Source organism: Notamacropus eugenii, chromosome 1, assembly GCF_028372415.1.
Source record: "Notamacropus eugenii isolate mMacEug1 chromosome 1, mMacEug1.pri_v2, whole genome shotgun sequence".
In the NCBI taxonomy this organism is placed as follows: domain Eukaryota; kingdom Metazoa; phylum Chordata; class Mammalia; order Diprotodontia; family Macropodidae; genus Notamacropus; species Notamacropus eugenii.
In genome coordinates, this window is record NC_092872.1 from 308,476,590 (window position 1) to 308,548,678 (window position 72,089).

Genomic DNA, 72,089 nt, shown 5'->3' on the forward strand with positions numbered 1-72,089 from the left:
ATGCTGTCCTGGGATAGGGGATGGGGAGAAAATTTTGAATTCAAATTCTTGTGTAACTCAATGTTGAGAACTGAAAAATAAATAAATTGTATATTAAAATAAAAAGAAAGACCAGCACAATGTGGTCCCATTGATCCTGGCTTCTGATTGGTGATCCTTTCAGTTGTACACTAGGAGAATCCGAACCACGAGATGGTGCTAGTGTTGTCAGTGGGCATACTCACAGCCTCTATGGAAATGAAAATCAGCTCCAAGCAAAGACTTACTGCCCTGTGTGCTCATCAAGTAGAGTAAGAAAACCGACATTTGTATTGTGTTATAAAGTCTCCAAAGAGCTATAAATGTGATACCCTATGAGACAAAGTAGTCCAAATCTGTACTTATGTAACCATGCTAGAATGAAAAGTAAAATAATTATTTTTGATAAAGCATTAATTGATACAGAGTCCAATTATTTTGGAGAAGGAACAGGGAGAAGAAAAGGAAGAGAATAAAACTTGACACTCCTAAAGTGCCACACAATTCAGTTTTCATTCACAATGGAAACAAAAATTTCATAGGTACTCAGATAAGTATCCACATTAAAAATATGCTTTTTAAGCTCATAAAATTAAAATTGTTTAAACTAGGCCATCTTATTTCCAAAATATATCTCCAGAATAATTTTCATTAATTGCAACCATTATTTAGTTATACACCTAGGTTGTTTAAAACATTAGTTCACAAAATTTGTTGCTACTGCTTTCCCACCATGGCAGTCACTCCTTTTGATGGCACAGAATTTTGATACGTATAGTAATGTCTTCCATTTGCAGGGCAAAGTATTTTAGATCCATTGACTCATTGAACCTCACTACAGTCCTGTTGCTTAGGTCTTATCATCCCCACAACATAGATGAGTTAACAAACCCTAACAGCTGAAGCTGTTAATTACAAGTCTCCCAACAACTAATAGATAAAGCTAGGATCCAGATTCAGATCTCATCCTAAGTCCTGCATTCCAACATGCTACCTCTCATGAATGGTATGAACAACACTGTACAGGCGATGACCTGTAGTTGTTTGTGCTTTTGCTGAAAGTGATTCTATGTTAGTTATTTGCATATAGTATACCCCACTGGATTCTGAGCTCGTGGAGAAGACTACCAATGTGATGGAAGTGACCAATGACAGCCCAATCCTTAGGAAGCATGTGAGACATGCTTGGCCTTATGAAATCCCGCACTTGTAACTGGGGGAACCAGCTTCTAAAGTATGTAGTAATCAAAGCCCCTATTCTCCTTTCCAGAGCATGCCCAGAATTAGGTGCACCAAGTAAATAAAAAGTGCATTCCCATCAGTCAGAGCATTTTGTGTTTCCTCCTAAAGAGTAACCTATCATTTCAATAGTAATGCACTCTTCTCACAAGTACTTCTCCCATCTAGTTGTTACTATGTCTAAAATACCACCATTAGATGATCATTCTTATAGGATCTTTGATAGTTGCATGACAAATTTCCTCACATCAAACAAATATGCTTATAATGAGTAAGGGGGAGCATGGATTTTCTGTTTATTTCTGCACAAAATCTAGAGTTTAGGAAATAATCAATTCATTGTCCCTCTGTGGCCCTACCAAAAAAAATAAACAGAACGCCATAAGAATGCTAACAATAATGCTACTCCTATACACATGGGGAAAAATTGAGGCAATCAATATGATTTTGAAATATTAATTTTTGTTTGACATATTTGGAGACTTACTTTCTTGTTACCTAAATCCAATCTCCCTTGAGAGAACTCATCAGGGGCACTTTTCCCTTCTGAGAACTTAGGGGATTTCTTTTGTTCTAGAAGCTTTTCTTCCCTTTGAGAGGAATCACACACAGCCTCTTGATAAAGCTGATGCAGCTGCTCAGCCTGAAGAGCAACTGCATCCCTTGCTGAAGGACATGAGTTTTCTGCTATTAAATTACAAAAGTGAGATAGATCTCTATATTCCACGTTTGCTCCTTCCTTTCAAAACCAAGTATGAAAGTCCAATTATTATATTCTGAATATGGATTTCATTATGCTGGTAAAACTTTCTCTCCAGAAAATCTGTGGTGCAGGTAAAAATGAATAGGAGAGAAGGGAACCTGGTGTATGAAAACAGAACACTTACATTTAATGTTATTAACGGAACCATCTAATAAGTTTTCAAGACACCAGAGAACCCTCCCCAACGAAAGGAGCAAGATTACTAGGCAAAATAAGGTTATAATGGAAGGCCTCTGCAGCACATATTTAATCCAAAACAAACTTCAATCTTTGTGTGAATTGGAGGTAGAAAAGAGAGGAATTGACAGATTCCATTATGTTGATTTCAGGATTATGAATTTCCATGAGGCTACCAGTACAAATATTTTGATGAAACTGAAGTGGTTTGACTTTTCAAAAAGTCTTACTGATACCTTTCAGGTTTCATCTACCCTTCATGGGTCTACAGGAATAAAAAATTGGCAATCATCACATCACTAGATAAGCTTGCAAGTGATTTTGGGAGATCTCCTTGAGAAGTGATTAAAGCAGCATGATTGGATTTAACAAATGGACATATTCTATGTGAGATAAAGAATTTGGTGCTGTATGGAGTTCTGCTTACATAGATACTTCCATGCAGGGAGTTTGCCAGGGAGTGGGGTGTGGCCAGATCCTACCTCAATGATGTTAAGAGCTGGAACGTGTAGCATGGCTGGAACTTGAGAGGTCATGCACCATTTGCTGAGATCTAACTACTGCACATGCCTAGTAACCTTCATGCATAGTAACTTACATGCCCATGCATAGATTATCCCTCCATTTTCTGAACATGGGATCCATGTTTGTGAGGGGGGACATGTCAGGAAGAAATGTGTAGTGCATGGGTTAGAAAGTTTGTCACCAAGAGGAGCTGGGGCCAATCCCAGTTCTGAAGGAAAGGACCAGAAAGCACCAATCCCATAAAAGGTTTATTCTGGCTTGTGTGTGTGTTCTTTGTGAGCAGCATGCCCACCCCTTGAAAAGTGTAAGAAACACCTTCCTCTGCCCACTCTATCTCTGATATTTCATTCCATGAGAATGATGTGTTTCTCACGTTCTGTTATGAGAAACGGTAAAATAGGCTTTATAGAATTCTTGTTGCTTTGCTTGCCTTACTGTTGAAAAACTCAACAAGAGAAAGGTCTTATATTTCAAAATGAAGTACAAGCATTTCCTGAATTAAGAAGCAACTTAGACCTTGAGAACCAAAAATTCTATAGTGACAACTTTTCTGCCATCATACTCACGTATATCCAAGACTGTTCATTAATATTAATTTTTTTGTATTCTTTTTATCTCAGCTTCTTCTGTAGCTGCTATGGTGATAAAGGTGTTGCTTAGGAGAGCAGCAAGTTGATTAACAAAACTCTGGTGCTAGTTACAAGACCCCCAATAGGACAAAGAGAACAAAAGAAAACTGTCATGCGCAGGCAAAGCAGTAAATTCAGATGAGGGGAGAGTCGGTGCGGCTCTGATGCCTGAAAGATTTTGTGTCTCTGTCCATGTCTTTCACCTGACCCCTTCTGCTTCTAAGGATACTGCATGCTGCTAAAATGAGCTCTATCCCCAAATATCATTTTATAACCCTCCTGAAAACAGAGCCATAAAATACACACTTTGGCCTGACAAAAAAGTTTGTTCTAGTTCTCCTGGGAAGCTGAATAACAATACAGAATAGGCAATATTTATATTGTAGCCACTATGTGCCAACCTCTGTGCTAGGCACTTTTACAACTAGTGGCTGATGTCCAATAGGAAGGAACTTAGGCCTTCCTGATTCCAGCCCCAGTGCTCTATCCGCTGCACCACCTAGCTGTCATGAATGAACATGCATCCATGAGTCAAAGGGAAAGAATTGTTTTCCAGAAATACTTTGCTACACATGGTGTCAGATTCCATTGAGATGTGGACTGGCTTTTCTCAGCTGCTTTTCTCCCTTCTTCATTCTCTGATACCAAGGATGATTCTCTGGGAGAGACACAGAGAAGACAAAGATTTGGAAATCCATGAGACCTTTCTCAATGTTAGGGTAGTTAGAGGGAATATGTGTGTGCGTGTGCGCATACATATATCTATGTTTGTGTGTGTACACATATATACATGCACACATATGCATGTATGTATATACATGTAGGTGTGTTATTGGAGTATGTTTATGTATGCATGTGTATACTGTATATGTGTATGTGTGTATATGAATATATATGTGGATGTATATGTATGTATGAGTGTATGTTTATATAGAGAGCACAGGATAAGGTGACTATGGAGGGAGGATACTTAAAAAATGAAATTAAGGGTTGAGAGTAATGTGCTGGGAGAAAGAGAAAGGGAGAGGTAGAATGTAGTAAGTCATCCCACATAAAAGAGGCAAGAAAGGGCTTTAACAATGGAGGGGAAGGGAGGAGATGAGAAGGAATGTGACCCACACTGTCCTCAGATTTGGCTTAAGGAGGGAATAACACACACCCAATTAATATCAATTAGGTCACATTTATGTGGTACTTCACAGAGTATCCCCAAATTCTTAGGATTTTTACAATTAAACTGTATTAAGACTTTTGGAATACCTTGTCTTATTTCACTGGAGTCCTGCAATAGCCCTGTGTATTATATTTTATCAATATAAGATCTGAGGTTCTGAGAGGTTAAGTAATTATCCAAAAGTCACTAAGCTGGCACCAGAAACAGGATCTACGTAAAAAGACTTTCCTGTTACCAAGTCCATCATTTTAAGCACTGTATTCTACTGGCCTTAACTGATCTTTTTGCTTCTGAACACCAGAATAAACTTGTGTTTCATAGTGCATTTCCATGACCCAAGATGTATACCCTCCTTGAGCTTTCCCAATAGCGTTTTCATTCAGAGAAAGCAATGTCAGTAGCTTTCTTGAATAAGAATAATAAGAGCTAGCATTTCTATAGCACTTGAAGCCATGGGATGCACTTTCCATGTTATCTCATGTGATCCTCACAACAACCCCTGTGAATTAGGGGCTATCATTATCCTCATTTTACAGATGAGCTAACTGGGGCAGAATGACTTGCTCAGGATGTCACTGCTAGGAAGTGTCAAAGGCAGGATTTGGCCTTGAGTCTTCCTAAGTCCAATACTCTATTGGCCTTCCACCTCATCATTTCTGAGACACTAAGGTGACTCAGGGACTAGCCCTTGTGATGATAAGAAGTGATCTAAACTCTGCCAGCAATGCAAAAGTTTTGTCTTAACACTATCTCCCAGGGTCCTAGGCATCTGAGCTGTGAGACAAAACATTTACCACAGTGGTTGTCTTCTGGAACACAAACCATCTTCAAGACACACCTAAGGTGAGCCTTTTTAGGATCTGAGTCTCTTAGGTCCTGGTCACTCTTCTGTTGTCAGGTGTAATGACTTTTGGGGTATTTGATACCTGCAAGCCTGTTTCCCCTGCTAGAACTCCAGAGCAGCTGCTAGAGCCTCCCAGTCCAGCATGGAAGAATTAGACTCTGGACATGGGGTTTTCCTGAAATATCAGCCTGCCAAGGTTTGCCACTATTATCTTCCTTAGCCTAAAATAAGGTTGCCCTAGAGCTACTCCTGAGAGGGCATCTACGTGATCCTCAGTGGATAGAGTGGCGTTCCTAAAGTCAGGAAGACATCTTCACCCAAGCATGAGAACATCCATGGAGTTCCTTGTGCTTGTTTTCAAATTAAGCAATATGAACTTAACAAGATGATTTTAACTGATTGAGACTTTAGTCCCCAGAGAAAACTGAATCTCCAGAAACATCTCAATACCTTTTAAGTCAAAACCTACCTAGCTGGAATAGAGGGAAGGACTAAAAACGAAAAAATAGTATGCACATCAGCATGCATACATGTTCATTCATGTTTGTAGACACACCACATATATCTTAAATTTGTATATATTCATGTTTACATAGTGTATGTATATGCACACACACATATACACACATATATGTGTATGTAGGGGAAGGTATATAATTTTTCTTCTTGTATATTGTTGAATAAACTATAAGTAACTCTAATCTTAAACCTAATTTACCAGGAAACTGTTCTGAGTCAGGCCCAACCCCTAAGACTCCTCACTTATAAAATGCTGAAAGGTGGCAGGCAGCTTTACTGGCCTGCTGCAAGGATATCACATCTAGTTATAAAGTTTGTGGTGCTTATGGAGAGTTGTCTCCTCTTCACAACCAGGATTATTCTGAATTAAGCAAAATGCATCTCAGACATCTGGATTCTTATGTATCTTGCTCTCTGAATCCTGCCTAAAATAGCGGCCAATATATTATGATGAAATAGACCACTGGATTTGGAGATAGAGGACCTAAGTTAGACTCCATCCCCTCTGTAGCCTATCTCAGACAAACCACTTAACCCAATAGGCCTCAATTCCTTCCCATGTAAACTAAGGCTTGTTACCTAGATGATCTCTAAGTAGCTGCCTCTAAATATCACTATAGAATGAAATGATATGACAAGGTGATCTCTAAGGTTCTTTTACCTCCCACATCTATCCTAATTGTCCTACTTGTACAGCCAGAACATCCACTATCACAGGTCAGGCTGCTGGCATCGCTTCCTTGACTATGGTAGCAGTTGCTTGTGACAATTGATCTTTCACTGTTGCCTTCTTTTCAGTCCTACTGCACTTGATTTGTGAAGTTTTTCTGATGTCCTCAAAGTCTTTAGTGTTTTGTCCTTCTGCAAATTATCTTGTCTATACTTCTCAGCGTACAGATGCATCCTCCCAGTGAATGAAACTCTTTGAAGCAGGTAGATACAGTTTTCCTTTTGTATTTGTATCCCTTGTACAAAATACAGAGCCTTGCCTAGTATAGGAATCTAAGTGATATTTGGGGAATAAAGCTGACTCACTTTGAGTTTTGACAAGTAGGTCTTGCACTGGATAAAGTGTTGGACTGAGAGCCAGGAAAACCTAAGTTCAAATTTAGCCTCAGACTGACCCTGAGCCAGTCACAACCTCAGTATCCTCTTCATGTAAAAGAGGGATAATAATGGCACTTCATTTCCGAAGTTCTTGTAAGGATAAAAATGAACTGATATTTTGTCTTTTTTTAAAATTAATATTTTATCATCCTCTAATTACATTAAAAAACAATTTTTAACATTTGTTTTCAAAACTGAGTGCCAAATTCTCTCCTTCCCTTCCTGCACCCCTCAATGAGAAGGCAAGTAATTTGATGTGGGCTATTTACACATGTATCATCATACAAAACATATTTATTTCCATATCAGTCATATTGTAAAAGAAAACACAGGCCAAAATAAAACCCCCAGAAAAAAATAAAGTTAAAAAAACATCCTTTGATATGTGTACAGATTCCATCGGTTCTTTTTCTGCAGATGAGCAGCATTTTTCATGGTAAGTCCTGAAGGACTTACCTGAAGAATTGTCTTGGGTCATTACATTGCTGAGAATAGCTAAGTCATTCAGAGATGATCATCTTCCTGTATTGTTGTTGATGTATACTGTTTTCTTCAGGTTCTACTCATTTCACTTTGCGTCAACTCATGTAAGTCTCCAGTTTTTTCTGAGAGCATCTAGCTCTTCATTTCTTATATCAAAATGTCATTCCATTGAAATTATATACAACAGATTGTTCAGCCGTTCCCCAATCAGTGGGCATATCCTCTATTTCCAATTGTTTTCCACCGGAAAAGAGTTTCCATAAATATTTGGGTGCAGTTCCAAATTGCTCTACATAATGGTTGAATCAGTTCATAGCTCCACAAATGACATATTAGTGTCTCAATTTTCCCACACACATCCCCTCCAACATTTATCATTCTCCTTTTCTTTCCTATTATCCAATCTAACAGGTAGGAGATACTACCTCAGTATTGTTCTAATTTGCAATTCTCCAATCAGTACTGACTTTCAGTATTTTTTCCTATGGCTATAGATAGCTTTGATTACTTCATCTGAAAACTAACTGTTCATATTTTGTAGTCATTTGTCAATTGGAGAATGCCTCTTATTTTTAAAACTTAGACTCATTTCTCTATATTTTGAAGAGACAAGGCCTTCATCAGAGAAATTTACTAGAAAATTATTTTCACATTTATGATTGCTTACTATTTCCCTCCATCCTATTTCTCTCCTGTTTATTCTCTTCTTTCTCTTTCTCACTCTGTCCTTCCTCAAAAGTGTTTTGCTCTTGACTATTCTCTCCTTCAGTTGACCCTCACTTCTATGAGAACCATGCCCTTTTCTCTTATCTCCTTCCCCTCCTAATTTCCTGGAGGGCAAGACAGATTTCTATACCCAATTGAGTGTGTATGTTATTCTCTCTTTGTGCTAATTCTGATTACAGGAAAGTTCAAGCTTTCCACGGCACCTCCCCCATCTTCTCCTCTACTGTAATAGCTCTTTCTTCCCTCTTTTATGTGAAATAATTTACCCTGTTCTACCTCCCTTTTTCCCTTTCTCTGAGTGTATTCCTTTTTTTTATCCTTTAATTCTGCTTTTAAAGCTATCACCCCATCTTATTCACATATTCAACTCACACCTGTGCCTTTTCTCTCTCCCATATGTGTGTGTGTGTGTGTGTATATATAGTGTGTGTGTGTGTGTGTATATATGTATATATATATATACATATATATATATGTATATATATATATACATACTCTTTCTAACTGCCCTAATAATGAGAAAGTGCTTATAAGTTACTAGTATCATCCCATATAGGAATGTAAACAGTTTAATTTATCCTTTTAAGTAATTTATGATTTTCCTTTACTGTTTACCTTTTGATGCTTCTTTTGAGTCTTGTATTTGGAAGTCAAAGTTTCTATTCATCTCTGATATTGAAAGTCTTCCTGTTCATTGAATATTCCTTGTTTCCCCTGAAGGATTATGCTCAGCTTGGCTAGGTAGGTGATTCTTGTTCATAATCCTTGTGCCCTTGTCCTTTGGAAGGTCAATTTCCAAACCCTCAAGTCCTTTAATGTAGAACCTGTTAAATATTGTGTTATTCTGACTATGGCTCTGATATTTGATAATACTTTCTCATTGCTTGCAATAGTTTTTCCTTGATCTCTCAAATGTGACTATAATACTCCTGGGAGTTTTCATTTGGGGATCTCTTTCAGGAAGTGATTGGTGGGCTCTTTCAATTTCTATGGTTCTAGAATATCAGGGCAGTTTTCCTTGGTAATTTCTTGAAAGATGACATCTAGTCTCTTTTTTGATCATGGCTTTCAGGAAGTCCAATAATTTTTTAAATGATTTCTTCTGGAGATCTCCAGGTCAGTTGGTTGCTGCTGTTGCTATTGCTGTTGTTTTTCTAATGAGATATTTCATATTGTCTTCTATTTTATTCATTGTTATAAGTTTGTTTTGTTGTTTCTTGGTGTCTCATGAAGTCATTAAACATCCATTTGCTCAGTTCTTAATTTTAAGGAATTAATTTCTTCTGTGGCATTTTAGACTTCCTTTTCCAATTAGCCCATTCTTTCTTTAAGTAGTTATTTTCTTTAGTGAATTTATGTGACTCTTTTTTGTCATTTGAACGATTCTGTTTTTAAAAAAATTATTAATTAATTGATTTTTATTTTTCAACATTCACTTTCACAAGATTTTGAGTTCCAAATTTCATCCCCATCTCTCACCTCTATCCACTCCAAGTCAGCAGACCTTTTGAGTATCCCTTGGCCCAATCTGTCTTTCTTTCTATAACACCCCTCCCTTCTATTGTCACTTTTCTATTTTCTTGTAGGGCAAGATAGATTTCTGTACCCCATTGCCTGTATTTCTTATTTCCCAGTTGCATGTAAAAACAATTTTTAACATTTGTTTTTAAAACATTGAATTCCAACTTCTGTCTCGTTGTGCCTCTCCACCCACCCTATAAGGTACACATACGTAGTGATGCGAAACACTTCCATAACAGTCATGTTGTAAAAGACTAGCTAATTTCCCTCCATCCTATCCTGCCCCCTTCACTTTGTTCTATTCTTATTTGACCCTATCCCTCCTCAAAAGTATTTACTTCTAATTACTCCTTCCTCCAATTTATCCTCCTGTCCATCATCCCCCACAACCCCCTTAACCTGTTCTTACTTTTCTGTAATGTAAGATAGATTTTCATGCCAAATTGAGTGTGCATGTTATTCCTTCCTTAAACAAAACATAATGGGAAGAAGGTTCACTTTTTTCCTCTCAGCTCCCTGCTCTCCCCCTCCACTGAAAAAGCTTTCTCTTGCCTCTTTTATGTGAGACATAATTTACCCCATTCTATTTCTCCTTTTCTCCTCCCAATATATTCCTCTCTCACCCTTTAATTTTATTTTTTTAGGTATTATCCCTTCATATTCACCTCACCCTGTGCCCTCTGTCCATATATATAATCCCTCCAACTACCCCAATACTTGAGAAAACTCTCAAGTGTTACAAATATTATCGTTCCATGTAGGAATGTAAACAGTTAAACTTTTGTAAGTCTCTTATGATTTCTCTTTCCTGTTTAGCTTTTCATGCTTCTATTGATTCTTGTGTTTGAAAGTCAAATTTCCTATTCAGAACTGGACTTTTCATCAAGAATGCTTGAAATGCATGCTATATTTCACTAATGATCATTTTTCCCCTAAAGTATTATACTTAGTTTCGCTGGGTAGGTGATTGTTTGTTTTAATCCTAGCTCCTTTGACCTCTGGAATATCATATTCCAATCCCTTTGATTCCTTAAGACAGAAGCTGCTAGATCTTCTAATATACTGATTGTGTTTCTTTCTTGCAGCTTGCAATATTTCTCCTTCACTTGAGAGCTCTGGAGCACCCACGGTGGGAGGGCCCAGGGCTGGGGGGGAGGGATGGGGGCAGCTCCAGGGCAAGGCCAGGGGCTCCAGGAGTGGGGGAGCCTGGGAAGCAGGAGGCTCTGGGTGGTTTAAGTGGCCTCCCCCAGTTGTCCTCCCTCTGATTCTGTCTGTAGAGCCCTAGCCCAGCAGAGCCATCTCGGTGGGGATGGGGGAGGCAGAACAGGCAGCTGAGAGGGCCATGTCTGGAACAGCCTGAGCCTGAGCCCAGGAGATGAGGAACCTGAGGCACACTAAGAGTCGAGAGGGAGCCCGCAAGGCTCCCAGAGCATCCATGCACTTCACGAGCCAATTCCAGTGGGTCATGAACCATCAAGGCCCAGTCAAAAGCTGATATAAACCTACTTGCTATGAACCTGCCCTCCTCCATTAACTATCAGATGACTGCTGGGAAAAGATCACAGCATGGATTTATGGAATGAGCTTATGTGCCCTCTTCATCATTTCCAAAGTGCTTCACATTGTTTCATGGAAAAAAAGTCACTTAAGGACAATGAAGCATTGTTTTCATCCTATTGGATGGTGATCTGTTTCTTCATTGCAGTCTCCTATGCACCATGGTTAAATCTCCTTGAACTTGGACCCCTGGCATCTCATATGCATTGGTTTATCTAGCTCATGGCAGCTGGAGGAACCATTTATGTATTTCTCTACCATGAAAAGTATAAAGTGGTCGAGCTCTTTTTCTATCTGACAATGAGATTTTCTCCTGCCTTGGTAGTAATATCAATGAATAACACTGATGGGCTGCAAGAACTTGACTGTGGAGGCTTAATTTATTGCTTGGGAGTCATGTTCTTCAAAAGTGATGGCATCATTCCATTCGCCCATGCGATCTGACACCTTTTTGTAGCCACAGTGGCAACAGTACATTATTATGGCTTTTGAGAGCTCTGGAATTTGGCTACAATATTCCTAGGAGATTGCCTTTTGGGATCTCTTTCAGGAAGTGATCAATGGATTCTTTTTTTTTAAATTTATTTATTTACCTTTTAACATTCATTTTCACAAAATTTTGGGTTCCAAATTTTCTCCCCATTTGTCCCCTCCCCCCACGCCAAAACACCAAGCATTCTAATTGCCCCTATCACCAATCTGCCCTCTCTTCTATCATCCCTTTCTTCCCTTGTCCCTATCTTATCTTTTGTCCTGTAGGGCCAGATAACTTTCTATACCTCTTTACCTGTATTTCTTATTTTCTAGTGGCAAGAACAGTACTCGACAGTTGTTCCTAAAACTTTGAGTTCCAACTTCTCTTCACATCCCTCCCTCCCCACCCATTCCCTTTGGGAAGGCAAGAAGTTCAATATAGGCCATATCTGTGTAGTTTTGCAAATGACTTCCATAATAGTCGTGTTGTATAAGACCAACTATATTTCCCTCCATCCTATCCTGCCCCTCATTGCTTCTATTCTCTCTTTGGATCATGTCCATCCCCAAGAGTGTTGACTTCAAATTGCTCCCTCCTCCCATTTGCCTCCCTTCCATCATCCCCCTACCCTGTTTATCCCCTTTATCCCCTACTTTCCTGTATTGTAAGATAGGTTTTCATACCAAAATGTGTGCATTTTATTCCTTCCTTTAGTCGAATATGATGAGAATAAACTTCATGTTTTTCTCTCACCTCCCCTCTTTTTCCCTCCACTAAAAAGTCTTTCGCTTGCCTCTTTTATGAGAGATAATTTGCCCCATTCCATTTCTCCCTTTTTCCTCCCAATATATTTTTCTCTCACTGCTTAATTTCATTTTTTTAAGATATGATCCCATCCTATTCAATTCACTCTGTGCTCTCTGTTTGTGTGTGTGTGTGTGTGTGTGTGTTTGTGTGTGTGAGTAATCCCACCAACTACCCAGATACTGAAAAGTTTCAAGAGTTACAAATATTGTCTTTCCATGTAGGAATGTAAACAGTTCAACTTTAGTAAGTCCCTTATGACTTCTCTTTGCTGTTTACCTTTTCATGCTTCTCTTCATTCTTGTGTTTGAAGGTTAAATTTTCTTTTTACCTCTGGTCTTTTCATCAAGAATGCTTGAAAGCCCTCTATTTCATTGAAAGACCATTTTTTCCCCTGAAGTATTATACTCAGTTCTGCTGGGTAGGTGATTCTTGGCTTTAGTCCTAGTTTCTTTGATTTCTGGAATATCTTATTCCATGCCCTTCAGTTCCTTAATGTAGAAGCTGCTAGATCTTGTGTTATCCTGATTTTATTTCCACAATACTTGAATTGTTTCTTTCTAGCTGCTTGCAACATTTTCTCCTTGACCAGGGAACTCTGGAATTTGGCCACAATGTTCCTAGGAGTTTCTCTTTTTGGATCTCTTTCAGGTGGTGATCAGTGGATTCCTTGAATACTTATTTTGCCCTCTGGTTCTAGAATATCAGGGCAGTTTTCCTTAATAATTTCTTGAGAGATAATGTCTAAGTTGTTTTTTTTAATCATGCCTTTTAGGTAGTCCCATAATTTTTAAATTATCTGTCCTGGATCTACTTTCCAGGTCAGTTGTTTTCCAATGAGATATTTCATGTAGTCTGCTATTTTTTCATTCCTTTACTTTTGTATTAAAATTTCTTTATTTTTTCATAGTGTCATTAGCTTCCATCTCCTCCATTCTAATATTTAAAGAATTATTTTCTTCAGTGAGCATTTGGACCTCATTTTCCATCTGTTCAATTCTGCTTTTTAAGGCATTCTTCTCCTCATTGGCTTTTTGGATCCTTTTGCCATTTGAGTTAGTCTGTTTTTGAAGGTATTGTTTTCTTCAGCATTTTAGGCCCCACTTTGGCAAGCAGTTAACTCAGTTTTCATGATTTTCTTGCATCACTCTCATTTGTCTTCCCAATTTTTCCTCTACTCTCATTTGATTTTCAAAATCCTTTTTGATCTCTTCCATAATCTGAGATCAATTTATATTTTTCTTGGAGACTTTGGATGTAGAAACTTTGACTTTGTTGTCTTCTTTTGTTTATATATTTTGGTCTTGCTTGTCACCAAAGTAAGATTCTAAAGTCTGATTCTTTTTCCTGTTTTTGCTCCTTTCCCCAGGCATTTACTTGACTTTTGGTCTTTTTGTCAAAGTAGTTCTCTGCCTCCAGTGGTGGTGAGTGCCTGTCAACCACTTTGCCTCCCCACGATCTGTGGGGCTAGAGCTCCAGAACAGCTGCTGCTTCTTCCCCTGCTGCTGCTGTGGCTGTCGTGGGTCCATCCACCCCCACTGCCATCCTGGAACTAATCTCTTACACACATCTGAGAGGTTTTTTCCACTTACCTTCCAATTTTTCCTTGGTGTTTTTCAGTTATGAAGTCTGAAAATGGCCACAAGTGCCAGAGATTCATTCCCCCTGAGGCTTGCTCAGGTCTTAATGTGAACCAGCTCAGCCCAAGCTGGACTAAATTCTGTTCTCAGAACAGCACAATAGATGTTTCCCTTGGACCCTCCAACCTGCCTTAGGCTGGAGATTTCCTTCTCTCCTTCATTCTGTGGGTTCTGCAAGTTCCAGAATTTTAGAGTCATTTTACAGGTATTTGGCTGGATTTGGGGGGAAAGCTCTAGAAGTCCCTCCTTTTACTCTACCATTTTGCCTCTTCCATCCTATTCTGCTTTTTAATGAAGTAGATTTGTGGATATCTTTTTCCATTTGGCCAATTCTGTTTTCCAAGATGTTATTCTCCTCATTGGATTTTTGTACCTCTTTTGTCATTTGGTCTATTCTCTTTTTTAAGGTGTTATTTTCTTCAGCAATTTTTGGTGCCTCTTGTACCAAGCTATTGGCTTCTTTTTTATAATTGTCTTGCAACATTTCTCCTCCCCATTTTTCCTCTATCTCTTTTCCTTGATCTTTGAAATCCTTTTAGAGGTGTTCTATGGTGCTAAGATATCAGCTTAGCACACCAAGAGGAGCAAATTTTATGCCTGGCCAGCAGGCCACTCGTCCTCTTGTGGAGCTTGTGAGAAAAAGAATGAGAGCGGGCCATGAAGCAACTCCAATTTATTCAAGCAAGTACTCTGGTTATATAGTCTCTGCCACATCAGCCTAATGAACTATGGTAACACATACAAACAAACCCAGAACACAAACCCGGAACTATGGAAACAAAAACAAACAAGGGTGGGGCCATCCCTTCCAGCGCCATCTTGTTCACCCTTCCCTGCTCTTGACTCAGTTTACCTGATGTCCATCAGTGTGGTGTCCCAGGTGGCGTGGCGTTCAGCGCCCCTTACACTATGGTATGAGACCAATTCATAATTTTTCTTGGTGTTTTTCGATGTAGGAGTTTTGACTTTGCTGTTTTCTTCTGGGTGTATATGAGTTTTGATATTCCCATAGTAACTTTCTATGGTCAGAATATTTTTCTGGTTTTTATTCATTTCCCTAGCTTATTTCTTGACTTTTAACTCTTTGCAAAAGTGGGTTTCTGCTTCCAGGATAGAGGGTGTATTGTCCCAAGATTCCAGGGTTTTGTACAACTGTTTTCAGAGATATTTCTAGGGACTTGTAAGTTTTCAGTTCTTCCAAGAGGGTATGATCTAAGCAGAGGTGTCTTGATTCCACATCTGACCTGTCCTGAGGTCTGTGTATGACTACAAGCATTCTTTTCTGCCCTGGAATTGTGATGAGGGTCCTTGCTTCACTGTGCCCATAAGTTCTAATGTACTAGTGCTCCTCCTCTCAGATTGCCACCCAGAACTGTAACCTGTATCCAAGTATGTACAAAGCAACAGAGTCTTGCTGCCAGTTCCAGAAAAGAGACCCTTATAATCTCCTTCTGACCAGGTCTCCCACCCCCTTACCATCTATAGGCTGAGGGCTCTGGAAGCAGCTACTGCCTTTGCTTATTTATTCTTTCCTAAGGCCTGTTATTGATTTGCTGGGGCTTGATCTATGCTTGTATGCCCTCCACTGGATGGTGCTCCTCTCTCACCCCTTTTAGGAAAAGGAAAAAAGATTCCTTTTAGCTATCAACTTGTGATTATGCACACATACACACACATACATATATATATATATATATACACACACATAAACGTATATTTTTTATGTAGTATTTATTTGCATTTGCACATAATGTATGATATGATGTAAAACATAATATATCCATATGTATGCATGCAAAATACAAGTATCAGGTATTTTTGTTATTGTTGTTTAATTGTTTCAGTAATTTCTCACTCTTTGTGGTCCCATTTAATATATATTTTTTGGCACAGATACTGGAGTGGTTTGCCATTTCCTTCTACAGATCATTTTACAGATGAGGAAACTGAGGCAAACAGGGTTAAGTGATTTGCTCAAGATTACACAGCTAGTAAATATCTGAGGGCAGATTTGAATTCAGGTCTTTCTGATTCCAGGCCACTCCCTCTATTCCCTGCAGTGTCCCGTTTAAAGCTAGGGTAGACACTATAAAATCTTTGGCAGTCTACCTGCTGAAACAAACCCAGGGACTATATGAGCACAATTACAAAATATTTTTTGCACAAATTAAGTCAGATCTAACTACACACCTGATACTCTCTGTGTTTGTAGTTTGGGATTCCTTTCAGGAGGTGAATGGTGGATTCTTTTGATGACTATTTTGCCCTCTGGATCTAGGATTTCTGCATAATTTTCCTTGACAATTTCTTGGAAGATATTGTCCAAGGTCTTTTTTTCATCATAGCTTTCTGGTAGACCAATAATTCTTAGATTTTTCTCTCCTGGACCTATTTTCCAGGTCTGTTATTTTTCCAATTAGATATTTGTACTTCCATCTGAAACTTCAGAAGGGAATATGAACTTGTCTGAAGCACAACAAGCATTCTTGGAAGAGCTGAAGAAGGATTTTAAAAGCCAAATTAGAGAAATAGAAGAAAAACAGGTTAATGATTTTAAAAATATGAATAAAGAAATCACAGATCAATTTAAAAGGAAAAGTAGACAAATGAAAAAGGAAGCACAAAACCTAACTGGAGAAAACAAACTCCTTAAAAGGAATAATTGGATAGATGGAACAAGAGATACAAACGTTAATGAAGAAAACAATTTGATAAAAATTAGAATTGGGTAAGTGGAAGTTAATGACTCTATGAAACATCAAGAATCAGTCAAACAGAATCTAAAGAATGAAAAGATAGAAGAAAATGTAAAATATCTAATTGGAAAAACAATTGACCTGTAAAATAGATCCAGGAGAGAACATCTAAGAATTATTGGTCTACCAGAAAGCTATGATGAATAAAGACCTTGGACAATATCTTCCAAGAAATCATCAAGAAATACTACTCAGAAGTCCTAGATCCAGAGGGCAAAACAATCATCGAATGAATCCACCATTCACCTCCCAAAAGGGATCCCAAACTAAAAACACCAAAGAATATTGTTGCCAAATTCCAGAACTATCAAGTAAAGGGTACTACAGGCAGTCAGAAAGAAACCATTCAAATACTGAGGAGCTACAGTCAAGATCACACAGGACCTTGCAGCTTCTACATTAAAAGACTGAAGGAGTTGGAATATGATATTCCATAAGGCAAAGGAGCTGTGACTACAACCAGGGATCAATTACCCAGCAAAGTGGAGCATAATATTTCAGCCAAGGAGATGGACATTCAATGAAATAAGGGATTTCCCAGATGTTCCTGATGATAAGTCCAGAGTTCAATAGAAAATTTGATCTTCAAACACAAGTCTCAAGAGAGGCATAAAAAGGTAAACAGGGGAAAAAATTGTTATTTAATATGGGCATATTGATCATATTCCTATAAGGGAAGATGATACTTGTTAATCTTGAGAATTCTATATTTATTATGAAATATAAAAGGGATAAACATAAATAGTGATGATAAAAATGTAGCTTAAGGGTGTTAAGGGATTGTAACAGGTGGTATAAAAAGGAGGAGACAGAAAATGGCAAATTGCATCATAAGAACAGGCACAAAATAAAATTACACTAGAGGGAAAGAGGGGAGGGAGATGGGCATTATTTGAGAGGTACTCTCATCTGATTTGGTTCAAGGAAGGAGCAACAAGCTCAGTTAAATATAGAACTCTAACTAGTTCTACAAACAGTAGGAGGGGAAAGGGGAAAGAAAAGGGAGGAAAGGTTCAAGGGGAGGGAAGATGAAGTAAGAATAAAAAAGAGTAAAATGGAAGGGAACTGAAAGAAGGAAGGGAAGACTGAAGGAGGCAGTCGTCAAAAATTAAAACTCTGTTGTGGAGGGGAAAGGAGAAGGGAAAACTAAAAGCACAAATGGTGGGAAAGAGGATGGAGGGAAAGACACAGATAGTAATCATAACTGTGAATGTTATGAATGCGATGAACTCTCCCATAAAACTGAGACAGATAGCAGAATGGACTAAAAACCATAATCCAACAATATGTTTTTTACAAGAAACACATTTGAAATGGCAGGATACACACAGGGTAATAATAAAGGGTTGGAGCAGAACATATTGTGTTTCATCTTATGTAAAAAAAAGCAGGGATAGCAATCCTAATCCCAGACAAAGGAAAAGCAGAAATAGATCTAATCAAAAGAGATAAAGAAGGAAACTATATCCTGCTAAAAGGCACCATAAACAACAAAGAAATATCATTACTAAACATATATGCTCCAAGTGATATAGCATTCAGATTCTTAGAGGAGAAGTTAAGGAAGTTACAGGAAGAAACAGACAGCAAAACTATACTAGTGGGGGACCACAACCTCCACTTCTCTGAACTTGATAAATCTAACCTCAAAATAAGCAAAAAAGAAATTAAGGAGGTAAACAAAACTCTGGATAAGGTAGATATGATAGATCTCTGGAGAAAATTGAATAGGAATAGAAAAGAATATATCTTTTTCTCATCAGTCCATGGCACATATACAAAAATTGACCATGTACTAGGACATAAAAATGTCACAATCCAGTGCAGAAAGGTAGAGATAATCAATGCATCCTCTCAGATCATAATGCAATGAAAATTATATGTAATCAAAGGCCATGGAAATATAAACCAAAAACTAATTGAAAACTAAACAATCTAATCCTCAAGAATGAGTGGGTTAAACAACATATTATAGACACAATCAACAACTTCATTCAAGAGAATGACAATAATGAGACAACCTACCAAATCCTATAGGACACTGAAAAAGTAGATCTTAGGAGAAATTTTTGTCTTTGAATGCCTACATGGATAAAATAGAGAAAGAGGAAATCAATGAATCGGGCATGGAGCTGAAAAGGCTAGAAAAAGAATAAATTGAAAATTTCCAAGTAAATATCAAATTAGAAATACTGAAAGTCAAAGGAGAGATTAATAAAAATTAAAATTAAGAAAGCTATTGAACTAATAAATAAAACTAAGAGTTGGTTTTATGAAAAAGCTAATAATATTGATAAACCTTTGGTCAATTTGATTAGAAAAAGAAAGAGGAAAACTAAATTACCAATATCAGGAATGAAAAAGGTGAACACACCTTCAATGAGGAGAAAATTAAAACAATAATTAAAAATTACTTTGCCCAACTTTATGCCCATAAATTCAACAATCTAAATGAGATGGATGATTATTTTAAAAAATATAAATTGCCCAGATGAACAGAAGAGGACGTTGAATACTTAAATAACCCCATCTCAGAAAAAGAAATTGAACAAGCCATCAATGGACTCCCTAGGAAAAAGTCTCCAGGGTCAGATGGATTTAGAAGTGAATTCCATCAAACATTTAAACAACAGTTAATTCCAATACTATATAAACAATTTGGGAAATTTGGGAAGGAAGGAGTCCTTCCAAATTCTTTTCATGATACAAATATGGTTCTGATACCCAAACCAGGAAGAGCCAAAAGAGAAAAAGAAATTATAGACCAATATCTCTAATTAATATAGATGCAAAAATTTTAAATAAGATTTTAGCAAAAAGAATACAGCACCTTATGACAGGAAAAATACATTATGATCAGATAGGATTTATACCAGGAATGCAGAGATGGTTTGATATTATGAAAAATATTAACATTATTGATCATATCAACAACAAAACAAACAGAAAAAACATGGTTATCTCAATAGGTGCAGAAAAAGCTTTTGACAAAATGCAACAACCATTCCTATTGAAAACACTGGAAAACATAGGAATGAATTGAAATTTCCATAAAATGATAAGCAGTATCTTCCCAAAACTGTCAGCAAGCATTATATGCAATGGGGATAAGCTAGATGCATGTTCAATAAGATCAGGAGTAAAACAAGGATTTCCGTTAATACCACTATTATTCAATATGGTACTAGAAATGCTAGCTGTAGCAATAAGAGAAGAAAAAGAAATTGAAGGAATTAGAACAGGCAAGGAAGAAACTAAGTTATCACTCTTTGCAAATGATATAATGATGTACTTAAAGAACCCCAGAGAATCAAGTAAAAAACTGCTTGAAATAATAAACAACTTTGGCAAAGTTGCAGGTTACAAAATAAACCCTTACAAATCATCAGCATTTCTATATATTACTAACAAAGCCCAACAGCAGGAGATAGAGAAATCCCATTTAAAACTAAGTTAGACACTATAAAATATCTGGGAGTCTACCTGCCAAAACAAATGCAGGGACTATATGAACACAGTTACAAAACACTTTTTGCACAAATAAAGTCAGATCTAAGTAAGTGGAAAAACATCAGCTGCTCGTGGCTAGGCTGAACTAATATAATAAAAATGACAATTCTGCCTAAATTAATTTACTAATTCAGTGCCATACCAATCAAACTATCAGATAATTATTTTCTAGAGCTAGAAAAAATATCAAAATTCATCTGGAAAAACAAAAGGTCCAGAATATCAAGGGAACTAGTGAAAAGAAATGCTAGGGAAGGTGGCCTAGCCCTACCAGATCTCAAATTGTATTATAAAGCAGAAATTATCAAAAACCACTTGGTACTGGCTAAGAAGCAGAAGGGTAGACCAGTGGAATAGATTAGGTACTCAAGAAACAGTAATCAATGACTCTATCACTCTACAATTTGATAAATTCAAAGACCCCAGATTCTGGAATAAGAACTCACTATTTGACAAAAATTGCTGGGAAAACTGGATAATAATGTGGTGGAAACTGGGCATAGACCAATGCCTGACACCATACACAAGAATAAAGTCCAAATGGGTACATGATCTAGGTATAAAGATTGATACTATAAACAAATTAGTGGAGCAAGGAATAGTGTATCTATCAGATTTATGAAGAATGGAGAAATATTTGACTAAACAAGAAATAGAAAACATTATGAAGTGCAAAATGGATAATTTTGATCACATTAAATTGAAAAGTTTTTGCACAAACAAACCAAATGCAACCAAGATTAAGAGGGAAGCAGAAAACTGGGAAAGAATTTGTGCAACTAGTGTCTGTGATAAAGGCATCATTTCTAAAATATATAGAGAACTGAGTTAAATATACAAGAATACAAGTCATTCCTCAAATGATAAATGGTCAAAGGATATGAACAGGCAATTTTCAGAGGAAGAAATTAAAGCTATCTCTAGTCATATGAAGAAATGCTCTAAATCACTACTGATTAGTGAGATGCAAATCAAAACAACTCTGAGATACCACATCACACCTATCAGATTGGTTAACATGACAAAGCAGGAAGATGATAAATGTTAGAGAAAATTTGGGAGAGTTGGAACACTAATTCATTGTTGGTAGAGCTGTGATTTGATCCAACCATTCTGGAGAGCAATTTAGAACTATGCCCAAAGGGTTACAAAAAATGTGCATACCCTTTGACCCAGCCATATTGCTTCTTGGACTGTATTCCAAGCAATCAGAAAAATGGGAAAGGATCCCACATGTACAAAAATATTTATAGCAGCTCTCTTTGTGGTGGCCAAAAACTGGAATATCAAGGATCAATTGGGGAATGGTTGAATAAATTGTGGTATATGAATATAATGGAATACTATTTGCTATAAGAAATGCTGAACAGAGAGACTTCAGAGAGGCACAACTTTGTACACAGCATCAACCACAGTGTGAGAGGAATTTTTCTGGTTGACTTAGTACTTCGTTGAAATGCAAGGACTTAAAAAATTCCCAATGAACTCTTGAGTTTTAATACTTCTATGCAACATGATTGAGGTGAAAATGTATTTAATAAAAATGTATGTGTAGAAACTATATAAAATTGTATGCCATCTCAGAGAGGAAGTGGGAAGAGAGGAGGGAAGGAGGGTAAAAAATCTAAGATACATGGAAGTGATTGTAGAACACTGAAAACAAATAAAATACTTTAATTACAAGAAAAAATATATATGTCATTGGAGGAGCCCCAAGCAGCCACAGAAGCAGCATGCACAGTGGCAGGAGCTGTTTCTGGAGCTCTATCCCCACATATTGGGGGAAAGATTGAGTTGCTAACAGAACAGCCCCCATCACCACTGGAGGCAAGGAACTACCATGACAAAGAGATCAAACATCATGTATATGTCTGAGGAAAGGAGCAAAAACTGGAAAAAAATCAGACAATAGAATATTACTTTGGGGACAAGAAAGAACAAAATATACAAACTGAAGAAGGCAACAAAGTTACAGCTCCTACCTCTAAAGCCACCTAGAAAAATGTAAATTGATCTCAGACTTTGGAAGACCTCAAAAAGGAGATTGAAAATAAGAGAACTATAAGAAAAATTGGAAAGGGAAATGTGATGCAAGAAAATCATGAAAACTGAGTCTACTGCTTCCTAAACATGACCCTAAAAAATCCTAAAGAAAATAAAACCTCAAAAAATGACTAACCCAAATGGCAGAAGACATCCAAAAAGCCAATGAGGAGAAGAGTGCCTTAAAAAGGAGAATTGGTATGATGAAAAAGGAGATCCAAAAGCTCACTGAAGAAAATCATTTCTTAAAAATTAGAACGGAGCAGATGGAATCTCATGATGTTATGAAAAATCATGAAATTATGAAATAAAACCAAAAGAATGAAAAAATAGCAGACAATATGAAATAACTCATTGGAAAAACATCTGATCTGGAAAATAGATCAAGCAGAGACAATTTAAAAATTATTGGACTACTTGAAAGCCATGATAAAAAAACTGCCTAGACATTATCTTTTAAGAAATTATCAAGGAAAATTCCCCTGATATTGTACAACCAGAGGGCAAAAGAGAAATTGAAAAAATTCATTGATCATCTCCTGAAAGAGATCCCAAAAGGAAAATTCCTAGGAATACTGTAGCCAAATTCCAGAGCTCCCAGGTGAAGAACAAAAATATTGCAAGCACTCAGAAAGAAACAATTTGAGTATTGTGGCAATACAATCCATATAAGAGACCAGAGATGAATAGAAAATTTGACTTTCAAATACAAGAATCAAGAGAAACATGAAAAGATAAACAGAAAAGAGAAATCATAAAGGACTTACTCAAGTTCAACTGTTGACATTCCTACATGGAAAGATATTTGTAACTCGAAAGTTTTCTCAGTATTGGGGTAGAAGGAGGAGGAAGGAACAGGAGGAGGTACTTATGAAGTCATGACATCTAAAAAATATACCCTGTCCCATCCTTTCCACCTGGCTGCTGGGGACCAAAAGCGGGTCTAACAGCAGGAGGCTATGAAGCACCCTGGCTGGTAGGAGGGGAGGGAGCTCTATTAGAGTCATTATCACGTGGCTGCCAGGGGTGGGGCGTCCTGGGCAGCAGGCCAATGAGCAGGACTGCTTCCTGGTAATTGGGGCAAACTGAATAGTGAGGAAGAGCACCTCCCCCACCTGCAGCTGCTGCTGCTGCCCACGCACCTCACCCCCAGAGTGCCGGCAGTGAGGCACGTGGTCCTTCAACTTGTTGAAGGCCAAGAACTACATACAAGAACTAGAAGGGGAGCTCACCTGAGCCCCTCTCCCGTCCCTGTTGCCCTGGGGCCTTTTCTCCAGCACAGGTGCATCAAGAAGGGAGGGTAATCAGATCCCAACCCCCATTCCCCAGCCTCCAACCCCCTCCCAGCCCTCCTGGCTCCTACCAAACCTCCCCTGGCTCTCTTCTCGCCAGCAGAGACCGCAGGTGCTGTGTGCCCACCTGGGGCTTCCTGAATTACACCAGAATCCCTTGGAGACTCAGACACCCGATCTGTCAATGCCCATGGTTGGAGCCATTTTAAAACTCCCCTCTCTCCCCACACTAGCAGTAGGATAACTTGGGCAATTGCAGAATTTTCTGGAAGGTTCAAGAGAAATGGAAATTAAAACAATCCTGAGGTAGTACCTCCTACGTATCAGATTGGGTAAAAGGAAAGAAAAGGAGAATGGTAAATGCTGGAGGGGGGCTGGTTACATGGGAAAATTGAGACACTAATATATCGTTTGTGGACCCAAGAATTGATTCAACCATTATGTAGAGCAATTTGGAACTATGCCCAAATATTTATAACAGCTCTTTCCTGGTGGCGTAGAAGTGGAAATAGAGAGGACGCCCATAGATCGGGAAATGGCTGAACAATTTGTGGTATATGCTATTTTGATATACTAATGCATTGTGAGTGGAGTTCTAAATCTGTACGACCATTTTGGAAAGTAATTTGGAATCAAGAAAATAGTGTCCATACTCTTTCACCCAGAGATTCCAGGACTAGGCTTTGACCCCAAGAAGGTCACAGGGAAGAAAAAAGTCCCCATATAGACTAAAATATGTACAAAGAATAGAAACAAGGAGGTACTTATCAATTGTAGAACTCCAGTAACAATGCACTAGTATTCCTGTGTTCCTATAACACTTCAATACTGACAATTTCCAGTTTTTGGTTATATTTGTCAGTTTACTGGATGCAAAGCAAAACCTGAGTGTTGTTTTAATATGAATTTTTCTTATTCTTATTGTTTTGGAGCATTCTTTCATATGGTTTTTAATAGTTTGTGGTTCTTTTGAAAATTGTTACTATCTTACTTATCTTGGAAAATAGCTTTTGAAAAAAATTATATTTTTACCCCTTTATCTGCTTCCTTTCTTATCCTTGATGCATTAATTTTGTGTGGAAGTTCTTCCATTATATGTTGAAAGTTATGTCTTTTATTTTTGTAATAGTTCTGGTCTCTGGTTTAGTTAGCAATACATCAGCCATCCATGTCCGTAAGAGGTATATGATTTGCTTTTCTTCTAATTTTTTTATTATTATTATTATTATGAATTATTAAATTCAGGTCACATGTCTAACTGTTGCTGTTTCCCTCCTAGCCTGATGTTTTTGTTTCCTTTGCCTCATTAAAGGGGCCATGCCCTGGCTGCTTCTTAAACAGGCCTATTCAATGAATGGGTGCTACCTCATCCTAAGTGAATATCTGCATAGACCTTGGCCTAAAAAGGATAAGGTCTCCCAGTGCATCCTGGGTCATCTGCAGCCATCCTGATGAATATCAGGTCACTGGATTCAGATGACTCTGGAGGAGAAGTGAGGCTGGTAACCTGCACAGCCCTCCCTCACTCAAAACAAAGTCAAGTGCACGTCATGTCATTTCTCTGATGGCATGGTGTTTTTCAGTAACGAAGGACAAACATTTTGATATAAGAAATGATGAACTACATGCTCTTAGAAAAACCTGGAGACTTACATGAGCTGATTCAAATTGAAATGAGTAGAACCTGGAGAACACTGTACACACTAACAACAATATGGAAGATGATCGCCTGTGAATGACTTAGCTATTTTCGCAATGTAATGATCCAAGACAATTCTGAAGGACCTCTCCTGAAAAATGCTTTCCATCTACAGAGAAAGAACTGATCAAATCTATATACATATCAAAGCATCCTTTTTTAACTTTATTTTTCTTGGGGTTTTATTTCGGTCTGTGTTTTCTTTTACAACATGAGTAATATGGGCATATAGTTTGTGTGATTTAATATGTATCAATAACCTATATCAAATTGCTTACCTTCTCATTGAGCGATGGAGGGAGAGGAGAGAATTTTGAACTCGGTTTTGAAAACAAATGTTGAAAATGTTTTTACATGTAATTAGAGGACAACAAAATGTTAAGTTAAAAAAAGACTTAAAGGATCAGTTCATTTTTATCCTCACAAGAACTTTGCAAATGAAGTGCTATTATTATCCCTCTTCTACATGATTCCCATTTCACAGAAGAGGATACTGAGCTTGTATATAGAGCTTGTGACTGGCTCAGTCTCACAGCTAGTAAGTTTTTGAGGCTAGATTTGAACTTTGATTTTCCTCGCTCCCAATAAAACACTTTATCCAGTGTAACGCCCACTTGCCAAAACTCAAAGTGAATCACCTTTATTCCCCAAACATGAATTATATCATTATTCTGGGCAAGGCTCTATACTATGTGCAAGGAATACAAATCCTAAAGGAAAACTGTGTTCACCTCCTTCAAAGAGTTTCATTCACTGAGAGGACACATCTGTACACTGAGAAGCATGAACAAGGAAATTTGAGGAAGGACAAAAGACTAAAGACCTTGTGGGTATCAGACAAACTTCATGAAGGAAATGTAATAGGACTGAAAAGGAGGAAACAGTGAAAGATCAAATTGTTACAAGAAACTGGTACCATAGTCAAGGAAGTAATGAGAAGAACCTGACCTGTGGTAGTGGATGCTGTGGCTGCACAAGTAGGAAAATTGGGACAGATGTGGGAGGTTAGGAGATCTTTAGAGATCACCTTGTCATATCACCTCATTCTACAGTGATGTTTTAGAGGCAGCTACTCAGAGATCATCTAGGTAAAAAGCCTTAGTTTACAAGGGAAGGAATTGAGGCCCATTGGGTTAAATGGTTTGCCCTAGATAGGTTACAGAGGGTATGGATTCCAACCTAGGTGCTCTGTCTCCAAATCCAATGGTCTCTTCCATCATACTATATTATCCCCTATATAGGCAAGGTTCAGAGAGCAAAATATATAAGAATCCAGTTTTCTGAAATGCTTTTTGCATAATTCAGAATGAATGAAGAGAAGACCACTCTCCATAAGCAACACAGCCTTTAAAACTACATGTGATGCTCTTGTGGCAGCCCAATAATGGCACTTGCCACTTGTTTATAAATGTCTTCTGGGTGGGGCCTGACTCAGAACAGTCTCCTAGTAATTTAGTTTTAAGATTAGAACTACTCATAATTTAATAATTTACAAGAAAGAAAATTATATATCTATTCATACATACATGCATACATATACACTATGTAGATTAATATATACACGTTTATATTATGTATTGTATGTCTATATACATGTGTGAACATGTATGCATGATCATTTGCATATTTTTTAATCCCTCCCTCCAAGCTAGGCTAGTTTTTCCTCAAAAGGTATTGAAACATTTCTTAAGATTCAGATATATATGGGGACTAAAGTCTCAATCAGTTGAAATCACTCTTTTATCACATGATTTGAAAGCAAGCACAAGGAACTCCATGGATGTTCTCATGCTTGGTTGAAGATGAGTCTTTCTAACTTCAGGACCACCACTCCATCCACTGAGGGCTACCTTGATGCCCCCTCAGGAATAGCTCTAGGGCAAACTTATTTTAGGCTAAGGAAGATAATAGTGGCAAACCTTGGCAGACTGATATTTCAGGAAATCCCCATGTCCAGAGTCTAATTCTGCCATGCTAGATTGGGAGGCTTTAGCAGCTGCTCTGGAATTCTAGCAGGGGAAACAGGCTTGCAGGTACCAAATACTCCAAAAGTCATTATACATGAGCACGAAAGAGTGACGAAGACCTAGGAGACTCTGATCTTGAAAAGGCTCACCTTAGATGTGTCTTGAAGATAGTTTGTGTTCCAGAAGACACAACTACTGTGGTAGATGCTTTGTCTCACAGCTCAGACGCCTAAGACCTTGAGAGATAGCGTTAAGACAAACCTTTTGCTTTTGTCAGGCGTTCATGTTTTGCTGGCAGAACTTAGATCACTTCTTATCATCACAAGGGCTAGTCCCTGAGTCACCTTAGTGTCTCAGAAATGACGAGGTGGAAAGCCAATAGAGTATTGGACTTAGGAAGACTCAAGGCCAAATCCTGCCTTTGACACTTCCTAGCAGTGACATCCTGAGCAAGTCATTCTGCCCCAGTTAGCTCATCTGTAAAATGAGGATAATGATAGCCCCTAATTCACAGGGGTTGTTGTGAGGATCACATGAGAAAACATGGAAAGTGCATCCCATGGCTTCAAGTGCTATAGAAATGCTAGCTCTTATTATTCTTATTCAAGAAAGCTACTGACATTGCTTTCTCTGAATGAAAACGCTATTGGGAAAGCTCAAGGAGGGTATACATCTTGGGTCATGGAAATGCACTATGAAACACAAGTTTATTCTGGTGTTCAGAAGCAAAAAGATCAGTTAAGGCCAGTAGAATACAGTGCTTAAAATGATGGACTTGGTAACAGGAAAGTCTTTTTACGTAGATCCTGTTTCTGGTGCCAGCTTAGTGACTTTTGGATAATTACTTAACCTCTCAGAACCTCAGATCTTATATTGATAAAATATAATACACAGGGCTATTGCAGGACTCCAGTGAAATAAGACAAGGTATTCCAAAAGTCTTAATACAGTTTAATTGGAAAAATCCTAAGAATTTGGGGATACTCTGTGAAGTACCACATAAATGTGACCTAATTGATATTAATTGGGTGTGTGTTATTCCCTCCTTAAGCCAAATCTGAGGACAGTGTGGGTCACATTCCTTCTCATCTCCTCCCTTCCCCTCCATTGTTAAAGCCCTTTCTTGCCTCTTTTATGTGGGATGACTTACTACATTCTACCTCTCCCTTTCTCTTTCTCCCAGCACATTACTCTCAACCCTTAATTTCATTTTTTAAGTATCCTCCCTCCATAGTCACCTTATCCTGTGCTCTCTATATAAACATACACTCATACATACATATACATCCACATATATATTCATATACACACATACACATATACAGTATACACATGCATACATAAACATACTCCAATAACACACCTACATGTATATACATACATGCATATGTGTGCATGTATATATGTGTACACACACAAACATAGATATATGTATGCGCACACGCACACACATATTCCCTCTAACTACCCTAACATTGAGAAAGGTCTCATGGATTTCCAAATCTTTGTCTTCTCTGTGTCTCTCCCAGAGAATCATCCTTGGTATCAGAGAATGAAGAAGGGAGAAAAGCAGCTGAGAAAAGCCAGTCCACATCTCAATGGAATCTGACACCATGTGTAGCAAAGTATTTCTGGAAAACAATTCTTTCCCTTTGACTCATGGATGCATGTTCATTCATGACAGCTAGGTGGTGCAGCGGATAGAGCACTGGGGCTGGAATCAGGAAGGCCTAAGTTCCTTCCTATTGGACATCAGCCACTAGTTGTAAAAGTGCCTAGCACAGAGGTTGGCACATAGTGGCTACAATATAAATATTGCCTGTTCTGTATTGTTATTCAGCTTCCCAGGAGAACTAGAACAAACTTTTTTGTCAGACGAAAGTGTGCATTTTATGGCTCTTTTCAGGAGGGTTATAAAATGATGTTTGAGGATAGAGCTCATTTTATCAGTATGCAGTATCCTTAGAAGCAGAAGAGGTCAGGTGAAAGACATGGACAGAGACACAAAATCTTTCAGGCATCAGAGCCGCACCGACCCTCCCCTCATCTGAATTTACTGCTTTGCCTGCCCATGACAGGGTTCAAAATGTGTCCTCTGTCAGTAAACGTGCCTGTGGGTTCACTTTCTATTTCTTTATGGTATATTTGGGGAGTGGGAGCAGTTGTTTGTGCCACTGCTCTGGACCGGGAATTTCTTTTTTTAATTTCCATTTTGTTGGGATCCTCTTAAAAGCAGAAGCTTCATCTTCAACGACTGTTAAGTTCCCAATTCAAAAGAGCAGGTACTAGGGAGGCAGCTGTCATTTCCCTGGAAGGTATCCTGCCTTGTCTTCTCTGTTCTCTGGGCTCCCTTTGGGTCCTAACATACCATGATATCATGAGGAAGTTTCCCTTATCTTCCTCTGTGTTGCCTTCCGTCGTAAGTCAAAGTGCTCAGTGTGGGTCCCAGTGTGTGTAGGATGTGCTTAGAGCCTGATTGACCCCACATAGAGGACAATGGTGGAATGGAGAATTCACTGAAGGTATGAGACCTCCAGCCAGGATCCCAGGAGCAGGTAATCAGAACCAAGAATGTCCAGAATGTGTTAGGACATATATTTCCTCCCAAGGTCACAGAAAAATGTTACATGCACAGACATCCCCCCTCAACAGCAGTGGTCTGTGCCAGAAATTACCTATGATGGTAATGACCCTCACTTTAGGGGCCAACTCTCTGGTGATGGGGAACACCCATGGGTACCTAGAAGAAATTGACCTTTGGCAAGGGTGCCTAGTGTGCTGCTTAAACGATCAGGCAGGCAGCATTTCAGGGACTGCAGTGCCAGTCAACTCAGGGAATTCTTGCTTCCTGTAAATTGGACCCAGTTCTGCTGGCACATCAACATTGGGAAATTCTGGGATTGGAGCAGAAGGTTTATCTACAATCACTGTTGAATGGTCTCATCTTGTCAGTCAGGGACAGCTGGGAGGATGAGCCCAGGGAGCATGTTCAATTATCCTTTGAAGAAACAGAAACTGATGAATTATGGGATTCCTTGCAACTCATGGTTACTAGGGCCAAGAGGAAATAGAGATGCCTGGGGGCCCAGCCTGGGGAGAAGGAGAAGCAACAGTAGCTGGGCATCCCCTCACCTCTTTTGCCACCCCCTTGAATATAAAAGAAGTCACCACCACCAATTCCATCTTATTTTTCAATGAACAAGCAGTTGCTTTGTCTCCTTGTTGTGGTTCAGGCATGTCTTACACTTTGTAACCCCATTTAAGGTCTTGTTGGCAAAAATAGTGAACTGGTTAGCTTTTTTCTTCTCCAGCTCTTCTTTCAGATGAGGAAACTGAGGCAAACAGGGTGAGTCACTTGCTCAAGATCACACAGCTAGTAGGTATCTGAGGCCAGATTTGAACTTAAGGAAGATGAGTCTTCCTCACTCCAGGACTGGTCCTCTAATCAGTGCACCCTCTGCCTGTCCCACTTTCCTTTTATTTACCCTCAATTTAAAAGAAAAAAAAACCGCTTGCTTTAAATATTCATAGTCAATTCAAACCAATTCTGACAGTACCCTTGTCCAAAAGTGTCTCGTATGTTCTGCTTTTAGAATCCACTCTGCCTTCTTGGACAAAGAGAAGTCTTAGTGAAGAAACTCCCTTTACTCATCTAAACAACCTTCAACAAAGAATAGTCTTGGAGGATTGCCTGTACAATGAAGAAGTGGCTATCCCTGAATTAGACAGCCAGTGTAGTAGAGGTGGTACTTGAACCTGGCTCTTGAAGACTCTTAGGCCAGCTTTGTAGCCAGAACTATACTATTCCGCTAACGCTGGCTGAAATAAATGGAAGAAAGAACAGCCATGCCAGTTGGAGCTTGTAGCAGAAACAGGGATTTGAGAAAGTATTTCAACAGTCCAAGCACCCAGGAAAGAAACAAGGAAAGGAAGAATGCACTTGCTCCAGCTCATCCTGAGGCCCAAGAATTCCCTCCCCCACCACCTCTGACCCTTCAATTTCAACCATTTTTGAAAGTCTAATTCAAGTGCTCCCTTGAATTAGAATTCTTCCCTGATCTCCCTGTCAGTAGCAATCTTCCTCCATAGAACTCACATTTAGGATCTTGAACCTCTCAATATTATCTTGTGATATCATGGATAGCTACCTGTCAAACCAGTGCTAGACTGTGGACCTCATGAGGATAGGGGCCCTGTGACTTAAGAAACTTTGGCCCTCCTCAGGAGCAGAGTGCTCTCCAGGTGTTAGACACCTAATAACATCAGTTGGATTGCCTCAAGTCCAGATGATGAATAAAGGCGGGGATTAGGCAGCTGGCTGGCCCTTTGGATATATGGAGTCCCAGACAGGAAGAAGTCAGGAGGACCTCAGTTCAAATGTGGGCTCAAGACATTCAGTTGTTTGATCCTGAGCAAGTCACTTAACCCTGTTTGCATCTGTTCCTTTTCTGTAGAACAAGCTAGAGAAGGAAATGGCAAACCACTCCTATATCTTTACCAGAAAATTTCAGAGGGGGAAATGGAGAGTCAAACATGAATCAAATGACTCAAGAAGAACAAAACAGCAAAAACAGGCAACAAGGATAGCTTCTCTGGACATGGCCACACCTCTGCCCTCAACTGAACAACTGAAAATAAATAAGTGGTCACACTACTGTATTAGAGACATTATACTTCAAAGCCTCCCTCCCAAGAAAAAAGCTATTTAGTTAATATTTGGTGCCAGTTTTATAGCTCTAGTTCTTGGAAATAGGACTAAAACATGCCATACAGGACAACTATGTTATACTAGGACTTTTCTGATGTATTTCATATATTTTTCTGGACACAATATATCCAAACCTTATTGTCAGAAGCAAAATCAACAAAACTCTCATTAAGAAAAGTTTCCCCTTGGAGCACAAAAATTTGGAAAATGAGAACGTACAATACATCATGATTGGTAGGGTCTGACCTAAGTAGAGTCAAAATAGAAACTCTCTGTGTGATAAATAACATGGACAAATATTTTAACTTTTCAATCTCAGTTTCCTCAGCTAAATAAATGAGAAGTAAAATAGCTTCCTCTTGTAATCATAATGGTATGATGAGGATCAAATTACACAAGATGATAATACCTTTAATGGATTTTGTGAATAACAAAAGATTAAATAATAGAAAGGTATTATTAAGTCATCAGTATTTGAGGGACAGGCACTAGAAGACCCCAGATGTTTCAATCTGTCACCTCACTCTCACCCTTCATTCACTATATATTGCCAGAATCATCCTTGTTGAATTCATCTTGCAAATTCCTTAGGTTGACAACAGTAATATATTAATAACCATTAAGATAATGGAAGAAATTAATGTAGGATTGCTTCAGAATACAGAAGGGATACATTAAAACCCTTGGGTTTGAGTAAAGCTTTGAGCAAAGGTTGGAAAGATGATTCGGAGAAAGTAGGACAAAGTGGAGTCTGGAAATCATAGGGCATTCTGGGTACCCTCTTGGGAAAATGCTAAAAGGAAAATGAAAGGATACCAAAATCATAGAATGCTTAATTACAACACCAAATTTCTTAGGAATACCTGGACTGTTTAATCAACTCTTTTGTCCTCTTCAAGGTCAGCCATATTAAAGGAACACACATTTAAATACTACCCTATTTTACCTAAATCAAGGATCCCCACCTTAAGGAACACTTAGAAGAAAAAATCTTTCTTGGGACCATTCCAAAGAGGGTAGAATAATGTCCCCCTCCAGAGTTAGAATGAAATGCCACAATAGGAACAATCCTATACTGAAATATACACAAAATACATGTGAATATATTTTAAACTGTGATCATCCTATGCTAAATTGTGAAAGAGGTAAAGTTTGTCTTCAGGAAAAAGTGCATTCTAGCCTTCTCCCCACCTACATTTCTTTGTCACCTTCCTTCCTTTTGAAGGTGATGCCCAATTGCATTCAACCAGCTCAGGGACTGTCATTAAATTTCACCCCCAAGCCTAAAAAATTCTATACCAAAATCCCTATAACAAATCCCATTCTGGATTACATAATCCCTAGAGTGTATTATTCATTTCTCCCTTCTCATTCAGCATATTTGACACGACTGGCAAGAGTTTGTTCTCAGGAAATGATTAAGTAGAATAAATATATGAATGACTGATGTTGATCCTTTCACATATCCCTTGTTTGAGGTATAGAGGCTTATCCTCATTTAATATGCACCTTCTGTTCTCTCCAGACATCCTGAGAGTCTTTCCTTCTTGGAAGAATTCTTTTGTGAAGGCATAGTAGTTCATCTTTTGTCTCATTGCTTACCTAGCATTAATCACTGAATGAGTGTTGCCTTAGAAAAATCAAGGCCTGGGAAAAACCTTAGTTTAAAATGGTCAAAGTCTCCCACTGCATCTGGGGTCACTTCCTTTGGTGTTGACCTATGTCTTGCCCAGGACTCTGATGACTGCAGCAGAGAGTGGGCTGATGATTTCACATCTCTGTCTCACTTCAACCCAATTAACTCACAAGACAGGATATCACCCTCCTGATGCTACTGCCCATGTTTAATAATGAATTTGCATACATAAATATACATGTATATGCATATAAATACAAGTTACTGTAACAGTTACAATCTAAACACTGTGTTTTGATCATCTTTTTGGATACAAAGCCCACCTTCTGGGCTTAGGCAGCAAAGTTCAACTGAGCCAGCTCCTAAGAGAACTTGATAAATAGTGAGAAGGAGATTGCAGTGGAACCTCGCTGAAGACCTGCTGTCCACTCTCTGTGGACATTGTGACTTTTTCCCCATTGACATATATATTGACTCCTCCCAGAACCAGCTGTATCACCAGTAGATCCATTTCAAGCTTCTGCTACCTCTGGCATGGCAGATAAGTTTAAAAGCCAATAAGAGTCAGCAAAATCTGTTGGTAGTCAATGAAAAGGGCTATGTCACACAATGGGATAAAAAATCTGGTGTCTGGGAGAGGGGAGGGGTGAAGTCAAGATGGCAGAATATAAAGACACATATACTCTAACACTTCCCCCACAGCCCACAAAATACCTGCAAAAAATGACCCTCAACAAATTCTAGTGCAGCAGAAGCCATAGAGCAACAGAGTGAAAGAGGTTTTCACCCAAAGGTAACCTGGAAGGCCAACAGGAAAAGTCTATCTCACAGGATGCTGAGCAGAGCAGAGCAAGGCCTGGCCTCACTGCACTGAGAGGAACAGGACCTGAACAGACCTCTGGGGAAGAATTCTAAGCAGGGAAGGTCCCAGTTCCCTCAACCCACAAGCGACAAAGTAAGCTCCAAATGTCAGTGTGGGAGGGCTTTCCCAGCTGGGAGAGAGGGAAGCAGGGTCCCTCCAGCAGAGGCTAAGGCAGCAGCAACAGCAGCAGCAGCGAGCAGTGGGTGGCTATGGTGACAGTGGAAGTAGCCTGGATCCATCGTCCATTGTCAGCTTAAAGGTTCTGGGGGAATTGAGCAGCTGATCTGAATCTCAGCCTTGAGCATGGTACTGGGGGGAGGAGGAGCACTAGGACCCTCCACTTGACAAAGGATTCAGAAGTCAAGTAACTGGCTGGGAAAATGCCCAAAAAAGGGGGAAAAAAATAGGACCATAAAATGTTACTTTCTTGGTGAACAGGTGTCTCCTTCCATCCTTTCAGATGAGGAAGAAGAAGGCATACTATCAGAGGAAGTCAAAGGTTCTGACTCCAGTACCTCCAAAATGAATATGAAATGGATTCAAGCCATAGAAGAGCTTGAAAAGCAAGTCAGCAGCTTGCTAAAGGACAACCAAAAAAATGATGAGGAAAATAACACCTTTAAAAATAGGCTAACTCAACTAGAAAAGGAGTCCAAAAAGCCAATGAGGAGAAGGAGGCTTTAAAAAACAGAATTAGCTAAATGGAAAAGAAGGTTCAAAAGCTTACTGAACAAAATTGTTCTTTAAAAGTGAGATGAGTTCAGGGAAGCTAATGGTTATGAGATAAACCAAGAAGTTAAAACACAAAACCAAAAGAATGAAAAAATAGAAGATAATGTGAAACATCTCATTGGAAAAACAAGTGACCTGGAAAACAGATCCAGGAGAGACAATTTAAAAGTTATGGGACTACCTGAAAGTCATGATCAGAAAAAGAACCTAGACATTATCTTTCATGAAATTATCAAGGAAAACTGCCCTGATATCCTAGAACCAGAGGGCAAAATAAATATTGAAAGAATCCATTGATCACCTCCTGAAAGAGATCTGAAAAGAGAAACTCCTAGGAATATTCTGGCAAAATTCCAGAGTTCCCAGGTCAAGGAGAAAACATTGCAAGCAGCTAGAAAGAAACAATTTTACAATCAGGATAACACAAGATCTGGCAACTTCTACATTAAGGGATCAAAGGGCTTGGGATAGGATATTCCAGAAGTCAAAGGAACTGGGATTAAAACCAAGAATCACCTACTCAGCAAAACTGAGTATAATACTTCAAGGGAATAAATGGTCATTCAATGATATAGAGGATTTTCAAGCATTCATGATGAAAAGACCAGAACTGAATAGAAAATTTGACTTTCAAACAAAAGAATCAAGAGAAGCATGAAAAGGTAAATAGGAAAGAAAAATCATAAAGGACTTTCTAAAGTTGAACTGTTTACATTCCTACAAGAAAAGACAATATTTGTAACTCTTGAGACTTTTCTCAGTATTTGGGTAGGTGGAGGGATTGTACACACACACACACACACACACACACACACACACACACACATAGAGAGAGAGAGTACAGGTTGAGTTGAATCAGAAGAGATGATATCCATAAGAAAAATAAAATTAAGGGGTGAGAGAGGAAAATATTGGGAGGAGAAAGGGAGAAATGGAATGGGGCAAGCTATCACTCAAAAAGGAGATAAGAAAAATCTTGTTCAATGGAGGAGAAAAGGGAGGAGAAGAGGGGGAAAAGTGAATCTTACTCTCTTCATATATAGCTTAAGGAGGGAATAACATACTCACTAAATTTGGTATGAAAATCTACCTTACACTACAAGAAAGTAGGGGAGAAGGGAACAAGAGGGGTGAGGGGGATGATAGAAGGGAAGGCAAATGGGAGAAGGGAGTAACTAGAAGTAAACACTTTTGGGAAGGGACAAGTTCAAATGAGAAAATAGAAAAGTAAGTGGGGCAGGGTAGGATGGAGGCAATATAATTAGTCTTACACAACATGACTATTATGAAAGTCTTTTGCAAAATGACACATATATAGCCTGTATTGAATTGCTTGCCTTCTCAGTGGGGATGGGTAGGGAGGGAGGGAGAGAGAGAAGTTGGAATTCAAAGTATTAGAAACAAATGTTAAGAACTATTATTGCATATAACTGGGAAATAAGAAATTCAGGAAATGGGGTTTTGAAATTTATCTTGCCCTACAAGAGAGAAGATGGAGATAAGGAAAGGGTGGGACATGATAGAAGGGAGGATACATTGAGGGAAGGGGTAATCAGAATGCATGGTGTTATGGGGTGGGAGGAGGGGAGAGATGGGGAGAAAACTTGGAACTCAAAATTTTGTAGAAATGAATGTCGAAATCTAAAAATAAATAAATATTTTTTAAAAATCATGTCTCTTCTCTCACAAATTTCATTTAAAAAGCACAGAGTTGGGTCAGGTATTCTCACATTTTTTTCTACCTATTTTCCACACCCTTACTAGATATACCATCGTGCAATAGTTTTTTGCACACTTGGTTGAGATTTTATCCTATGTTCTCATTGAAAAAGAAGAGAAAATGGGTGTCCATCTACGCTTAATTGATGAGGTGATGGTTTCACATCTTTTCTTCACACTTACTACTAAAAGCCACTAGAGTTAAGATTCTTTGAATCCATGCCCCAATATCCTCCTTGATTCCAAAGCAAACAACTCTGAAGCCATAAATAATGAAATATTATTTTCCAAAAAAAAACTAAAGCAAAGTTAATTTTGTTTCAGTGCTTAAGATTCATGTTACATCTGATATTATAAAATAGAATGTCCTAGCACTCAATAGCAAAATGTCCTCTTGGAAAAGGGGCAAGGAAAAAAGGGAGTCAAAAGACTAAAAAAATTAACTCTACTTTTCATCCTATTAAGGGTAAGGCCAGTGACCATTTTACTTTAAGGTAGCTAGGGAGTCAAATATACTGCATGCAAGTGTTCATTTACAAAAGATGTATGTATTGCGTGTATGTGTATATATATATATATATGTATTATGTGCGTGTATGTTTGTGTGTGTGTACTAAATGTTATCATTCTATTACTTAGTCTAGCATTGTCCTAGAAGAAAGAATATCAAGTATTACTCAAAGTCACTAGAAACAGATAATATACAGATTTTATTCCCTACTCCTTGAGAAAGGTTTGAAATAGAATTCAAGAAGATTGAGGTTTACTTCCTGGTACTGTTACTAACTCTCTATGTGACTTTCAATGCATGCTTCCAGAAAAGTTAATTTAGGAGAGATTTCTTTTTATTGGCTAATTCAAAATGTTTAAACGTTGTCATCAGAAAGTGGTGTCCTACTCAGTGGCAAAAGGAAGAATTAGGAAGTGACAAGAAAACTTATTTTGACCCAATATTGTGAGACACTTCCTGACAATGAGAACTGTCCAAAGAACATTGGGTTAACTTTGAGGTACAGAGGTCTCTATAACTGGAAATCTTCAGGCAAAGTGTAGATGACTCTTTTTTCAAGAATACTGTTGAAGGAATTTATGCTTGAGATAGGAATTAGACTTAATATCCTCTCAGGTCTTAAAAATTCACTGTTTTTGGATGGTTCTTCATTTAGACATATCTAATATAAGGAAAGCTATGACCCATCTTACTCTTAGTCAACCTAGCTTAGAATCCCTGTTCTGCTACTGTGTGTGACAATTTCTTTGTCCATAAAGCAGATATATAAGATTCTCAAAAATTCTACTGTTCAGTTACATTTGTTCTGTTATAAAAATAAATTTTTTCTCATTTCTCATTTCTCTCTCCCCCCTCTCTCCCTCCCTCCTCTGTTCTCTCTTTTAAATAAACTTTGAACTTATAATATTCTTTTTTTATCTTAGAAATCTCTGCTTCCATTTTTTTCCTTAGTTTACTCATATTTTCTGTTTACTCATATTTTCAGTCCTTCCTGAATCAGAACTTTTGTTAGGGTCAGCTTCTTCCCACCTTTTCCTTCTTAGACAGTGAGATCTTGTTTCATTTTGATCTATTTTATCTAGACTCTCTTCTCTGGTTTGTCCTACTAGTGATGTGTGTGCTTAGAATACTGGCAGGTAGATCTGAGTTCAAACTGGTTCTCAATCACTTACTAGCTGTATGACCCTGGGCAAGTCACTTATCTTCTGTTTTCCCCAGTTCCTTATCTGTACAGTGTTAATACACTGGAGAAGAAAATCTCAAACCACTCCAGTGTGTTTGTCAAGAAATTTTCATGGGCAGAATCTATGGGCTCAAGTAGTATTGGACATGACTGAATGACTGAAAGACAATAGCAGCAGCAGCAACAGAACGTTGTTTTCTATGGACCTGTAGTATCTCAGGTCAGAGTACTATATAGAGCTCCTAGAGCATTTCAGATTGATTTGTAACCAACACAACCATTTCAGGAAAATCAACCATAACTGCAAAGTAATATGATAATACAACCTCTCCTCTGCTTTTGTGCTACTCTGCCTGCCAGAGAGAATTATTGATTTTCTGTTTCCTACTACCAATACTGGTTAGCACAATTTTATTAGGTTGTAATATGCCTAAAATCTTGAAAATTGAGAACTCTACTGAAATATATTTTGGGGTTTAAAATTTTTTTCAACAACTTTCATGTGACTAATTTATCTTATTCTGATAGTTATTTAACATTTAGTGGAATATTTTTCCTTGTATTTTAGTTTCATAAACTTTCATGCAACGAACAGTTAATATGAGTTTAGAAATTCTTCTTTCTCTTGCTTGTCATTAGGAGGAGCTGTTGCAATAAAGGAAAATAAATGTATCTCAGTATCTAAGCAGAGAAATACAAAACTGTGGATCCTACCAATGACAGTGATGATGATTATAATAATAATGCCCATGAAATATACTATGTAAAAGTTTCCTGCTAAAATAGATGGATAGTGAACAAAGTGAGCAAGCCACTTCATGTCTCTGGGCTTCAATTTTCTCACATAGTCTCTCTCCCTTTTTGGTCCCCAGAATCCTCTCCAGTTTCAAATCCTATCATCCTTGGAATCACATGGGATCTCCCTACTAGCCAAAATAATAAGAAATCTTCTATTGGTGACCACTGTGGCTTAATGTCATTGCAAAAATTTTCTGGATATTAGATAATTTTTCCTTAGGTTTTACTGAAATTTTCATGGTCCTTATACCCCATAGATCTATCTAGATAGACACATTCACTTGTAGCTTAAATCAACAGACTTTTATTTTATTCCAACTATGTGTCAGTCACCTTTCTAAGCATGGGGGAGTGAAAGAAAGGCATAAGAAAATCCACCGCCCTCATAGAGCTGCCATTCTAATGGAGGAGACAACAAGAAAACAACCATGTACACATAAGATAAAAGTTCAATCTTACTTCTAAGAAAGAAAGACCTTTTGCTGTTAGTCATGGTAGGACTGATTTTTGGGAATCTTTAATAATGTGTGCTAATTTAGGATGGAAAAAAATGAAGTTACTTGTTCCTATATGAGTAACTGTGGTCATTTTTTAGTTCTGTCCCTAAGACTGATGTTAAAGGCTCAGATTCATAGGCTGCAAATTAATTTCTTTTTTCAATCTCCTTTTGACTCAGCCCTCAAAGCAGTTTGCTCTGCAAACCAAGTGGAAGATTTCAATAGGGGAGTAGCCCAGTCCATACTGACCACACAGACTTGCTGAAGAAAGATAAGAAGACACTTCAGATAGAGGTGTGTGGATAATTTATAGAGTTTTTAGGGGAAATTTTTCCTCAATAAACATGCTGATTAGTGACTATCCTGAAACTTACTAATCACTTTTTTTAAAAGAATGCTATTGGCAGTTTAACTTCCAAATATGCTTTCTATGAGTTCCAAACCTCTCTTTCTTCTCCAAAGAGAAGCTTTGAATATTGTGAATGTCAAGGAATGTCGGGAAGAACGCCATATACTGGAGAATGAGCTAGCTGCTTCTTGGCAGGCATGAACCAAATAAAAACAACTCACAATTACATAGGGATTTAAATTTGTAGAGTGTGCCCCCAAATTTTTAAAGATTAAAACAGCACAAAGATTTTTGGGACAGCTTCAATGGAACACTATGTATCCCTTTATAACAACTTTGTAAGGTAAGTGCTTATAACCCCATATGACAGATTAGGAACCTGACTCTCAGAGAGTTATAACTGAATTGCCCATAATCTCACAAGTGGTGTGTGACAGAGCTGTCAACTGAACTCAACTTTCTTATGAATTGGGGAGTGGGCTAGTGGAAGAAACTGGGATTCAGGCGATTGAGATTACAGTCTTGGCTATGTTTAACTGGTTTGTTTATCAGACTGACTCGTCAATGAATTTGCATCATACTTTCCTCATCTCAAGGATGGGAATAAAAATACTCACACTTCCTTCTTTGTTATAGGATTGTTAAAACAGTAAAAGAGAATGTTAGTGAAAAATCACACTTACAGTTCAAATATTTTTGTATTATCATTATCAAAAAGTTCCTTTTGGAACAAATGTAACAGCACAATACAGCAGATTAGCTCCTAATCAGCCTTATTTTTTTTTTTACTTATTTTGATAAATTAAGCGCTTTATTGAATATCAATAAATTGTGTGTATATGATTATAAAAATGTTTCATCAGTACAAAATGTGGCATAAAAAATACCAGTGTATCTTTGAAATCTTCTGAGTATGTGAGAAAAAAACAGGCCTATTTGGTGCACCTGTCTGGCACCATAAATAGCTGAGCACACACCTGTCAGTAGGCCAGGCCCTGCACAGCCCCCTTATTGTATGGCTTGACAAGTGCTTACTATTAGTCACAGTTCTCCTGAAAAGCAGTTAAGAGTCATATTAACAAGTGCTCCAGCTCAGAACTACCCTAGAAATAGGGATTCAGACTTGAAATGACTCCTTGTGCTTCTCAGACAGGTTGTCAATGGCCCGGGCATCCCAAGGGTCCGGGGTCCATCATTGCAGCTGCAGCTGGACCATGGCCCACCACGCGCAGGGTTACGCCTTTGGAACCTGCAGTGGCTCCCTCCAGTAAGAAGCAGACAGACCTTCAGAACCCACTGGGAAAGGTTCATTGGGACACCCTGATTGCTTTTTTTGTCCATATTGGCGTAAAAAGGGGGTGGGGTGTTGAAATTTGTAGGATTCTGAATAGAAATAGTGACCAACAGACTTGGTTTAAAAGCATCAAAAGAAGAAAAAAAATCATCACTCCCCCTTTCACACCCTCCCTCACTGGAGGAGGCTGACAACACACCCACACACATCCCCTGAGATTGACTGTAAGCAACATTGCAGGCATCAACTGCAACTGTCACGGTTCAAATTGTAAACTACTGTCAGGAAATACTGGAACGGCTTTTAAACAGAACAGACAGAATCCGAAAGGGGGTGGGGTGGGGGAGGGTGCGATGAAAATTGTCACCAGTTCCTTTCATTGAGGAATGAAGCAGCAACTTGGCAAGGGGGGGAGGGAAGGAGCAGGAGGGAGTGTATGAGTGTGGATGGGGTGGGGATGTTGCTCCACAACTGGAGTTAACACAGAGGGAGCTATTTCCTATAGAAACTTTTTTCCCCTTGAACAATCATAATGGCAAATATTCACTTGGCTCTTTCACAACATGGGAAGGATTCCTAGCCTGGAAGAAAGGGGGGCTCTGGGCACTCTAGGGTGCCTGGTTCAGCGGGAGCTGGGAGCAGCCAGCCTCCTCATGCTTGTGCATCAAGGACATGCAAGAGAAAGTGTGAGAGTAGCTTTTGCACTGGTCCTTCTTGACGTCCGAGTGGGTCTGCTGGTGGGCCTTGAGGTTGGAGAGGTCGGCAAACGCCTGGCTGCAGTGTGTGCAGGAGAACGACTTCTCCTCTGTGTGGCTTCTGATGTGACCCTGCAACAGCCAAGGCTGGGAGAAAGCCTTCCCACAAATCTAGCAGACAGGGAAGTGTGTGGCACTTAGGCTCACATACTCCTCCCAGACCTCGCAGATGAACGATTTTCTAGGCCGGGTATCTTCACTGTGCTGGAGCTGCTGGTGTCTGGGGGAGCTAGACAAGGTGGTGTAGAATTCCGGACACTGACCACAGGAGAACTTCTCTGCCTCCTCTTCCAGGGAGACTGGTCTTGGAGGATCTGATCCTTGCCACTGTCGTAATCATCCCTGAAGAGAGAAGTCAGGTCCAGGGTCTTGGGCTCCTCTGGGAGTCCAGGAGCAGCTGCTGGCATGGGAGTAAAGAAGCTAGAGAGTAGCCCACTATCCCAGACCAGCAGAGGGGAACATATTGCTGGACTGAGGACCTCTGATGCTGGAATGGTCAAAGCGGGTAGGACTGGTCATATAAATGGGAAGACAATCACTGTCTGACTCTTCGCTTCACTTCGCTGTAGTTGGGTTTCTTCCTGGTAGACAAATGTTTCTTTGACGAGAAAGGAGCGAGGCATAGCGATATCCGGACTGGGGCTCGATCGCCAATCACTGCGCCTGGGATATGGTGCTGGAAACTCAAGCTACTAAGCTCTGGTAGACCAGTCTGCCCCATTTCCTTTTGAGATTGGTAGATCATGGAAATACTGTATATTTTCATTTGCATCATGCTTTCCTCATCCAGAACATTAGAATAAAAATACTACTACTTTTTTCTTTGTTATAGCATTCCTTCCTCAGGAAAATGAGTATTTGGTGAAAAATCACTTTTATACTTCAAATATTTTTATAATTCTCTTCACTATAATTATGGTTGTTATTATAAAGAAATAATTTAGGGAACTAATGTAACAACACAGTGGGGCAGCTGGGTGACACATTGACTAGGATCCTGGGCCTGGAGTTTGAAAGATTCCTCTTCTTGAGTTCAAATATAGCCTCAGACATTATGTGACACTGAGCAAGTCACTTAATCCTGTTTCCATAAATTTCCTCATCTGTTAAATGATCTGGAGAAGGAAATGGCAAGCCACTCCAGTATCTCCACCAAAAAGAGCCCTAAAGGTGTCAAGAAGAGTCAGACATGACTGAAAAATTCTTCCCTGATATATTCCATCTGATGAGATTCAACTTCATTTTTTTTGCTTGTAAAATCCTCAATGGCTCCCGACTCTGTTATCTAGTATGATAGTGGTTTTTTTTCCAGCTTTGTATCACCTGCAGATTTCATAAACAGACCATCTGTGCCTCCATTGATAAAAAGGAATATTAAACAACATAAGGACAATTGCAGATTATTAGGGCACTTTACTGTAGACAATTCTACCAAACTGTAACTTAATTCTTTGAGTCTGATCATTGATCTGTATTCAAATTCGCACAATAGTCTTTCTTTCTGTCCCACTTATCTCCATTTTAATCATCAGGATATCAGGAGAGACTCTGGTAAATCCTTTGTTTGAATCCTTGCAGACTATATTTATAGCATTCTCTTAGTCTGTAATTAGAGGTAGCTACTGGATAGAGAGTCAGGAAAACCTGAATTCAAATACAGCCTCAGACACTTACTTATTGTCTGCCTGTCTCAGTTTCCTCACCTGTAAAATGGACATAATAATGAAACCTGCCCCCAGGGTTAAGATTACATGAAATAATATTGTTAGCTTAGCACAGTGTCTGACACCTAGAGGGCTCTTGAGAAATGATTTTTCCTTTTTTTCTTCTAGTCACCCTTTCAAAAAAAGTACACAGAATTAGTTTCAGGGATATTTTGCTCAACTATTTTGGTTCTCAAGGTCTCTTCACTGATAATAGTGATGAGAAAAATAAAAATTGTTTCCATTAAAATAGTGCTTTGAAAGCACTGAAATTTTCAAAGTGGTTTTACATTAATTATGTCATTTTATCATTAGAGCAATGCTGTGAAGATTGTAGTTCAAGTATTCCTAGTCACATTTTACAGATGAGAAGTGTGATGAAAAAAATAATTTGTTTAAGGCATGTAAGTCAGATACTGGAAGCAAGACCCCTGGCTCCCAACTCAGTTTTTCTTTTGCTAGTTACTTGTTCGTGGTCCCTGAATCTCCATCTCTAAAATTAAGAGTTTGGATTGAAAGTTGTCTCTGATTCTTTCCAGATCTAAAAATGAAGACTAACAACTCTTAATGTATGGCCCATGGCCTTATGCCTTCAAAGAAGAGTCTCTGACTATATTTATGTGCAGGAGGAGAAATAGATGCTTCTTCTTTAACACAAAAGAATGCAATAGAATTATTGTGAAATCACTCAATTTGAAAGTCAAACATTTAATGCATAAACAAACTGTCATGCTTAAGATACCAATGAAGGTATCAAGAAGTTGGAAAAAGAGAACATTTTTCTTGTACAGGGAATGAAGGTTGGGCAGAACAGTTGGGATGAATCTTAATATGATTCACTTCACAAGGCAAAGCAAATGTCTACAAGAGAATAATCCACATTTGCCCTCAGCTGGGAAATTAGTTATGTGGTTTTTTTATTCATTATGATCTTGGATACATAAAGACAAGAAACCAAAACTTTTCCATGTATACAACACAATATAAACATAGGCTGCACTATAAAACTTGAATTTACATTTCACGGTTTACTCTTTTTTTATTTTTTTTTTAATTTTAGACTTAAGTACTAAAATTAAATATATAATAAGAAATGTAAAAGAACGTATTTAAATATAGAATAAGAAAAGGGGAAAAAAGTCACATGTGCAACAGAATGTATGAGAGGATTCACAACATATAGTGATAAATTTCCATTTCAAGAAAGCATATGTATTAAATATTATGTGTTTTGTGGAGAGTTGTCCATCTTTGCTTCCCTACAAGTTTTCTTTTGTTCTCTTTGTTCTATTGGGGGTCTTGTAACTAGCACCAGAGTTTTGTTAATCAACTTGCTGCTCTCCTAAGCAACACCTTTATCACCATAGCAGCTATAGAAGAAGCTGAGATAAAAAGAATACAAAAAAATTAATATTAATAAACAGTCTTGGATATATGTGAGTATGATGGCAGAAAAGTTGTTACTATAGAATTTTTGGTTCTCAAGGTCTAAGTTGCTTCTTAATTCAGGAAATGCTTGTGCTTCATTTTGAAATATAAGACCTTTCTCTTGTTGAGCTTGTCAACAGTAAAGCAAGCAAAGCAGCAAGAATTCTATAAAGCCAATGTTACCATTTCTCATAACAGAATGTGAGAAACACATCATTCTCATGGAATGAAATATCAGAGATAGAGTGGGCAGAGGAAGGTGTTTCTTACACTTTTCAAGGGGTGGGCATGCTGCTCACAAAGAACACACACACAAGCCAGAATAAACCTTTTATGAGATTGGTGCTTCCTGGTCCTTGCCTTCAGAACTTGGATTGGCCCCCAGCTCCTCTTGGTGACAAGTTTTCTAATGTGCACTACACATTTCTTCCTGACATGTCCCCCCTCACAAACATGGATCCCATGTTCAGAAAATGGAGGGATAATCTACGCATTGGCATGTAAGTTACTATGCTTGAAGGTTATTAGGCATGTGCAGTGGTTAGATCTCAGCAACTGGTGCATGAACTCTCAAGTTCCAGCCATGCTACACGTTCCAGCTCTTAACATCCTTGAGGTAGGATCTGGCCACACCCCTCTCCCTGGCAAACTCCCTGCATGGAAATATCTATGGAAGCAGAACTCCATACAGCACCAAATTCTTTATCTCACACAGAATATGTCCATTTGTTAAATCCAATCATGCTGCTTAAATCACTTCTCAGGGACATCTCCCAAAATCACTTGGAAGCTTATCTAGTGATGTGATGATTGCCAGTTTTTTATTCCTATAGACCCATGAAGTGTAGATAAAACCTGAAAGGTATCAGTAAGACTTTTTGAAAAAGTCAAACCGCTTCAATTTCATCAAAATATTTGTACTGGTAGCATCATGGAAATAATCCATAATCCTGAAATCATCATAGTGAAATCTGTCAATTCCTCACTTTCTTCATCTCCAGCTCACACAAAGGTTGATGTTTGCTTTGGATTAAATATGGGCGGCAGAGGCCTTCCATTATAGCCTTATTTTTGCCCAGTAATCTAGCTCCTTTCATTGAGAAAGGTTCTCTGGTGTCTTGAAAATTTATTAGATGGTTCCATTAATAACATTAAATGTTGTGTCCTGTTTTCACACACCAGGTTCCCTTCTCTCCCATTCATTTTGACCTTCACCACAGATTTTCCAGAGAGAAAGTCTTACCAGCATAATGAAATCCATATTTAGAATATAATAATTGGACTTTCATACTTGGTTTTGAAAGGAAGGAGCAAACATGGAATATAGAGACCCATCTCATTTTAGTAATTTAACAGCAGAAAACTCATGTCCTTCAGCAAGAGATCCAGTTGCTCATCAGGCTGACCATCAACTTTATCAAGAGGATGTGTGTGATTCCTCTCAAATAGAAGAAAAGCTTCTAGAACAAAAGAAATCCCCTAAGTTCTCAGAAGGGACAAGTGCCCTCATGAATTTTCTCAAGGGAGATGGGATTTAAATAAGAAGAAAGTAAGTCTCTAAATATGGCAAAAAAAATTATTTCAAAATTATATTAATTGCCTCAGTTTTACCCCATGTGTATAGGAATAGCATTATTGTTAGCATTCTTACGGCGTTCCGTTTATTTTTTTTGGTACAACCACAGAGGGACAATGAACTGGTTATTTCTTACACTCCTGATTTTGTGCAGAAGTAAAAGAAAGTCCATGCTCCCCCTTACTCATTATAAGCATATTTATTTGATGTGAAGAAATTTGTCATGCAACTATCAAAGATCCTATAAGAATGATCATCTAATGGTGGTATTTTAGACATAGTAAGAACTGGATGGGAGAAGTACTTGTGAAAAGAGTGCATTACTATTGAAATGATGGGTTGGTCAATGAGAACTAATCATTATGAGCAACCACAAAATACTGTGGCTGATGGGGATTCACTTTATAAACACTTTGTGCACACAATGCTGGGCATGCTCTGGAAAGGATAATAGGGGCTTTGATTGCTATGTACTTAGAAGCGGGTTCCCCAGATTACAAGTGAGGGATTGGATCAGGCCAAGCATGCCTCACATGTTTCCTAAGTACTGGACTCTTATTGGTCACTTCCATCACACTAGTACTCCTCCATGAGTTAGAAATCCAATGGGGCATGCTACATGAAAATAACTAACATGGAATCACTTTCAGAAAAGGCACAAATAGTTACAGGTCATCCACTTTACAGTGTTGCTCATACCATTCATGAGAGGTAGCATGATGGAATGCAGGACTTAGGATGAGATCTGAATCTGGATCCTAGCTCCATCCATTACTTGTTGGAAGACTTGGAATAAACAGATTCAGCTCTTAGAGTTTGTTGGAGAGAATATTCAAAGCTACTTTCCAGAGTTGTTGTGAAAATCAAATGAGATGATCTTTGTAAGGTACTTAGCTCAATGTCTTGCTCTTAGTAGGTACTTGATAAATATTTGTGTCCTTTCCCCTTTAATACTGCTGGAAGCATTTTGGAGGGAAGATTCATGAACAGACCTATCATATGGAAAAGAGAGACCATCATAATCATTCTCTCCTCATCCCCTACAGGATGAAACCAGTGAGAAATTCCAGGAATCTTTAAAATGGTTGCAAAAGTTACAGAGGAGGTCACTGAAAAAGTGATCAATTGGAATCAGACTACCCTGAGCAAGAAGCCAGAGAGCACTTAGAATGGCCAACAGACCTTGGAACTTCTCAGTAATAATCAATGTACAGAAATAAAGAGCTCTTGGAGAAGTAGTAAAATGAGGAAAAAAAACATGTACTTTCCCCCCTACTTTCTAAAAAGAACCATTTTTACCAGAGAAAGAAAGGAAAGGCTCAGTCACAATTTAGTATGGTTTCAATTAAAAACAGTTTCTCATATGTGTTGCTTAGAGAGTTATAATCTTATGCAATTTCTGTGGAATTCCCTTTTGACTTTTTAGCCAAGCATTTGTTATCTCTCCTTCCACCAAATTTCCTAGAAAATAATTCTTTGCTAGTATGAAATGTCTCCATCAAAAAAGATTGAATCTTCAAATATATGTCTTAATAACTAATTCAATATTAATTAGGCATCTACTGGCAAAAGCCCGTGCCCAATAGTTTTTACTTGAGTAAATACAACAGCAATGAAATTAAGTACCTTTCATATTAAAATGTTGCAATGCAGTTGTGCTCTTTTTATGCACTCATTATGTTCTACAAAAAATGTTAATCAAATTCTGTATGTGATCACATTGCTGTTTACTAGGAGGGTATAGGGAAGCTGTGTAGTGCAGTGGATAGAGTCCTGAGCCTGAAGTAGATAGACTCATTGTCCTGAGTTTAAATCTAGTTTCACAAGCAGTATGACCCTGGGAAAATCACTTAGTCCTATTTGTCTCACTTCTTTATCTGAAGAATGAGCTGGAGAAGTCAATGGCAAATCACTCCAGTACATTTGCCATGAAAACCCTAAACAAGGTCGTAAAGAGTTGGAGATGACTGGAATGACTGAACTTTATTTTATTATGTGTTCAAGTGTTCTTTTTATCATTCAGTTACTGTTACGTGGGAGATAATGTGTAGATCGATGAATAAATATCAGCTAATCTGAAGAGGGAGTGTGCATTAACAAATGGAAATAGACATTTTTTTTATTTTTTTGTAGGAGGTGCCATACAAGAATGCAATAAGGAACCTGTTGATGTTTGAGAACTGGAGTGATAGGAAATACCTGGCCTTAGAAATATTATTTTGGCACCTACATCAAATGTGGATTAGAGGAGGGAGGAAATGGAAGGCAGAAGACAAATTCAGAATCTTTTACACTCTTGAAGGTAAACAATGATTAGGACAGTGTTTGCACAAATGCAGAGAAGATGATGTGAAAGAAATTTTGAGGCCAGACTCAACAAAACTTGAAAAGGATTTTATTACAGGTGCTTTTGTATGTTTCAAAAAGCCCCTGCTGGACTGTAAACTCCATGAGGACTGGCACTGTACAGGGGCCCCAAAAGTCTGAGTATGGTTTTAAGATACTGAATGTTATTCTCAGCAATACAATAATCCAAGGCAATTCCTGAGGACTCATGACAAAAAAATGTTATTTACTGCCAGAGAAAGAACAAATGGAGTGAAATGCTGAAGAAATCATGAGATTTTTCATTTTCTTTTTTTCCTATTTTTTCACCTTTAGGTCTGTGCCTTCTTTAAAACTTGACCAATATGGTAATGGATTTTGCATGATTGAACGTGCACACCCTATATCAAATTGTTTTTTGTCTCAGGGATGGTGTAGGTGAGGTAAGGTAGGGAGGGAGAAAATTTCTAACTGAAAATTAAAAACAAATGATTGTTAAAGGTTGTTTTTACATGTAATTGGGGATGAAAAAATTTTCTTCTTATCACTTTCCTTATTAAAACTTGAAACTGCTCTAAGACTGTTAAGACAGACTATATTTACTCTCAAAAGCTCTAGTCTTGTGCACAAAAGGTAGATGCCTAAAATTATGAATTGAAATTTAGAAATATATTTGAAAAGATTCAGGGAGGCTTCATACTAGAAAAGAAAACTTTTCTAGGAAACGGTTTAAAAATCTGGTTAGATACCACATAGTCTATTGTTTATAAAACAGTGGCCTTCTCATACAGCTGTCTTAAAGAGGTGAATTTCAAAAAAATCCTTTGCCATTGATGCTTTTTCTTTTCTTTTTTACGTGACATTTTTCCCCTTTGTAACTCATAGATTTTAGAGTATCTGATATGAAAAAGATGGGTTTTAACATCGAATTTTCAGACAAGGAAATCATTAATCAACTCAAGCACATCATATAAGCTTATGAATTTCTCTCATTATGTCTAACAGCAGATTAACTAGTGATGGTTGGACTTTCCAAGAGAACCAATGATATCACAGACATTTGATGCTTTTATTTCTTCACGGTAACCAACCAGATCTAATTTGTTTTTTGTAATTGTTTGTACTTAAGACATGTAGAAAATACCTAGAGAATGAATAAAATATGTTTGGGATTTTCATTTATTTATTCTGTAATGTTTGTTACTTGATTTTTTTTCCTTTCTTTCTTATTTCACCCTTCCATATTATTTCTCTTTGATTTTGCTCTGCCTTATGTCACCTATTATTTTTTGTGAGGTAGTTATTTCCTGAGATTTCATCACTGTGTGAATTTCACTAATACATATCAGCAAGTATATAGTTTCTAGTATTGGCTTCTATTTATATTTTAGGCTGTAATTTATTGACTTAATTACCTGAGGTGCTGACAGGTTGGAAAGTAAAGCTAGAGTAACAGTATTTGTAAGAGGTAGGATTTGAACCTGCATCTTCCTGTCTCCATGGCCAACTCTTCTTACACTAAGTACACAATGCTGTTTAAAGGAGAACACTTATTCTATAATATATCATTGTACTCTCTGCATATTTAGACTATTTTGGACCTATAGTTAAAACATGTATGGCTGATGCTTTCCTTTCGACAAAAATGAGCATTTAATGATCATGCATAAAATATCTAGGGATAGAAAGATCATTCAAATGTTTCAAATGCTGATTAAAATACCATGATACCAATACAGAATGGATATGCTGGCCTCAGGGTAGCCAGTTTTCAGCTTGGCCAAGTGTAGAACTGTAAAGAGCCTGTTTCTTCTGAGTATGCTTAATTCATGGGCATGTGCTTTCTGTGAAGAAAAATCTTCCTATTGACCTCAAGAACTAATGACTAGAGTTTCCAATTTAAAATCAGTGTGCATATTAAAGGAACGAATAGTCTTTCTATCTCTTTATCTCTGTCTTCCCCTCTCTCTGTTTCTGTCTCTGCATTGTTGTCTCTATATCTCTCTCTATCTTGGCTTTGAAGCAGGAAGGCTCCCCAAAGAGCTAGGTGGAGGAAGAATGACTGCCTTGTCTCTTTGTGTACCATCCAACTGTAGTAACTGTAAGACACATAGTTACCAGTCTTTTTGTAATTTTTCCTGATCTTAGGCTACTGAACCTTCCTGGATGGAAGTGTTTGTATAACCTGATAAGCTCAGAAGTTCTCCATGTCCCATTGGCTGTTGGAGCTGAATGATTGTCACATCAGCCTCTCCTAGAGGCAGAGGAGGAAGTGTCCACTAGAGGGAGAGTTTGCTGACATTAGGGGAGGTAACTGCAATAGTTAGGGAAAGACAATCACACTCAAGAACAGTAGCTTCTTTGGGACTGTAACCTCTCAAAATGCAGTGAAATACTAGTATGCAATCTAGACAAGTGTCAACCCTTAGAATCCAGCTAAAAGCCCCACTTGAGGGAATTTTATGAGGATTCCACAGAGGAATAAAAAGTCTGAAAATGCTGGATTTATGAGTTATCTCTTTGCTATATGTTCTCCTAACATGCACTTCACTACCACAGTACTGTAAGTTCGAGCTCTCTCTACACTGGAAATTCCATTTCTTCCAGGTAGAACATGACCCAAATTTGTTGGGGTGGGGAGGGTGTTATATCAACTCTTCTTACAATTCTCTTTGAGGATTGTTTTTTCTAAAAACCAATTGTCTCCCTGGCCAATTGTTAGTAAGGAGCATAGCACTAGGGACTTGTGTGCAGTTATGCTAGGAGAAGCCTCACTGGGTTTTCTGTCAGTCATTTAAAAAACATTTATCAAGCACTTATTACTTGTCAGGAATGGTGCTAAGCATGGGGTACAAAAAGAAACAAATGACAGTTTCTGTTCTCATGGAGATCACAATCTAATTGGGGAGACAACAAGAAAGAAATATGTACAAACAAGCAATATATAAGATAAATAGTAAATGATTTAAAGTAGGAAAACATTTGTATTAAGAGGTACTGGATAGGAAAGCTTGTTGGCATGGGGAATAGAGCACCTAGAATCATGAGGACCTGAGTTTACATCCAACCTCAGAAACTGAGTAACTGTGTTACCCTGGGTAAGTCACTTGACCCTGTTTGACTCAGGTTCTCATCTGTATAATGAGTTGGAGAAGGAAATGGCAAATCATTCAAGTTTCTTTGCAAAGAAAATCCCAGTCACAAAGACTTGGAAACCCTGAACCACCTCCCAGGGTTATTGTAAGGACCAAATGAGATAATAAAATTAAAGTGCTTAGCACAATGCCTCTCACATAGTAAGTGCTATATAAGTATTATCTATTATTATTATTATTGCAAAACAAGACATATGGCCTTTTCTTTCACTTTTCTTGCAGAAGGAAATGACCTTAACATTTGGATCTATTTCATTTTGCATATCATAACATAGTTGATCACAGACCAAAAAGTGAAACATATTGTAGCCAACTGTGGAGAGCCATGGATTCCAGAAGGACAGAGTTAATGATGATTAGTCCAAATCTAGAATGCTGTGTTCAATTCTAGATGTCACATTTTAGGAACAAGATAGAGGAGGCAAATACACATCCAGGAGATTGCAACCATAATGGTAAGATCGTGTAATGGAAGGAGAAAGGAAGACTTGGGAGGATATGGATGGAAGAAATGGTAATTATCTCCAAGTATTTGACTAGTCTCAATTGGATTAAATTTATTCTGCTTGGACCCTAGAAGGAAAATCGTGGAGCAATGGGTGGAAATGGCAGATTGTCAAATTTGGGCTTAAGTAAAAACATTAATGCAAAATTGCATTCATGAAAAATCCATCCACATAAAAATGTAATGTAAAACACATTAATGTAAAAAAATTAAAACAGGGCCAAAAGTGGATGAGCTAAATGAAGATCTTCAAACTGAGGCTGGATGGCCACGTATAAGAGACGTTGGAGAAAGAATTCTTGGTCAGGTATAGCATGGACTAGATCAACTTTGGTGCTTCCAGCTCTGAGATTCTGTGACTGTTAACTAAAGCTATAATTTTGAGATCTATTTAGTCCATACTAAGTAGTAGTATGAACAGTAGAATTAACATGAACAACACGTCACTGTTGATATTGAGTCTCCTTGTTAGGCATGAATTTATTTTTAAGTTTTGGTTAACATTTTTTTTAATGCAGGAAGGATTCATTTTAGTTTATAAAATCAATATCCACTCCTTGGTCATGAATTTCTAAAATTTACAATGAAGACTACTCCCACCTATATACATTTTCTCTTCCTATACAGATAAGCAATCTTCAAAATAGGATGCTCACAAAAGAATCCTTAGTTGCAAGAGATGAAATCTAAGCTGGTTAATTAAAAGGAATGTGATTGCCTGATAAACCTTTGAGATTTGAACCTGAAATACCACATCAAGTATCTAGAGGAAAAAGAATGAGAAACTTTAGTATCCTGAGTTGTTGACAGGTCCCATCTCCTTCCTAGGTTGCTTTCTGGAATGATAGTTTCAGAGACTGTGCTTGAAATTAAGAATGTTTGGACTAGGGAATGTTTCCACTCTCTAGATTCTAGGGCTCAACTGTTCATTAGTGGCAGTTGCTCAACTGTTGAGGAAAGTTGCCCTTTGCAATGATTGCTTCTCTCATTTCTGGCTTCAGGACTTGGGTTTAGAAGCAGGATCAGTGTTCTAGGGGACAGTGATACTCCTGGGTTCAAGTTACTAGGACTATCTTCTTCTGAGTCTCATGACTAGTTGTGGTGAAAGTACTGGTGGTGGCTTGATTCCGCCTGGCACATAATCCCCTTCCATGTCTCCCTCTAGGTATCTTGTTGCTTTAGCATGCTGGCTTGCTTGTCTTAGAGGTATCACTTGGTTGGCAATTGGTGGTGATAATTTGCCCCATCTTGATAGAAGCTGCTTCCCTGGATGGTGGGGAAATTATGGATTTCCAGTCAGTTTACACATCTTTTCAGGTTTACCTGTGTATCACCTGCCATACTATTCATACCCCTTCTGTTTCCACTCCCACGATGACTAGGAGATGTAATGTTTCTCCTTTATTTTTTCTTCACTCTATTCTGTTTCTAGTAGATTACTTTTTCAGTAAACTGAGAAAATAACCAATAGCCCTTGGGTTATTTCTTTTACTTTCTTTTCAAAATTTTAATTATTTTATTTATTTTCAGTTTTCTACAATCACTTCCATATATCTTAGATATTTTCCCCTTCCTCCCTCTCCTTCCCCCTCTCTCTCTCTACTCCCTCCCTGAGATGGTATGCAATTTTATATAGGTTTTGCACATACATTCCTATTAAATACATTTTCACCTTAGTCATGTTGCATAGAAGAATTAAAATGAATGGGAGAAACCATGAAACAAAACAAAACAAAGCAAAACATAACACAAGAGAAAATGGCATGCTTCATTCTGCTATCCAATTCTATAGTAATTTCTTGAGTGTAGAAGGCCTTTTGCTTCAATAGTCCACTGGTAATTTTTTTAAGTCCTTGCATTACTGTGAAGGACTAAGTCTACCAGAAAAATTCCTTGCACACTGTGGTTGTTGCTCTATACAGTGTTCTCCTGGTTCTTCTCACTTCACTCAGCATCAGTTCATATAAGTCTTTGCAAGTTTTTCTGAAGTCTGCCTGTTCATCATTTCTTATAGCACAGTAGCATTCTATTACATTCATATACCACAACTTGTTCAGCCATTCCTCAATTGATGGGCATCCCTTAGATTTCCAGTTCTTGATCACCACAAAGAGAGCTGCTATAAATATTTTTGTACGTGTGAGACCCTTTCCCATTTTTATGATCTCTTTGGGATATAGTCATAGAAGTGATATTGCTGGGTCAAAGGGTATGCACATTTTCATTGCCCTTTGGGTATAGTTCCAAATTGCTCTCCAGAATGGTTGGATCAGCTCACAGCTCCACCAACAATGAAGTAGTGCTCAAACTCTCCCACATCTTCTCCATCATTTATCATCTTTCTGTTTTGTCATGGTAGTTATATCTGATAGGTGTGATGTGGTACCTAAGGGTTGTTTTGATTTGCATCTCTCTAATCAATGGTGATTTAGAGCATATTTTATATGTCTGTGCATATCTTTAATTTCTTCCTCTGAAAAGTGTCTGTTGATATCCTTTGACCATATATCAATTGAGGGAATGACTTGTATTACTGGAAATTTGACTCAGTTCTCTCTATATTTTAGAAATTAGGTCTTTATCAGAAATACTGGTCATAAAAATTCATTCCTAGCTTTCTGCTTCCCTCCTAATCTTGGCTTTGCAGAAAAATTTTCAATTTAATGTAATCAAAATTATCCATTTTGCATTTCATAATGTTTTCTCTCTCTTGTTTAGTCATAAATTCTTCCATTCTCCATAAATCTGACAGGTACACTAATTCCTTCTTCTCCCAGATTGTTTTTATTATCATATTAAATTGTGAATCCATTTTGAGTTTATTTTGGTATACAATGTAAGATATTGGTCTATGCCCAGTTTCTGCCATACCATTTTCCAGTTTTCCCAGCAGTTTTTTTGTCAAATAGAGACTTTTAATCCCAGAAATTGAAGTGCTTGGTTTATCAAACAGTAGATTGATTACTCTGTCATGTGTACCTAACATGTTGTACTGATTCACTTCTCTACTTCTTACCCAGTATCAAATAGTTTTGATGATTGCTGCTTTATAATATAATTTAAGATTTGGTATGGCTAGGTCACCTTTCATAGCATTTTTTCATTAATTCCCTTTATATTCTGACCTTTTGTTCTTCCAGATGAATTTTGTTATTATTTTTTCTACCTCTATGCAACAATTTTGGTAGTTTTAATTGGAAATATATAATCTAAATAGTCAGATCTATATGACTGGAAGAACTTCTCTGGGATGGGAAATACCCTTTGGCAAATCCCTGGGAAGATCTCTAGACAACCATCTATCCAACCAGACTACTACCTTACTATCTCCCTACCTTCCTCCTTTCCTTCCTTCCATCATTTCTTCCTTCCTTTCTCCCTCCCTTTCTCCTCCCCCTTCATTCCTTCTCTCTGTCTCTCTCATTCTTTCCCTTCTTTCTCTGTTTCTTTCTTCCTGTCTCTTCCTCCATTCTTACTATTTGGGAGAAAATCACTAGGTGACACAGTGGAGAGAGTGCTGGAAATCTAGTCTCAGATACTTAGTAGCTGTGTGACCCTGGGAAAGTCATTTGCTCCTGATTGACTCAGTTTCTCCTTTGTAAAACGAGTTGGAGAAGGAAACAGCAAATTACTCAAGTTTCTTTGCTAAGAAATTCCCAGTCACAAATGCTTGAACACCCATGAACAACCTCCCAGGGTTGTTATGAGGATCAAATGAGATGAAGTGCTTAGCATAGTGCCCCTCACAATAGTTAAGTGTTATATACATGTTATCTATTATTATTACTGTAAAAGGCCTTTTATTTTATTTTTCTTACAGAAGGAAATGGCCTTAATATTTGGAACTATTTTCTTTTGCATGTCATAACACAGGTAATCTCAGACAAAAAGGTCAAAGATATTATAGCAAATGGTGGAGAGCCATAGATTCCAGAAGAACAGAGTTAATGATCAATCCAAATCCAGAATATTGTGTTCAATTCTAGATGCCACATTTTAAGAACATGATAGAGGAGGTTGCGATCATGATGATAAGATTGTGTCATAGAAGAAGGGATAACTTGGGGGGATGTGGATGGAAGAAATGGTAATTATTTCCAAGTATTTGACTAGTCTCAATTGGATTAAATTTGTTCTGCTTGCACCCTAGAAGGAAAATCTTGGAGCAATGAGTGGAAATGGCAGATTGTCAAATTTAATAAACAATTAATGCAAATTTACATTCATGTAAAATCCATTCAAATAAAAATGTATGTTAAAAAATTAATGTAAAAAATTAAAATAGGATCAAAAGTGGGATGTGCTTAATGAAGTTCTTCAAATCGACACTGAATGACCACATGTAGGAGATATAGGAGAAAGAATTTTTTCTTGGTCAGGTATATAGTGGACTAGATGAGCGCTGATGCTCCCAGCTCTGAGATTCTGTAACTCTGTTAAATAAAGCTATAATTCTGATATCTATGTAATTCACACTAAGTAGTAGTACTAATAGTAGTATTAACATCAATAATACTTCACTGTTGATATTGAGCCTCCTTGATAGGCATGATTTTATTTTTAAGTTTTGGTTGACATTTTTTTTAAATGCAGGGAGGTTTCGTTTTAGTTTGTAAAATCAATATCCACTCCCTGGTCAAGAATTTCTAAAAATTACAAGGAAAGGCTGTTTAAATTTTTCTGGTATGAAGACTAAACCCACCTATTTATTTTCTTTTCCTATACAGATAAGCAGTCTTCAAAATAGGCTCCACACAAAAGAGTCCTTATTTGCAAGAGATGAAATCTAAGCTGGATGATTAAAAAGAAATTGATGCCTGATAAACCTCTGAGATTCTGTCCTGAAATATCATGTCAAGTATTTAGAGGGGGAAGAAAAGGACAAGGTGGGGACTTCACTATTCAGAGTAGTTGATAGGTCTCATCTCCTTACTAAATTGCTTTCTGGAATGACAGTTTCAGGTGTTGTGCTTGAAAATAAGAATGTTTGCAGTAAGAATGTTTCCACTCTCTAGGTTCCTGGGCTTAACTGTTCATCAGTGGCTGTTGCTCAGTTGTTGAGGAAGGTGTGCCCTTTCTTCACGGTGATTGCTACTCACATTTCTGTCTTCAAGACTTGGACTAGAAGCAGGACCAGTGTTCTAGGGGACAGTAATACTCCTAGGGCTCTTGGATTCAGGTTCTGGGTTGTCTCCCTCTGAGTCTCATGGCAAGTTGTGATGAAAGTGCTGGTGGTGACTTGATCCCTCTGGCATATCTCATCTTCTCTGTAGGTCTCCCTCTAGGTGCCTTGGTGCTTTAGCTGTTTTATAGTTAGTGTAAAACTTTTGAACTTCTTTATCTTCAAGCTAACTCAGTGCACCATATACTTATACTTAAGTCTTTACATAATTTGTAACAGTACTTTGGAAAAAGTAAGACACATATAGCCATCAAAGCCACAGTTAAGAGATCTCAACTTGTAGCAGCCTCCAGTTTCATGGGCTGCATAGTCATTATGTATATGTGCATATATAAGTATAATCAATATATCTATATATTTGAATATGTATGCATAAATTTATATATAAATGCATTATATATGTCCAAATATATACATACACACATGAAGCATAGTACACCATATATGTCAGCTTTGCAATCTTTATATCATTTGTAAGACTTCTTTGGGAAAATGAAAAAGACACATCTATCAAAATTCAAGGAGGGTGATGTGATCTCCAAGTCACTCTCTGTTTTATACTACCTATTTCTCTGATGGCATGGTCTTCTTTGGCAATGCGGGACAAACAACCCCGTGAGCAGATGCAACTGCCCGAATGGTGACCCAAGGACGTTATGTAAATGTCAACACAAAGAGAAATGTTTATGATATACATTTTCATCAAATATAAATTTTGTGCAATATATTTTGAATCCTTTCTTACATACTGGGTTGCAAATAACCACCAATTTTTTCCCCTCATTTTGTTTTAATTTTGTTTTAGTATTTGAATTTTTTGTTTTTTATCTAAGTTTGTTTAAAGTATGATGATTATGAGAACCTTAATTGTTCCATGGGTTGTCTTCAACTTCTATTTTACCAGAGAGGTCAAAAATTTTGGAACTTATCTTCTTGAAAATCATATTACACCATATATTTCCATGTCAAATTCTCTATAGCACTTGTAAGTCTACGATGGAAAAAGGTAAGAGACATATACCCATGAAAGTAACAGGTGGAAGCTTTGACCTCCAAGAAGCTCCGTTTAACATTCCTTTAATTATTTGTGTTTCTGGGTGTGATTGGGTATAAATTATATGTATCTTAATATTAGGTACTTATATGTATTTCTGTTTATACTTTACATTCACACAATTTGTGTAACATAATTTGAATCCAGACACTGTGTTTTACTCAATTTTCTACCCTCAGTCACATATTAGGCAAACACTATATATCTGGTGAATTGATTTGAGTTGAAATGACTGCACATTTCCTAATTGTTACTTGTTATCACTCAACCATTTCTTTGAAATGTCCACATTCTAAAAGAAGAGCAGTGATGTCAACATTCACCAAACATTTCTTGAAATGTGAACGTTCTATAAGCAAAGCAATGCATCCATTTAATAAGACACATGATCCCTCTGGGGATTGGTCTTGGATTTCCATTTTTCCTCTTAACAGTTAGGGTAAAACATTTGGACTTCTTTATCTTTCTTATAAATCAGAGAGCATCATATATTTCTACTTAACAAGTATTTATGTAACTTGTAACAATACTTTGGATAAAGGCGCATATAGCCATCAAAGCCACAGTTAGGACCTCTCAAGTTGTAGCAGCTTCCAGTTTTATATTTTACATATTCATATTATTGATGTGTGCATATATGAGTATAATCAAGATATATGTTTACATATGTATGCATAAATTTATATAAATATGTGTATATATATGTTCAGGTATACACATATACACATAAAGCATAGTACAGCATATATTTCTACTTCGAAGTTTTTAAATCATTTGTAAGACTTCATTGGGAAAATGTAAAAGACACACAGCTACCAAAAGGAGAGGAGGGCAATCTGATCTCCAAAACTCTCTTTGTTTTATACTACCTGTATTATCATTTCTCTGATGGCATGGGCTTCTTCAAACAACCCTATGAGTAGATGCAGCTGCCTAAATGGGGACCCAGCTACATCTCAAACAGGCCCATTCAATGAATGGGCCTTACCTCACCCTAAGTGAGGTATAGTCCTTGTTCTATGGGGCCCAAGGTCTACCAGTGCATCCTGGGTCATCTCCAGTCATCCCGATGAATATATCTGGTCACTGGATTCAAGTGACTGTGCAGGAAAAGTGAGGCTGGTGATATTGTACAGGCTTCCCACATTCAAAATAATGTCAAGTGCAACATTCTCTAGGCAAAGCAATGCATCCATTTAATAAAACAGGAGATCCATCTACGGATTGGTTTTGGATTTGAATTTTTTTCTTTTGACACGGTAAAACTTTTGGACTTCTCTATCTTTCAGATAAATCGGAGAGCATCATATATTTCCACTTACAAGTCTTTATGTAATTTGTATAACTTGTAAAACTTTGTATAACTATGTATAAATATATAATTTGTATAATTTATATAATTTGTATTTATATAACACTACTTTGGACAAAGTTAAGACACATATAGCCATCAAACTCTCTAGTTATAGCAGCTTCCAGTTTTATAGGTTACATAATCATATTATCTATGTGTGTATATATGGATATAATCAAGATACGTATATGTTTACACATGTATGCATAAATTTATATAAATCTATATGTAAATGTCCAGGTATACACATACAAAGATCAAGCATAGTTCACCATGTATTTCTACTTTGAAGTTTTTATATCATTTGTAAGACTTCTTTGGGAAAAGGTAAAAGACAGCTATCAAAATGAGAGGAGGTTGATCTGTTCTCCAAGCAGCTCTCTGTTTTATATTACCTGTATTATCATTTCTCTGATGGCATGGTCTTCTTCATCAGTGAATGACAAATACAATTTGTGTGTGTATGTGTGTGCCTGTTTGTGTGTGTCTATTGTGTGATTTTGTCTCTTTATGTGTGTCTGTACATTTGTATGCATGTTTGAAATATATATTTTCATATGCATTTATTTATATGCCTTTGAGTTTGTATATATACCTGTACACTCACATAAATAGTGAATCATAATATGAATCCAGATTCTTAATGTTTCACTCAGTTTAGTGTCCTCAGTAACATGTGAGAGGAGGGTGATCTGATTTCACAGCCTCTCTCTGTTTTATACAACCAGTCTTATCATATCTCTGATGGCATGGTCTTCTTGAACACCAACCTGTGAGTAGATGCAGCTGCCTGAATGGGTACCCAGCTGCCTGGGTAACTCAGTTCCTCCTCTCCTGTCTGCCTCCCCATCTGTTTCCTTCTCCTCTCGAATGGAAGGTAAATTTGGATGGCAAAAGATGCCCAGTTGATATGTGTTTTACTGGTCAGAATCCTCTCCTCTGCTCTCTTGTCCTCTCCTCTGTAGCCCTGCCTACATATTAAGTAGGCCTATTCAATGAATGGGTTTTACCTCACCCTATGTGGGTAACTGCATAGTCCTTGGTCTATTAAGACCTAGGTCTTCCAGTGCATCCTGGGTCATTTTCAGTCATCCTGAGAAATATTTGGTCACTGGATTCAGATGGCTCTGGAGGAGAAATGAGGCTGATGACGTTGGACAGCCTTCCCACACTCGAAATAATATCAAGTGCAAGTCATGTCACCATTTTTCTGATGGCATAGTCTTCGTTGGGAGTGAAGGATGAACACAATTTGTGTGAGTGTATGTGTGTGCCTGTGTGTGTGTTTTGTATGATTTGGTCTGTTTATATGCATACTGGAAATACATATTTTCATATATATTTATATGCCTGTGAGTTTGTATATATACCTCTACACTCGCATAAATAATGAATTATAATATCATTCCAGATCCTCAGTGTTTTACTCAATTCTGTGACCCCAGCCACATACTACACATGACCCTTCTACAGATTGGCCTCAGATTTTCATTTTTCTCTTTTACAAGATAGGGAAAACCTTTGGACTTCTTTATATTCCTGAGAAAGAATAAAACAATATATTTCTACTTAAAATTCTTTATATCACTTGTAAGGTTACTTTGGAAAATGGTAAGACACACATAGCCATCAATATCACAGTTAGGTGATATTAACCTAGAGCAACTACCTGTTTGAATTTGTTTTTCTCTTCTTGTTTTTTACTTAAGTTTGTTAAAAAAAAAAAAAACATATGACAAATAACAGACTCAGAACCCTTCTGTGGGTTGTCTTGAACTTGCCTCTTTCTATTTTACCAGAGATGTTAAAAACTTTGGAATTTCTTCTAGATATATCATATTAAGCCATATTTTTCACTTACAATTCTCTATATCACTTGTAAGAGTAGGATGGAAAAAGGTAAGAGACACATAGGCATACTTATCATCACTCAACAACCATTTCTTTCAAATGTCAACATTCTAAAAGCAGAGCAGTGATGTCAACATTCAGCAACATTTTTTTTGAAATATTAAAGCAATGCAGCCATTTAATAACACAGGCAATCCCTCTATGGATTGGTCTTGGATTCGCATTTTCCTCTATCAGTTAGGATGAAACTTTTGGACTTCTTTATCTTCCAGATAAATCAAAGCGCATCACATATTTCTACTTACAAGTGTTTATATAATTTGTAAGAATACTTTGAAAAAGTTAAGACACCATCAAAGAAAGCCACAGGAGATCTCAACTTGTAGCAGCTCCCAGTTTTGTAGGTTACATATAAACATGTGTATAAATATATGTTCAAGTGATATACACGCGCATAAAAAGCATAGTGCACCATATATTTCTACTTCGAAGTCTTTATATCATTTTAAGACTTCTTTGGGAAAATATAAAAGACAAATAGCTATCAAAATGAGAGGTAGGTGTTCTGATCTTCAAGCAGCTCTCTTATTTTATACTGCTTGTATTACTTCTCTGATGGCATGGTCTTCTTTGGCAGTGAAGGACAAACACAATTTGTGTATGTGTAGGCCTGTGTGTGTCTACTGTGTGATTTGTTCTGTTTTTGTATGTATATTAGATATATATTATGTATATTGGAAATATCTATTTTCACATGTATTTATTTATATGCCTGTGTGTCTGTATATATGCCTGTACACTCATATAGTGAATCATAATAAGAATCAACACTTCTACATGTGTATATGCACATATGTATATGTATATATGTGTATGAATATATGTGTTTATATACATTTATACATATATGTACATATATACACATGCGTAAGAACATATACACACATGTATACACACAAACAGACACAAATTTATATATATTTATGTCTTCCTGTTTATTTGTAGACTTCTTTGGTGTGGGATGAGGAGTAAGGGGGGAAAAGTGAAAAGAAACCTGAACAGCACAGAACAAAAGAAAACATAAAAGCATACAAAGAGGGGTTATGTAAATGCCAGCTCAATGAGAAATTTTTATGATATATGTTTTTGTCAAATAGAAATTTAGTACCATATATTTTGAATCCTCTCTTATGTTCTGGGGTACACATGACCATCTTTTTCCCCCTCATTTTGTTTTATTTTAGTTTCAGTATTTGAATTTTTTTCCTTTTTCTTTTCTTTTTTTTAATTTAAATTTGTTTTAAAAAATATGACGAATATCAGACTCAGAATCCTTCCATGGGTTGTCGTGAACTTGCCTTTTTCTATTTTACCACAGAGGTTAAAAACTTTGGAATTTATCTTCTAAATATATCCCTTACATTTCCCTATTAATATTTCCCCTTACATGTCTCTATATCACTTGATGGAAAAAGGTAAGAGACATATAGCCATGAAAATAAAGGTGGGGGATCTGACCTCCAAGCAGGTCCCTGTTTAACATTCTCTGTCATTACTTGTGTTTGTGCACGTGATGGGGAGTTTTATGTGTATATGGACATGTAATGACAAATTATGTCTATCTTAACGTTATATACTTATATAGATTTTTATTTATGCCTTTACATTCATATAAATTGTGTAACAGAATTTGAATCCAGATCCTCTGTGTTTTACTCAGTTTTTTATCCCCAATCACACATTAGGCAAGCACTTCATATCCATTGAATTGATTTCAGTTAAAATCACCGTTCATTTTCTGATTATTGATAACTTGTTATCATCATTCAACAACCATTTCTTTCAAATATCAACATTCTATTGGCAAAGCAATGCAGCCATTTCATAAGACAGGCCATTCCTTCATGGATTAGTCTTGGATTTGCGTTTTTCTCTTTTAACAGTTGGGGTAAAACTTTGGACTTCTTTATCTCCCAGATAAATAGGAGTACATCATACACTTCTGCTTACAAGTCTTTATATAATTTGTAACAATACTTTGGAAAAAGGTAAGACACATACAGCCACCAAAGCCACAGTTAGGAGACCTCTACTTATAGCAGCTCCCCATTTTATAGATTACATAGTCATATTATCTATACGTGCATATATGAGTATAATCAATACATGTATATATTTACATATGCATTCGTAAACGTATATAAATATGTATACATATTTATCCAAGTATATACACACATACATAAAGCATAGTACACTGTATATTTCTACTTCAAAACCTTTTTATCATTTGTAAGACTTCTCTGGGAAAATGTAAAAAACACATAACTGTCAAAATGAGAGATTTATCTGACAGCCAAGCAGATCTCTGTTTTATACTCCCTGTATTATCACTTCTCTGATGGCATGGTCTTTCTCAGTAGTGAAGGAAAAACATAATTTTTCTGTGTGTATGTGTGGGCCTCTATGTGCGCGTGTGTGTGTGTGTGTGTGTGTGTGTTGTGTGATTTGTTCTGTTTACGTGTTATGGATATTCGTATTTATATTAGAAATATGTACTTTCATATGTATTTATTTATATACCTGTGTGTTTGTATATATCCCTGTACACTCACATAATATACATTCAGATGCTTAGTGTTTTACTCGATTCTGTGTACCCAGCCACATATGAGAGGAGCATGATCTGATCTCCAAGTCGCTCTCTCTTTTATACTACCTGACTCATCATTTGTCCGGTGGCATGGTCTTTCTCAGCAACATGGGATGAACACAACCCTGTGAATAGATGCAGCTGCCTGAATAGGGACCCAGCTAGCTGGGTAACTAAGCTGTTCTTCTCCTGTCTGCCTCCCCCTCCCCTTCCTTCTCCTTCACAATGGATGGTAAATTTGGATGGCCAAATATGCCCAGTTCACATGGGTTTTTACTGGTCAGATTCGTTTCTTCTCTTCTCCTCTCCTCTCCCAAAAACTTAGACCTACTGCACTGTGAAGCTCAGACACCACTGGGCAGTTACCTAAGGGCTCTTCTGGACCCACCTGGCTTCTGATGACTATCTGCTAACTGGATTCAGATGGCTCTGGAGGAGAAGTGAGGCTGGTAACATTGGATAGCCCTCCCTCTCTCAAAACAAAGCCAAGTGCAAGTCATGTCATCATTTCTCTGATGTCATGGCCTTCTTTAGGAGTGAAGGATGAACACAAAATGTGTGTGTGTGTGTGTGTACGTATTTTGTGATTTGGTCTGTTTATGTATGTATGTACATTTGTATGTATATTGGAAATATATATTTTCATACATATTTATTTATATGCCTGTGTGTTTGTATATATACCTCTACACTCACATAAATTGTGAATCTTAATATGAATTCAGATCCTTAGTGTTTTACTCAATTCTATATCCCCAGCCCCGTATTAGGTAATTAATATATATCTGGTGAGGTGAACTGCGTTGAAATCCCTGCACATTTCCTGACTGTTGATATCTGTGGTATCACTACACAGCAGCCATTCCTTTTGTGTGGAATGACACCCCCTTAATAAAATTAGACTCTTGATCAAAGGAGTAATAAGGAATAATATTTATTCTGCTTTCTTGAGAAAGGGCACTCCCACCTGTGCTCAAGATGAAGATGGCTGAATAGGATGAGGGTGTGCCCTGCACAGCAGTTTTATAGACCCTGACCACAATACCCCCACCCTAACCCCCTTCCTCTTAGCCCTTTGACTAAGCATTGAGGTTACAATCTATTCATAGAAAATCTACCCCTGCAGCAAGGAATAAGTCTACAAGAGCAATTTTTTAGAAAATGGGGGTAAAGGAGTGAGCAACTTCTGTCAAAGTTGTCACATAACATACGTGTCTGGGAAAGGAGATAAGAGAGTGAGTAAAGGCAGTCTGGGAGTAAGCAAAAGCAATCTCCATCAAGGACTATCTCATAACACAAAAAGAATTTTAAGAAGAACAAAATCTCTATTGTTTGGTTTCTCAGGGCTGGGGGAAACATCCAGGACTGACAAAAGAGGCCCCTGAGGGGTCTTCACTAAATATACATATTCTACTCCCTGAGTGGTCTTCAGTAAATACAGCTGTTCTACTCCCTGAGGAGTTTTCACTAAATACACCTGTTCCACTCAATGTCTCCTTTTTTTTCTATCTCTTCACACAGGTATGAAGCTGACTGACACACTGACAAATTACAAAGGGGAGGGGCAGCCCCCTTCATGAGATTTCACTAAAGAGTCAATAACAGGCTCCAGTACTTACATGAATATACTAAATAATCATTGTTAACACAGTACATATCACATCATAAAACAATTCCAACTTCTAGTCATGTGATGCTTCTTCAAGCCATCTTTAGCGCAGCATCTCAGCATCTTCTTTCCTTCACCTTCTTGTAGAAATCCAGATGTCCACTCTCCTACAAAATTGACCTTAATACAATACAATTTTAGATGACCATTCCTGAGCTTTATACACTTATCATCCTTACAAAATCAGAATTGGAACTTTAGCCAATTGTCATGTTTAAGAAATTCACATTAGCCAACTGAGACAAAATAAAAACATAGGTATGCTAACCTCACAAGCCCTTGACCTGATTATCTCCATACTATTACTAAAAATTAAAGGACTATAACTTGTTGTTTTTGGTCTCAAATCCTAAGCCTAATAGCTTAATTTTTGAACTTAGCCTCAGATGTTGCCCTACCAACAATCTATTATTTAATAGATCTGGTATTACAAAACTTTTGATTCTAGGAAATTGTCATTAAGAGTAGGGAAATTTCGGGGGAACATCTCTCTAACATGTCAATCCCAGGCAGGAATAGATTGTCAACTGGCATCCAGTCAACTTAAAGTCTGCCAGGTGTCAATGGGGAAATTGAGTTAGGAAAATCCTACCTCAGCCCAGGCTGAACAGTCATTTCCCCAACCTTCCCATGAGATCACCTTTGCAGTTCATACTAACATCTTACAGGCTCACTAGCATCATGAATCAGTGGTTCCAATGGTCTTTCTTGCCTGGAGTTAGACTCAGAAGAGCAGTCAGTTAATAGTCCCATAAAATCTTAACACAGCAAGCTCCAATAATCAGTTTCATATATGACTATAATTTCACATTGACTAAGGAGCATATTTTGGAGCAAGTCTTAAGTAGCTTGCATGGCTTTCTATATATGTTCTAATTCCTGATTAAATAACAATCAAAATCAAATTTATCATTAAAATCATGTCTTTGCTCTAAATTTACATCTGTTTCCCAAGCTTCTCTATACCTTTATAACTCTGTTCAGTCTAAAAGAATAAGCTGCACATATGATATGCTCAAACACTAACTTCAACTTATGTTTATGAAATGAATTCAAATCAAAACAGAAACATTTAATTTTCCATTAGTGCCTAATATTACCAGAGGTTACCAGCCTCTGAGAAACCACACAAATTCTTTTTACCTAATTAAAGATGTCTCTGATTTAGTCTCAGTAATTTGATTCAGTCAATTATTTTCATATAAATTGCTTTCCAAGTTGGGACCTTTGTCCCTTACTCCAAAGGAGTTTTAGTCCTATTTGTCTAAAAGGGCCCTGGAAAAACCTTAGCTTGAATGCTCCTTAGATTTCTCTACTTGATCTGGCTCTCTAGAGGCTCATAAGGTTTTATCCATCTACCCAATTAATTGAAAATAGCAAGATTCCACTACTTGCATTGTGCTTACATCCTAAACTGTCTGCTTTGATTATAGAAACATGCCATAAAGATGACAAGCAAGAACATAATTAGATATCAACTCCACTTTATAACCAGACTCATAAATAGTCAAGTGGGAAAACTTTCCTTTTCAGAGAAATACAATGGGAAAACTGAGCCAGAAAGATCCTATCCCAGGCGAAGGACAGGATTGTCTTCTGAGGCAAACTTTTGCCTGTAACAGTCACAATTCTCTCTGAGTATGGTCCCAGAGGCTTATACATTAAATGGCAGGTTTCACTAATCAAAAATTTTAACAGGACTCACATATTAAATCTTAAATTTGTCCTAAAACCCAGTCACTAGAGATCATTTCTATACATTTTCAAATTCTCATGAAAGCAAGTTCTTTATAATTTCCTCAGCTGCTGGGGCTGTACTTTTTGACTAGTCTGAGGATTGCTCCTTTCCACACATACACACACAGTATATCAGCTTTAGGTATTAGCATTAGAACTATAAACAGTAAACTTACAATTTTCATAAGTGATAACCAAATTGTTTTATCTGTGAACACAATAAATTTCAGATGACTTCAACTGCATTTTCATATCATATAAAAATTATTGACAGAAGGATGGGCTGTCTTAGCAAGTGAAGACAATGACTGGGTGTATTCTCCATCCTGACCCATCCTCCTTCACCTACCACCCATGGCTGTGGCTATGTGCTGAACCTAGATACATCCAAGCTGTATTTTTTCCACTAGAAGCAGGCACTTCCCTCAGGGGAAAAAGCCCTGAGGGTCCTGTGGGGATAGGAAGTCCCAATTCTTGTGAGGAAGGGACTGGGGAATGCTGCATGGACTGGATAAGGCTGCGAGGTCAAAGGATCAGAGTGGCAAGGGGAAACATCCACTGAGGAGTATGGGTCAAATTGGAGATTTCCCAGAGAGTGCCGTGAGAGCAGGGCCTGAGGTCTAAGCAGGTGTCACCTCAGGAGGAGGGGCTGCAGAGGGTCACACCTCAGCAAAATTTGTGGCTGGGCCAGGGGAGAGAGGGCCAAAGCCAGTTGACCCCCATTGCTCTTTTGAGAGGAAGTTCTAACTATGAGGATCTCACAATCTTTCCTGAGAACAGGGTTCTGAGAGCTTGACAAGGGCCATTATGTAGGAAACTTCTACCCATTTTCCCTCTAGGCTCACAGTACAGTTCTAACAGAGAGTATTTAGTTTTAAAGTCCCAAAAACGGGCCATGTTTCATAGCTATCTAGACGATACTGAGGCCAAATAGTGTTGCAAAAGAACACGAACTTTTTCTTTTTAAGTTCTTTAGAGAAACTAAATTTTTCCAATTTGTAAAAGACGAACTTTTGGGAACTGAAAAAATTAACTCACAATTACAAATTGGGTAGGCCTTCCAAAAATCATGCAAAAGATTTTACAAAGCATTTCTTCGTACAAAAGATATCTTCCTCTTTTAAGAACAGTTTACAATTTATCACAAGACTCTCATGAACCTAATTGACAAAAATTAAATTACAAAAGATCTTAAAATCAAGGTCTTTTCACATTTGCCCATAAGCTTCCTTTTACAAACTTATTTTTATAAATGCTTGATTCATAGCAAAAACAATTTTAGTTAAAATTTGCTTCTTAACAGCAGAAATAAACTTTCTAACATACTTAATATATCCTTAGATGGAACAGGCATGAAAATCACATATGTGTGTGTGTACATATATACTTTTATTCAAGGATTCTCATTGTCTCAATAGGAATTCTACAACACAGAAACTCTTACATAGAATTAATAACAACTTCTTTTAACCAATTCATCATTAATTTAACAATAGGATTCCTAATATAACAACATTTAAATTTACTTAAAAATTTAAAACTATTTAAGTTTACTTAAAACTTTTTAAAAAGTCATTAACCCATTCAAATGAATGCATCTCCACATCACCTTGCACAGTAATTCATCTCTTTACCACCATGAAGGCACACTCTATCACCTGATCAGATAGAGTCATCTCAAATTTGATTGAGCTATTAATTATTAAATCAAGTTACGTGATTTTTCTGTCTCCTTAAAATGCTTCCTCACACCCTTACCACTTACTGATACCATCTGAAACTGACACAAAGGTCCAGAACAACTATCTAGGGACAAGAGGGCTTTGAGTAACCTCCATTTGTTCCCAAACCTTATCGGGCTTCCATATTTTCAATCAAATCTTTATTCATCTTTCCAAATCTTTCAATCCCATTACTCAGATTGTCCAGCTTTCCTTTACATTTATGAGTTAGCTCATAAGTTATTACTTTTTATTTAAATTCAATCTAAATAACCTTTCTATTTTTCTGAAAAGTTTAAAATTATGTTAGCTTAAAATATGCTTAAGTTATGTCTTTAGCCTTGGTAAAAGAGATCTTATTAATTCTGAGCCAATGTTAACTAGATGGGTTTGACTTACCTTCCAAGCAGGGAACTTGGAAACTTAATAATTCATTGAATTGTAACAATTAGCAATCACGGTAATTGTTTATTGGTTTTCCAATTAAGTTACAAATTTTCATTTTCTCAACTTACCCAAATCTGCTGAACTGATATGGGGAAGGGAGTGGTTGAAAGCACATGAGCACATTATTCCCCCATCTCTCATTTTTATTTACACAACTCTTTTTTCTTTTCTGCCTTTACTCAGACTACCTTTATTCTCCTTTAAATTCCAAATAAAAATAAAATGTGTATCAATTTTGTCCTACCCCAAACCTTAAAAACTAGAGGGAGTTAAATGTCTAACAATTTATATATCAAGAAAGCCACATTTCTTCCCCTTTCCCTCTGCAAAAAAAAATGAAACAAAATAAAACAAAACCCTTTTTTTCTTTTCCTAAAGTGTTCATTTAAAAAAAAAAACAACAGAAGAATCTCTTCTTGTTATATATTTATTTTTTGCCACCTTAAAAACATTGTCTCATATCAGATACATTGACTTAATTTGAACATAAAGTAACAACTTTAGCTTCAATACCTAATTAAACCTAAATTCAAAACTCTCAGCCCTTCTTCTAAGTTGTCTGCTTGATATTTTTTGCTAATCTTCCACTTACTTCCACCAGACATTAGTAAATTCTAACCTATTTAAAAGTTAAATTGAGTGACACATTTCTCCTATCCACAATTCCAAATATGACCAGAATTAATTCAATTGCTTTTCATTTGTGTCCCATTACACAAAAATTTCTCCTTTGAGTAAGGCAAAAAATGGTTAAATGCTAGTTAGCCTGCCTTTCTTTGGTCTAAGAGAAAAAGATAAATTTCCTCCCTCCGTGACCTTGGCTCTGAGAGGGTTGAGGAATCAAAGTAACAGGAATTTCAAGGACAGTCCAGCTCAGCCTTTCTGCTCTTGCTGGCCGGCTAGATAAATTTACAACCTTACAAAGTGTCAGATAAAACAGATACAGGCTTTTATTTACACAGAAGCATCAACACAACATATACAGGCCAAACATTTAACAAAATAGGAGTGTACATATAGGTTTAAATTTTTGGCAAATCCAGTCTTTGAAGGATTTGTCCTTTGGCCAGAAGACATTTTCTCCAAAGTGAGTGCCTGCCCAAACTAAACAACAGTTTGGTAGCTCATTTCAATTACTAAGTTGGGACCCAACTTACTAAGAGGACTCTAAGCTGGCACGTTAGGTAACTTGCCACCACTTTCCTTAGAATTAGTCT

At 37.5% G+C, this 72,089-nt stretch overlaps 3 pseudogenes; 2 read left to right on the plus strand and 1 right to left on the minus strand.

Moving 5' to 3' along the window:
- Nucleotides 1–10,946: 10,946 nt before the first annotated feature.
- Nucleotides 10,947–17,876, plus strand: LOC140517844 (monocyte to macrophage differentiation factor pseudogene; annotated as a pseudogene).
- Nucleotides 17,877–19,243: 1,367 nt separating this feature from the next.
- On the minus strand, nt 19,244–58,296 carry LOC140517843 (zinc finger protein SNAI1-like; annotated as a pseudogene).
- Nucleotides 24,338–30,620, plus strand: LOC140517235 (WD repeat-containing protein 74 pseudogene; annotated as a pseudogene).
- Nucleotides 58,297–72,089: the final 13,793 nt, after the last annotated feature.